General features: G+C 37.3%; 1 protein-coding gene and 1 pseudogene across 1 annotated transcript; both read left to right on the plus strand.

Annotated features, from left to right (window-relative positions):
* The first annotated feature begins 39,291 nt into the window (after window positions 1-39,291).
* Window positions 39,292-40,253, plus strand: LOC121983040 (SKP1-like protein 1). The gene is made up of 2 exons (XM_042536029.1): window positions 39,292-39,582; window positions 40,042-40,253. Exons 1-2 carry the CDS (start codon window positions 39,292-39,294, stop codon window positions 40,213-40,215), a joined length of 465 nt encoding a protein of 154 aa, XP_042391963.1. The 3' UTR covers window positions 40,216-40,253.
* A 10,134-nt stretch (window positions 40,254-50,387) lies between these two features.
* Window positions 50,388-59,285, plus strand: LOC121983041 (annotated as a pseudogene).
* Window positions 59,286-62,263: the final 2,978 nt, after the last annotated feature.

The following is a 62,263-nucleotide window of genomic DNA, read 5'->3' on the forward strand; positions in this document are numbered from 1 at the left end:
CAGGTAAGGTCCTACATAGCGAGGACTTAATTTGCCCTTCTTGCCAAATCTCATCACTCCCTTCATAGGAGCGACTTTGAGGAAAACTGAATCTCCTACTTGGAATTCCAATGGCCTACGGCGTGTGTCAGCATAGCTCTTCTGTCTGCTCTGGGCAGTCTCAATTCTCTGTCTGATTTTCTGGATCGCCCGAGTAGTCTCATATATCAGTTCTGTCTGAATGCCCAGCTCTACTTCCATTTCTTTTCTCTCTCCTGCTTCTTGCTAGCATATGGGTGATCTGCATTTCCTTCCATATAGTGCTTCATAAGGTGTCATCTTTATGGTGGCCTGATAGCTATTGTTGTAGATGAATTCAGCTAAGCACAAATACTTGCACCAACTTCCTTTGAAATCTAGCGCACAAGCTCTGAGCATATCTTCTAAAATCTGATTCACTCGCTCTATCTGTCCATCAGTTTGTGGATGGAAAGCTGTGCTGAACTTAAGTTTGGTGCCTAGTGCATTCTGAACGCACTCCCAAAAGTGTGAAGTGAAGCGCCCATCTCTATCAGAAATGATAGATTTAGGAACTCCATGAAGTCTGACTACCTCTTTAACATATAGTTGTGCCAACTGCTCTATGGAGTGGGACACCTTGATGGCTAGGAATTGGGCAGACTTAGTCAATCTGTCCACTACTACCCATATTTCGTCATATCCATTTGTAGTTCTTGGAAGACCTGTTATGAAGTCCATGGATATATCTTCCCATTTCCATTCTGGTATTGGAAGAGGCTGAAGAACTCCTCCTGGTCTCTGGTGTTCTGCTTTGACCCTCTGGCATGTCAAGCAGGTACTGACATATTTAGCAACGTCTCTTTTGAGTCCTGACCACCAGAACCTCTGTTTCACATCTTGGTACATCTTGGAAGAACCAGGATGCATGGAGTATGGTGTGCTGTGAGCTTCTTCTAAGATCTTCTTTAGAAATTATGTGACCTAAAAATGCCACCTGATTTAACCAGAACTCACACTTGGAGAATTTAGCATAAAGCTGCTTTTGCTGCAGAGTCTGCAGTACCATCCTCAAGTGCGTGTCATGCTCCTCTGGGGTCCTTGAATAGACCAGAATGTCGTCGATGAATACGATGACGAATTTGTCAAGATATTCTCTGAACACTCTGTTCATTAAGTCCATGAAGATCGCAGGTGCATTAGTCACTCCAAAAGGCATGACCACAAACTCGTAGTGTCCATATCTGGTCCTGAAGGCCGTTCTGGGTATATCTCCTTCTTTCACCTTCAGCTGATGGTACCCAGAGCGCAGGTCTATCTTTGAGAACACTGTTGCTCCTCTTAACTGATCAAATAAGTCATCGATCCTGGGAAGGGGGTACTTGTTCTTGATTGTCACTTGATTCAAAGCTCTGTAGTCTATGCACCTCCGCATTGATCCATCTTTCTTCTTGACAAACAACACAGGAGCTGCCCAAGGTGAGTGACTGGGGCGAATGAAGCCTTTGTCAAGTAACTCCTGTAGTTGTTCTTGTAACTCCTTCAGCTCTGCTGGAGACATGCGATACGGAGCTTTTGAAATTGGACCGGTTCCAGGAACCAATTCAATCTCAAATCCACTCATTTATTGGGAGGTAGTCCAGGTAGAACTGCTGGGAATACTTCGGGATATTCACAGACCACCTGAACCCCCTCTTTCTTACCTTCTTTCTGTTCTTCTGCACTTACTTGACTGGGGCTCCGGGCTCCCTACTGTCTTGTCTTCTATCTTGGCTGGCTTGAACTCTATAAACTCCTCATAGTGCTTGTTGGTGATCTGCAGGTGGAAGAACCCTTCATAAAACTCTGACTGAAAATCAGCCCAGCTCATCTGATCAGCCGCTCTCTTGGTCTTTATCCTCTCCCACCACATACGAGCATCTCCAGACAGGCAGAAAAAGGCGCACTTGACCTTCTCGACTTCTGGCCAGTCAAGAAGCTCCATAGTGCTCTCCAGTGTTTTAAACCAAGCCTGGGCATCCCAGGGCTCAGTCGTGCCGGAGAAGCTCTCTGGTTTCAGCTTTAGCCACTGTATAAGGTAAGCTTCTGGTCTCTGAGGTGCTGTGACGGCTCCCTGGGGTAGCTGGTGGAGTCTCAATTACCACTGGAGCCTCTGCAGTGATAGCTGGAGGAGGGGGAGGAACTGCTGACTGGTTCGCCATCAGATTGGCAATCACTTGCTGCTGTTATGCTACTTGTCTCTGGAGTTAGACAACAACTTCAGAGAGATTGGGCTCAGTTGATCTAAGCTCTTCGTTCTCCTGATCTTGGTTCTTAATACGAACGGTACGGGGACATCCTTTTTCTTAACATCTAATTATGCAAAGAAAAGATTTGGTATCCTCTCTCTAACCCTTCTAATCATACATAAATATGAATAAAGAAAAGGGAAACTAAATCTTTTATCTTACTTTAGTACTAAAAAAAACAAGTACTCTATACTGCAGTTAATAATAAGGAAAGCAGAATAAAGAAAGGATTTAAATACTTTCTTACTTGGAGACGGCGAGGATGATGCTGATGTGTGTATGATGCTGGAGAATGGAACACTGCTCTGATACCAATTGTAACAACCCACCCTTCTTGCTACTACTACTCTCTAAGGATGACCGTTACTTAACTACTACTCTACTTACTAGTGTCACTTATGCTACTATTAGCGACACTTAGATTTATCACGGTTCAAAGGAACTTCTACCGAAAAATTTCGGCAGAGTCTCCCCTGTACCGGTGACCAAATCCATAGTACATAAGATATATACGCAGCCACAGGCGGCTGGAACACATTTTATTCACAACCACGCAGTAATAAATCAACAGTAAAAGAAAGAAACTACTCTAGCAAAGCAACCAACTACATCACTCCACCAATAATACAAGTGAACTACCTACAAATGCGGAATAAACTTAAATACAGTCTCAATCTCAAAATAACACTTAAGGAAATCTAAAAGAATTAAACAAAAAGCCTTAACAGTTTTGTCAGCTAATTCTGGATCTCTCCATAGTCCAAACATCACACACCTTCATCACCACCACTATCCTGTCGCCTCCCTTTCATATCTTAGCTTTTCCTTTATCTGCAGTAGGAGGAAAGAAAACAAAACTATAAGCGAAAACGCTTAGTAAGTACTAATCTATCTCACAAAAACTCGAAGTGCATAAAAGAAATGCAATAATACTGAAACTGAAATGCTAAAGCAAAGCTGCATGTACTCATGGTATACAGAAATAAAACTGAATACTAAACATGCTCACTAACTGACAGGAAAGTAATGAAATAACTACTGTAAGCTTAGAATTAAAGAACTAAACTTTTATTGATTCTAAGCATAAACTTGTTTCATTTTCTTATATCCTTATACTAGAAATTAATCTTTTAATTTCTCTTTCACTATCTTCTTCTTGTTCTTCTTACTTTTCTTATACTAGAAATTAATCTTTTAATTTCTCTTTCACTTTCTTCTTCTTGTTCTTCTTACTTTTCTTATACTAGAAATTAATCTTTTAATTTCTCTTTCACTTTCTTCTTCTTGTTCTTCTTTTCTTTTCTTTTCTTCTTTGGGACCAGGCTTAGTACCATCTTTGTTTTGCGCGCTCTCTAATAGTGACTGAGGTAGCGAGCCTCTAGTCCTATGAGGTAAATACCTTGGTCTTACCAGGGCCAAGACCTTGGAATTGGTCACCTGGATTTATTTAACGACAACCTTGGAAGTCGGGTACTAGCCTCTTACTTTAATTTACTAGTTATCTCTTTTTAACTAGTCTCTAGTCTTTTCTTTACTCTTTTATTTTCCTCATAATCTTTTACTAGAGTTTGTTGGAATCCTTTAGATATACCTAACAAGTATAGGATTACAATTAACTAAACATGCTATATAAAACAACACAAGGGAACCCAATCTAAACTCTCTCTAAGCATGTTATCAAACAAGGCAAAAGAAAAGCAAAATCTGAACTTCTAACATGCTGTAAATAAAGGAAAAGAAAGCACATCTGAACTTACTAATCACGCTATAGAATAGGGCAAAAGAAAGTAACTTTGGGCCTTCTAAAACATGTTGTGATAAGAGCAAAGAAAGCTAATCTAATCTTACTAATCATGCTACAAAACAAAGCAAAAGAGAGCAACTTTGAGCTTACTGATCATGCTATAAAATAAAGTAAAAGGAAGCTAATTTTGGACTTTCTAAACATGCTGTAAATAGAGCAAAAGAGTACAACTTTAAGCTTCCTAAACATGCTGTAAAATAGAGAAAAGTCAATCACTAAAATGCTGGATAGGGTAGTAAAGTAAGCTAACTCTGAATTGTTATAACGAGGTTGTTCTTGCCTTTCAAACAGTAATAAACAATCTATCCCAACATACTAGTATACTAAGTGGTGCATGCTTGTTAAGTAGTAGGGAAAAACTAAACCGTGCATGCTCTAGTTAATGGATGTTCATGTCCATGGAGGTAGCAAACAAAACCCAGAACTACCTACTATTAACTAAGGGTTGTTTATGCCCATTTGCTCGGCCAAAACAAAAAAATGAACTTGCTGGAATTTATGGCAGCAGGTGTACATACACGGATACTACAACTAAGAGCTAAACTTCTTCTATACAATTAAACTCAAACAATAAATAGCATGCTCAATAGGTAGGCTACAGAAGGTAAGGAATAAAAGGGAAAAAACCCTAACTCATAGTCCTGTTCAATAGCAAACTCAAGCAAGAACTCACGACACAACACTTTGCATGGTAAAATTTGGCACAACAGCTTCTACAAAGAACTCACATAAAATTCTCCACAACATGCTTCGAATTCACAATGAACAAGAGCACAATTTCTCAATCCTAACATGCTGTGCTCGTATAAAGGAAAGATCAAACTTGTTGTGCATGCAAATACTAAGATTCTAGGGTTCCTGCTAGGCCTCAGAAGCAAAGGAAGAATCAAAAAGGAGAATAATTGCACTTATATAAGCTTGCTATGATGTACAACTATTTGTGCCAAATTGAATCATAGTCAATTGCAGGAAAACTTAACTGTAACTGAAAAAGCTAAGCACCCTAAGTACTCAATGCAACCTAGGGTTCATGTAAATCTCACAAAAATCTTCAAATTACAGCCGACGGTAAAGGATGAGCAAACCGATTCTAGGGTTCGTGCAAAGCTTCAGAAACTAGACAGGGATCAAGAACAACTTCGGAGCTATCCTACTACAGGTGAGTAGTACTTACCGAGGGTTCTTGGACTTACAACCGAAGGAGAGGAAGGTCTAGGGTTCCGGGTGGAGCTTGAAACTTTTGACTTCTTCTTGTGCCCGCGCGCTCTCCTTGCCGAGAGAAGTTCGGCTTCGTGAAGAATCCGTGGAGGAGAGAGCTCGCCGGCCGCCGGAATCTCCTAGGTTTGAGCTGCGGTCTTCGCCCGAGGAGAGGAGACGCCGTCGCGAGGGAGGAGGAGAGAAAATGTTTAGGTTTTATTTTTCCAGAAAAATGAAAACCTAACTTTGTTTCTTATATCCGGGTTTTGATCAAAACCATGCTATAAATCTATTTTCCTTCATATAAGGTTTTCAAAATCTTGTAGCTCAGCTGGTTGGGCCGGTTTTGCTTGGGTCAGTCCGATCCAAGGTCGTGGGTTCGAACCTCGCCTTCCACAGTTTTTGTCAAACTTTCTTTCTTTTTGTAAACATACTAAATGACCTCTAAAAATTGCGTAAAAATACTCTAAAATTTTCTAAAAATCTCTAGAATATTTTAAAAACATTTCCAAATATTTTTATGGACATTTGGAACTCGAAATAGGGAAAATCGGGTCGTTACACTTAGAATGGGTGAGATGCTTAGGACCTAGCCTAAGATTTCAGATGTTTATGTCAGCGCATCGCTATAAATCTGAGCTTTAAACAACATACATGGATTAACTTGAGCTAACTAGCTAGTAACAACCTAGTTAGTCCTAAATACTCAAATTGACCAACCTGAGTCAATAGTTACTATCTGTGGTAGTTAGCCTTGAACAAAGGTTAGATATTTCATCATAAGGACATTTTCCCTTAGTTTTTCTAACCATGTTTGGACTTTTAGGTTGTTGTCAATTTTAGGGGGTGCTTTCATTATATTTTTAAAAGTCTTTCTTACAAATTTTTAAAATTTTTCCTTTTTATTTTTAAAATATTTTTTAAAATACTTCTATCAGTTTCAACTTAGTGGCAATTTTCACAAATTCTACACTTCTCAAATTTTTCAAAATTACTTTTCCTTTCTTAAAACCAAAAAAATAATAAAAAAATTAATAAATAGAAAATATACAAATATTACTATTTTTTTTAACTTGGTGAAATTTTTCAAATTTTTCTATCATTTTAACTTCCTTAAATTTTCAAAGATTCTTCATGTTTTCATAATTTCATTTTGCCCTTATTTCAAAAATAATAAATAAAATTCTTTTCAAAGTTGTTAATATTAATTTTACATATTTAAAAAAAATACTTTACTTATTTATGCTTGATTTTTATTTTTCTACAATCTTACACTTTTCCACTAATTTTCAACTTTCAAAAGATCTATCTAATATTGTTACAATTTTCATAAATTACACTTTTAACCTTGTGATTTTTTTTTCAAAATTAAACTAAGTTATTAACTTTAACTTTTTTGCATTCAAAGCTTTTCTGTGACCTTTATTAGTTTTCCTTGGTTTTAAGGTCTTCCTCTTTTTTTGATGTGTGTCAAAGGGGGAGAGATAGTGAATTCATGGGGAGTTAGTTAACTCAGGGGAGAGTTAAAAGTTAAATTACTTGTTTATTTAATTTTTGCATATTTTAACTTAACTTTGAACCTTGATTGCCAAACATCAAAAAGGGGGGATTGTTGGTGCAAGCAGCATCAGAATCAAACCTAAGTTTTGATGTTGTCAAAGGTTCAAGTTAAGTTTTGTTGTGATCTAACAAGTTGACTGAGTGTGCTGGCTGTTTACTCAACAGGGAAAGACCTAGTTGGAGGCTAAGCAGGAGAAATCTTAGCAGATCGTGGAACCCAGATGAAAGTCCAAGTGGGTCGAGGGAACCCAATGCTTAGCGGTGTGATCGAGAGGTCTGGAAGACCGAAGATCAAGAGAAAAGTCTTGGCGAGCCGATTAAAGCTAAATGAAAAGTCCAAACTAGATTTGGAGGATCTAAGTTTGGCAGGTAAGTTGAGGTAAACAACTGGAGGAGCGACAGTGAGGTCGGGTTCCCGAAGGGAATAACCTTAGGTCGTTGATCCAACTGAAGAAACAGGGAGAAGGTTTCCAAGTTGAGATCAAGACAGTTCTATTGTCTTTTATATATTACTCATGCATTATAATTGTGCTAACATCTATTTTGCAGGATTACTGTCTAACATTGTTTTACAGGTTTGGCCGGATCGGTCAATCGAACCGGAGGATTGATCGACCGAACCATGATGACTCAGCACAGACCAGTTCATCATCATCGATCAGAAGCAAAAGGAAAAAAGAACTGGTCGGTCGATCGAACCAAAGGATCGGTCGACCGAACAAATCAACATTAAAGCACCATTAAATGAGGATCTTGGCTAATCTCGACGAACAGGGAAGGAGCCTGTTTGGTCGACCGAAAGTAGGGATCAGTCTACCGAACCCTTAATGAGCAGTTAATGCAAAAGATCGAGCCAGCATCAGACTCCAGCCAAGAAGGAAGGGAGCTGATTTGGTCGATCGAACAGAGGGATCGGTCGATCGAACCTCAAAGGCACTTATAAAAAGGGGCTTGAGGTTTGAGGCAAAAACAACTTTCTGATTACAAAAAGGCTCACCTCTGCGCAAGCTGTTCGTACTGCAAGCTCACTGCAACTCTTCAAACTACTTCATCCGGAAGTACCGACCGAGCTTCAAATTCTACATTTAGTCGGTATATTAATTTTTAGCTTGCATTGTATTATTTCATTAGTAAGATAGTAGGATTGTTACTATCTTGCTCATTTGTATGATCTGCTTCTTTCCGAGGATTTCAGAAAGAATGGTTATAGTGGATTGCCCATTGGTGCGGTCAAGGACCGCGGGCCTTCGATTAGGAGTCGACCTAGACTCCGAACGAAGTAAACGAACTTGTCTTTTATTTTAATTTCCGTTGCACGATTCTGATTTCCAAAGAAAAAGAAAAGTTTTAAAAGAGTGAGATATTCACCCCCCTCTATCGCACTTATCCGATCCAATACTTTACAACTTGCTTTAGGGCTCTATTTATAACTCACTGGTCAAAAGTGATTGTTGCTAACATGGCACTTTAGAGGCACCTTCAACAGGATAAATTTTATCCTTGTCACTACCAATGTTCAACTGTTATGGCATGCTAGAGACACCTTTGTTTCAATCAGAAGCGTCTCGATTAGGCTAACCTAGACTCCATGGTTTATCTCTTCGGTAATGACTCCTGCTCTTTAGAGGAACTTCGGTGCATCGAAGGTATCTATGTTCCGCACATGGCAATAACTTCTCTACATTCGAGGCACCTCAAGCTATTTGAGGCACCTCGAGTCTTCAGATCATCAGGGTGCCTCCGTTCATTTGGAGGTGCCTTGAATGGTCAAACTTTTAAGTTGACCATTTTCTAACACTGCTCGCTTTGGTGATAATTCGATTGTCTAGGGTTAAACTCACTTGAACCCAATTCTGACCTTTTCCTCAAGCATACTTCCTCTTGGCTTGTCGTCCCTCAGATGCACCACTCACTTGGGTGATTGTACTGCAATGTATATTATCACTTTTTAATGATTAATACCGAGATTACACGTGTATCTACTTAGTTTACTTATTTTAAAATAAAATTTTAAGTTAAAAACAAGTTTAATTTTAAAATAAATTTTTAAGTAAAAAAAAGTTTAATTTTAAAATAAATTTTTTAAGTTAAAAAATTAAGTTTAATTTAAAATAAGTTTTTAAGTTAAGAAAAATTAATTTTAAAATAAATTTTTAAGTTAAAAAAATTTAATTTTGAAATAAATTTTTAAGTTAAAAAATTTAGTTTAATTTTTAAAATAAAATTTTAAGTTAAAAATTTAAGTTTTTAAAATAAGTTTTTAAGTTAAGAAGATTTAATTTTAAAATAAGTTTTTCAGTTAAAAAAAAGTTTAATTTTAAAATAAATTTTTAAGTTAAAAAAAGTTTAATTTTAAAATAAATTTTTAAGTTAAAAAATTAAGTTTAAATTAAAATAAGTTTTTAAGTTAAGAAAATTTAATTTTAAAATAAAATTTTAAGTTAAAAAAATATAATTTTAAAATAAATTTTTAAGTTAAAGTTAAGTTTAATTTTTAAAATAAGTTTTTAACTTAAGAAGATTTTATTTTAAAATAAATTTTTAAGTTAAAAAAAGTTTAATTTTAAAATAAATTTTTAGGTTAAAAAAAGTTTAATTTTAAAATAAATTTTTAAGTTAAAAAATTAAGTTTAATTTAAAATAAGTTTTTAAGTTAAGAAGATTTAATTTTAAAGTAAATTTTTAAGTTAAAAAATTAAGTTTAATTTAAAATAAATTTTTAAGTTAAGAAGATTTAATTTTAAAATAAATTTTTAAGTTAAAAAAAAGTTAAATTTTAAAATAAATTTTTAAGTTAAAAAAAAGTTAAATTTTAAAATAAATTTTTAGGTTAAAAAAGTTTAATTTTAAAATAATTTTTTAAGTTTAATTTAAAATAAGTTTTTAAGTTGAAAAGATTGAATTTTAAAATAAATTTTTAAGTTAAAAAAATGTTTAATTTTAAAATAAATTTTTAAGTTAAAAAAAGTTTAATTTTAAAATAAATTTTTAAGTTAAAAAAAGTTTAATTTTAAAATAATTTTTTTGTTAAAAAAATTAAGTTAAATTTTAATTTTAATTTTACTTTTAATTTTAATTTTAATTTAATTTTAATTTTAATTTTAATTTAATTTAAGTCCTTAGTCATCTCACCCGATCTATGTTTTCAATCAGGGAATCCTATAATTTTAAGTTCTTAAAATATTTTTTTTTAAAAAAATTAAGTTAAATTTTAATTTTAATTTAATTTAATTTAATTTAAGTCCTTAGTCATCTCACCCGATCTATGTTTTCAATCAAGGAATTCTATAATTTTGTGAGATGAATTAAGTTCAATTTTAGGGGTTGTTTTTAACTTTTGTTAGATTCAGGTTTAGCTTTGGGTTTAACAGATAGACATTCTCTGGATAAACTTCTGGGTTATAGTGAGTCACTTGGACATCATTAGAGTAACCATGCCTTCGAGGTTTTCCAAATAGTCCTATCCACTGGACTTAGTACAAAACCTTAGTCTAACTGGTTAGGATCCGTAGAGGGTAGCTTCGGGCAGTTCCACTTAGCCAAATGCACCAGGTCGAAGCCATATCTTCCTAGACATGCATAGACTAAGCTTCACCAGTACCATTTTTCAAGTTAAACTTGAACCCTTTTTAACTAGTCCTAATTACCCTGTCGGGTAGGTTGGTTAGGGTTACCCTGTCGAGTAGGTCAGTTTTGGAGGTGCCAGCTATTCTGGAGCCTCCCCCTAAATTATTGGCCGTTAATTTAATTTTTAGTTCTAGGTTTATGTCTATTTCTTTTATAGTTAAAATTTACTTGGTGATAGTCTAAGTTTTGGTGAGTTTTAATATCTTTAGATTTTAAATTTTTTTGTTTAGGTTTGTATTGATTTGGTTTATTCGATTTTATATAATATATTTTTTCTTTAGGTATGTAGTATTGGTTAAGTCCTACTTGCGTGGTCAAACATGCTTTCGGAACCCAGGCTTTACTCGTTGGTTTGTGTTGGGTTATTAATGATTTAAAAGTTTTATTTGAGTTTGACTTATATCCGAGTCCGGTTTTATTATAACATGCTTTTTGATTATTTAAAATTAGATCTAAGTTTTTAGATCTTGTTGTAAATTTTTATAAAATTTCTTTTAAGTTATTAGTTTCTGATTTTAGTGATAAATTTTCCTCCTCAAGTGTTAGATCTTGAGTTGGATTATTATTTACAATTTGTTCCTTGAGGATTTGATTTTCCTCAAGGAGTACTTTGTTTTCACTTTCTAATTTGACTAATTTATTATTTAAGTAAGAAATAATTTTAAAAAACTTTTGATTTAAAGTTAGGAATACCTCTTTGGAACCTTCGGAAACGAGTACGGACTCGTGGCTCAATTCGGGTTCGGACCCATCTTCCAATTCGTCTTCCGACTCTGCTTCGCGAGCCATCAGTGCGAGGTGCCTTTGGTGCTTCTGATCTTCGTCCTCTGATTCATCCAAGGAGGAGTCGTCCCACGTCGCTTTGAGGGCTTTCTTTTTGGTCGGCTTCATTTTGTCGATCTTCAGTCTTGGACACTCATTCTTGTAGTGCCCCTTTTTGTTGCATCCGAAGCATTTTACGTTCCTTGAATCGGCTGGAGAACTGATCTTTTGTAGATCCTTCTTGTTGAAGCTTCTCTTCCTCCTGGTGAACATCTTCCTTACCAGGTTCACCAGGTGCTCTTCATCTTCAGTGTTCTGGTCAGAGTCTTCTTCAAGTTCAAGCTTGTTCTTCTTTTCTTTGGAGGAAACTGAAAATAAAGCAACACCTTTCTCGGCTCCAGCGTTAGTCTGCTCATGTAACTCCAATTCACAAAACAATTCATCTAATTTAAGTTTAAATAAATTCTTAAAAATTTTGTAGGCATCCACGATGGATGCTCACAAACTATTGCATGGGAATGCGTTTAACGCGTACCTGATTAGGTCTTTGTTGTCCATCTGGTGGCCTATCGCATGGAGCCCATTGAGGATGTCTTTGATCCTCACGTGCAGCTAACTCGCCATTTCTCCTTCCTGCATTTTTATATTAAAGATTTTATTTAACAACAAATCCCTTTTTGTTACCTTAGCGTCGCTAGTTCCTTCGTGCAGCTCGATCAATTTATCCCATAGCTCTTTAGCGTTCTGATGCGGTCCTACCCGGTTCAGCTCTTCCCTTGTTAGTCCATATTGCAATGTGTTGATCGCCTTGTTCTCCATTGATGCCGTCTTCTTTATGTCTGCCGTCCATTGTTCTGGATCAAGCAGATTTCCGGAGTTGTCAACTGGCGGTTTGTAGGCTTTTGTGACGCTGAGCCACTGGTCGAAATCCATCTTGAGATACACCTCTATCTGCTTCTTCCAGTATAGGAAATCATCCCCGTTAAATAGGGGAGGTGGCATTGTGCTAAAGCCCTCAAGCTGCGACATTTTAATCTGTACACAGGAGAACAAACAAGAGTGGTTCCAAGATTTGGTCTTGGATTAGTAGTGCGGGAAAAAATAAAAAATAACTAAATTGGTGTTGCACCAATTTAGATTTAATTACAATGGAAAGAAATTTCCAAAAAGATAATAGGAAGCATGAGGGCTTTAAGGAAAATGTGATTTACCATAAGAATATGATTACTTAGGTTAAATTTACCCCGACTCAATCTTTTAAATTTATCAAGTCTCTGTCCAAAGAATTAGATCAATTAGAAAAAGAAAATGTTGAATTAAATAATATCTTAGATAAATTTAAATTAGAAAATGAAAGTTTAAAATTAGAAATTGAGAAATTGAAATATCATGATGCATGCTTAAATAAATTTCCTAAATCAAAATTAAGAATTTATGGAAAATTAAATTGGTACATTAGAAAACACCAGGGTCAACTTAGAAAAGTACCCAAAAAACATGTACCCCCTAAGTTTTTGATCAACCCTGTAGGAAGGAACCTTTATTGGGTTCCAAAATCTTTGCTAGTTTAAATTTCTCTTTTAGTTAAAAGCTTACAGTGAAAAAATTAAACATTGAAATTCTTTATGAAAGCTTTGTCTAAGGAAGTGGTTGTTGCTCCAATAACCAAGAAGGCCTAGTGCCTCGCCACGACCTAGAAGCTAAAATATTGAAAGAAAATGTTTAATTAACTTTCTGAAAAAGCATTAAACAAGAATTAAATAATCCTTTGAAAGTTTATCAAACATTTTTTTAAAATAAAAAAAAAATTCTTTTACTTAGAAATTTTTCTTGAAAATTCTAACTTAAATTTTTTTCCCATTTTAGTTAGAAATTTTTTCCTAGAGAAATTCTAAAAAACTTCATTTGACTTAGAAATTTTTTTGGGAACATTCAAAAATTTAGTTTACTTAGATTTTTTTTAATTAATTGACTTAGAAATTTTTTTTGGAAAATTCAGTTTAAATTAGAAATTTTTTTGTAAAATTCTAAAAATTCATTTTTGCTTAGAAAATTTTTCTGAAAATTCAATTTAACTTAGAAATTTTTTCTAAAAATTTATTTTTGCTCAGAATTTTTTCTACCTTAATAATTTGTATAATATTCTCTTATTGGTACCCCATTTTTGCTGTGATCAAAGGGGGGGGGGGGAGAAAGGTACAAGTTTAGGGGGAGTTAGGAAAATTAAAAATTAAAAATTTTAATATTTTTTTCTAAACTGTGTTGCAATTTTATTCATTGCAAATTTATGCTTAAATATGTTAGTTTAGTAATTTCCTTTAAAATTACTATTTATGTCTATTTTAACCCTAACTTGAACTTGGGTTGATGCACATCAAAAAGGGAGAGATTGTTAGACCCCGTGGTAGTTTTGATGTGATCAACCAAGTTGGTTAGGTCTTGCTTTGTGTTTGATCCCTGTGTCTGAGTGTACAGGAGCTTAGGAGCGTAGGAAGTCGAGAGGAAGACGCAGCTAGCGAGAAGGACGGCACGGGAAGGGAACCGACGGGCTCGGTGCGTCCGAAAGACGAGAGAGTTGTGGAAGAGTACTCCGGTGGAGCGAGAAGAACGTGTGCAGCGTTCAAGGGACGAGAAGCCGAACGGAAGCCTGCTCGAGGAGAAGGCCGAGAATTGGGTTCGGGTGAGCCCTATTCCGGTTGGCCACAATCACCCAAAAGAACGGAGCTTCGGAAGTCAAAGCGAAGGAAAAAAGAGAAGCTGGAAGCTATTTATACTATGCAGAAATTGGGCTATGCAGAAATTGGGCAATGTAGAAATTGGGCTATGCAGAAATTGGGCCATGCAGGAACCTTGAAGACGCCTTGAACATGCATTGAAGGCGCCTTCATTGCTTGTTGAAGGCGCCTTGAGCCAGGTCAGAATGATCGTTCGAGCACCGGATAGAATTCTATCCACTCACCGAGCTGGAGGCGCCTTGGACCTTGTTGGAGGCGCCTTGGACCCTCGGGATAGAATTTCCCGAGGCTATTTAAAGGCCCCTGGAGCTAGGAATTAAATATTACTTCTACATTCAACTCTATAAGCAATTCCTAGCAATAGTTCTGAGACATTAGAGTGTAAAAAGCTTCTCCGCCTTCAGCAAAAGAGATTCTTTTTAGTGCGCTTCTCATTGTCCTGAATTAACAACCTCCTTGGTTGTAACCAGGTTAAATTTCTGTCTTTCTTTTTCTGCCTTTTAATTGTTATTGTTTACTATTACAATTTTGAGTTGAAAGATCTGAGGAGGGTATAATTTTATTTTTCAGGAGCAATTCACCTCCCTCTTGCCGGCCTCCGCTGCACCTACAAAAACTTTATCCCCCTTCCAGGCGCCTGGAACCCTCCAAGCGCCTCGACCAAGGCTATAAATACAGGCTTGGTCCAGAAGCTTTTCAATTGAACAAGCAATTGTAACAACACTTGTGCGCTTTCCTGTTTTGTTTAGCTTCCTTCTTTCTGTGCTTACACTGCTGTAAAAGAGGCTTCTTCGCTTAAAGGAGAATTTAGTGCGATCATCTTCCTTAGATTAACAACCTCCCTGGTTGTAACCAAGTAAACTTCGATGTCTCTTTTCGTTTAGTTCAGTCTTTAATTATTTATGCAAGTGTTATTTTAAAAGTCCGAGAAGGGTATCTCTTTTATATTTGTGTAGGGCTATTCAACCCCTCTGACAACCGGCCACCAACGGTCCCCAACAAGTGGTATCAGAGCCAGGACGCTTCAGGAGGACTAACTGCCAATCGAAGCGAAGACGATGGCTGAACCAAGAATATATCCGCCAAAGTTGGGGGGGGGGGGGGTTCGCTAGCTGGAAAAAGCGAATGCAGGTATTTTTTAAATTTGATTTCGATTTACTTCTAATAATGCAATTCAGTTTTATAGCATCGAAAGGTAAGAAAAAATACCAGTGGACAAAAAAGGAGCAGGCCGACTACGTGGCAAACAACAAAGCAAAGTTCCATCTGCTGAGCGTCCTTCTGCCACAAGAAGTCAAATGGATCGGCAACTACTATTTAGCAAAGGAGCTTTGGGAGAAGTTCCTTTAGCTACACGAAGGGACGCCCTAAGCCAAGCTTGCGAGACGGGACTTACTTCACAACCAGCTGACCAACCTACGACTTGAAGAAGACGAGACAATCACGCATCTTCACTCAAGAATTAAGGAGTTCATCACCAGACTATCGAATCTTGGAGAAAAGGTGAGTAACCGAGATTCGCTAAGGTACACGTTAAATGCATTCTCTAGGAATACGAAATGGGCTTCACTAGTAAAGCATCTCTAAGGACTTAGAAATTATTACATTAGAAGAATTATTTTCTATGTTTGAAGTGCATGAATCGAGATGTGCAGGTACAAAGGAGCCGAAACACAACATCACCCTCAAGGCAACATGAGACAAAAATGAGTTAGAATATTCTCTCGACGACGAGGAAATGGTAATGATGATAAGACGCTTTAAAAAGTTGTTTAATTCAAGTAAAACTAACCATCCGTAGGATAGAAAGAAAAGGACGATCAAATGCTACCACTACAATGAAGAAGGGCACGCCAAAGACAACTGCCCCAAGCTAAGGAACAAGGAAAAGGACAAAGGAAAGAAGCCTGCCCAAACAAACAAGTTCAAGACACTATAAGCGACGTGGGATGATACGTCGTCCGAATCAGAAGTCGAGACCTTCTCCGGACTTGCATTAATGGCAAGTTATCAAGACGAGGACTACGATTCAAGCTCGTCTAAAATGAGCATCGACAGTATCGACAAAGGGGGAGCTACGTCGGAAGAAAGCAGCAGTTCAGGGGGAGCCATGGATAACGAGATCGATAAGGTAAGTTAGGTACGATCTCTTCCTCCCGATAAATTATTTAAATTTGTTAAACTATTAACTAAATATTGTTGCAAATTGGAAAAAGAAATTAGAAATTTGAAAATAATTCTATCAAAATCTTGCCCATTAGAAGAATTTGACAAAATAAAAGTAGAAATGAGATTTTACAAAAAGAAATAAATAATCTAAAAAATCATGCATGCTTATCTAATACAAGGATAGAAAATTTAGCAGTCTAAATTGGTACTTTAAATATCACAAGAGATCAATTAGAAATATTTTAAAGAAATATGTCCCTAAGAAATACCTAATTAATCCAGTTAGTTGGAACCTATATTGGGTTTCGAAGTCTTGTTTAACTTGAACCTTAATTTAGATTTAGCGCTTTCAGCGAGAAAATTAAACGTTTAATTTCTATACGAGGCTTTGTCTAGAAGTAGTTGATGATCTATTAACCAAGAAGGCCTAGTGCCTCGCTACAGCCTGGAAGTCAAAATATTGAAATAAAATGTTTAATTGACTAACTGATAAAACATTAAATTGAGACTAGTTAATGCTTTAATTTTTTGTAAATGTCTCAAAAATATGTTGCAAAAATGTCTAACTTAGAATTTTTTTCTTAGAATATTCTTATAAATATTTTTTGCTTGCAAAAACTTAGCAAAATTTCTCAAATTTCTTTTAATAGTTAGTCAAAAATATTTTTCTGTTTAATTTTTTTTTTACTTATAAATTTTTACAAATTTTTCAGTATTATCAAAAAATTTCAAAGTTTTCAAAATTTGATAAAGTTATTTCAAAAATTTTTCTACCCTTAGACTTTTTTTGGTACCCCATTTTTATGTGATCCAAGGGGGAGAAGGAAAAGATTAAGTCTAGGGGGAGTAGATTCAAATTTTTTATTTTTGCACTTCATTGCAGAATTTATTATTTAACTTTATGTCTCTTTATCCTAATTTAACTTGGGTTTCTCATATCAAAAAGGGGGAGATTGTTGAAACTCCAAAGTTGTTTTGATGTGATCAACCAAGTTAGGTTAGGTCCTGTGGTATTTTAACTTTGTGTCTAAGTGTGCAGGAGCTTAGGAACACAAGAAGTCGAGCAAAAGACGCAGCTAGAGAGAAGGACGACACGGGAGAGAGCCGACGGACTCAGTGCGTCCGAGGGACAAGGTGCTGCAGAAGAGTACGCGGGCGGACGAGAAGGAAGTGCACGACGTTTCTGAGGGACAAGAAGCCGGAGTGGAAGGTTGCTCGAGAAGGCCAAAATTGGGTTCGGGTGAGCCTTATTTCGATTGGTCGAAATCACTCAAGTGAGCAGAGCCGGAGCGGAAAACCCGGACTGAGGTGAGCAGCACCGGAGCAGAGGACCCGGACTGAAAGTCAACTATGTTGACTTTAGTGGTCCGGGTGCCCGGACCCAATCTAGGCACCCCGACCAGTTTGGGTGCCTGGAGCGATTCCGAGCGCCCGAAACCAGATTTTGACTGGATCACGTTTGACCATGATCTATTATAAAGGGGATAAAACTTTATCCCCCTTCCAGGCGCTTGGAATCCTCCAGGTGTTCCGACCAAGGCTATAAATACATCCTTAGTCCAGAAGCTTTTCAATTTAACAAGCAATTGTAACAACACTTGTGCGCTTTCCTTTTTTTGTTTAGCTTCCTTCTTTCTGTGCTTACACTGTTGTAAAAGAGGCTTCTCCGCCTGAAGGAGAATTTAGTACGACCTTCCTTGGATTAACAACCTCCCCGGTTGTAACCAAGTAAACTCTGGTGTCTCTTTTCTTTTAAGTTCAGTCTTTAATTATTTATGCAAGTGTTATTTTAAAAGTCCGAGAAGGGTATCTCTTTTATATTTGTGTAGGGCTATTCAACCCCTCCAACAACCGGCCACCAACGGTCTGTTGGTGCAGCGGAGACCGGCAAGAGGGGGGTGAATTGCCTACAATAAAAACTAAACCCTCCTCAAGGCTTTCAACTTAAATAAAGCAGCAGTTATGAAATTCAACAGAACTAAAATAAACAGAAATATAAGACTCAGCTATTTACTTGGTTACAACCAAGAAGGTTGTTAATCCAAGACAGTAAGAGAGTGCACTAAAAGAAGTCTCCTTTTCTGAAGGCGGAGTAGCCTTTTACACTTGAAGAGCACAGAACTATTGCTTAGGAAATGAGAGTACAGGAGTTGTATTTCGAAATCGTTCGTATTCGTTCACTATTTTCGATATTCTAAGAGCTACCCGAGACCCTCTTTATATAGGGGTTCTCGAGCTTATCAGTTCACCTGATCCTTCGGGATCAAGTCTGACTCGAGAGGGATCGGTCGACCGATCCCCAGGTTCGGTCGACCGAACCTGCTGTACCTGCCCAGCTTCGCGTCCAGGTGCAGTCTCTGTGGATCGAGCTTGGGTTCGGTCGACCGATCCTTTTGTTCGGTCGACTGATCTGCCAACGGTCTTCTGCTGAGTTGGCCGCCCGATCAGATTGCTCGACTTGGTCTCTGGATAGACTTTGGTTCGATAGACCGATCAGAAGGTTCGGTCGACCGATCAGCTCCCCAACGGTTGGCTGCTTGACGTGGCTTCTAACATGTCACTAACAGCGGGCTTGGGATACAGAAGGGTTCGGTCGACCGATCAAGGGGTTCGGTCGACCGAACCATTGACAAGTCAACTTCCAGTTGACTTGTTCCGGTTCGGCTCCTTGGGTGATTGCGGCCTATCGGAATAGGGCTCACCCGAACCCAATTCCCGGCCTTCTCCTCGAGCAGGCTTCCTCCCCTGCTTTATGTCCCTCGAACGCCGTGCACGTTCTTCTCTCCCACCGGGTGTACTCTTCCGCAGCTCTCCCGTCCTTCGGACGCACCGAGTCCGTCGGCTCCCTTCCCGTGCCGTCCTTCTCGCCAGCTGCATCTTCCGCTCGACTTCCTGTGCTCCTAAGTTCCTGCACACTCAGACACAGGGATCAGACAAAACGCAGGACCTAACTAACTTGGTTGATCACATCAAAACTACCACGGGGTTCAACAATCTCCCCCTTTTTGATGTGCATCAACTAAGTTCAAGTTAGGGGTAAACCAAACAAATAGTAATTTGAAGAAAATTACTAAACTAACAATTCAGGCATAAATTTGTAATTTTGAACAAAATTGCAACATTAAAATATATACAAAAAAAAATTTAAATTCCCCCCAACTGAACTTATCTTTTATTCCCCCCCCCCCTTTGATCACAACAAAAACGGGGACAAAAAGATTTTCAATGAAATTTTCTAAGTTTTCAACATCCAAAAAAAAAATTTCAACGTTAAACATTTTCTAAGTGTCAAAATGTTTTTCAAAATGCAACTAAAAATTTTCTAATTTTTTTAAAAAAATCTAAATAAATTTCTAAGTAAATGAAAAAAAACTGGGTTATGTTAAAAGAAATTTCTAAGTTCCAAACATTTTTTCTAAGCACTATTCAATTTTATTTTCAATGCTTTTATCAAAACGTTAATTAAACAGTTCATTTCTAAATTTGGCTTCCAGGTAGTGGCGAGGCACTAGGCCTTCTTGGTTATTGGAGCAACAACCACTTTCTAGTCAAAGCCGCATTAGGAAAATCAATGTTTAATTTTCTCTTTTGAAGCCTTTAATTTTAAAGGATTAATTAAGTACGGATTTTGGAACTCAATAGAGGTTCCTTTCTACTGGGTTAGTCAGATACTTAGGGGGTATATAGTTTCTTGGTACTTTTCTAAGTTGACCCTGATGGTTTCTAATGTACCAATTTAATTTTCCATAAATTCTAATTTTTGAATTTGAAAATTTCTTTAAGCATGCATCACTTTTCAAATTTTCAATTTCATTTTTTAATTTTGTATTTTCTAATTGCAAAATCTCATTTTCCAAATTTAAAATTTCCAAACTTTTTTTAAATTGGCAATTTCTTTTTCTGATTTGAATAGATCTTTAGACAAAACTTTAATAAACTCAAAAGACTGTTTAGGGTTTAGGGCACGTACCTTACTTACCTGTTTGTCGGTAGCTCCCCCTTCATCGCAGCTTTCCTCTTCTGTCTCTCCCCCTTGATCAATGCTCATCTCTGAGTCTGAGTTATCTTCAAAGAGGTGGTTGGCCACCAATGCTAGTCCCGAGAATTCTTCGACTTTTGACTCGGAGGATGAAGAGTCGTCCCATGTCGCCTTCAAATTTTTGTGCTTGGAGGAATTTGGTTTCTTGTAATTGGTCTTTGTCTTCTCCTTTTGTTTGCACTTCAATTTTGGGCAGTCCTCCTTGATATGCCCTTCTTCGTTGCAATTGTAGCAACGGACTGTCCTTCTCTTTTGACGATGTTTACTTGACTGCGATCTAAATTGGTTAGATTTAAAAAACTTGTTAAATCATTTTACCATTAACGCAGCTTCGTTTTCGTCAATCGTCACTTCGAAGTCGGGATCGTCCTTTTCAGCTCGTAGGGCAATGTTGAGGTTCGACTTTTCTACTTGATTTTCTGTAATTCGAGATTCGTGAAGTTCGAAAGTTGAAAACAAATTTTCTAAACTACTTACCTCAAGATCCTTAGAGATGTAGTACACATCTACTAAGGATGCCCATTCTGGAGTCCTCGGGAAGGCGTTGAGCGCGTATTGGATGGAATCCCGGTTCGTTACTTCTTCTCCAAGGTTGGTTAGTTGCGTGATCAGTTCTTTGATCCTTGCTTGGAGCTGCACTACCTTCTTGCCTTGGTTCATCCGGAGGTTCGTCAACTGGTTCCGGAGGATGTCGCGCCTAGCTAGCTTCGCTTCGGATGTACCCTTGTGAAGCTCCAGGAATTTCTCCCAGAGATCTTTCGCGGAGTCGTAACTTCCGATCCGGCTTACCTCCTGAGGTGGCAGAACACTGAGGAGGTGGAATTCCGCTTTTCCGTTGGCAACGAAGTCGGCTTGCTCCTTCTTGCTCCACGTGTTTTCTTCTTTGTCTTTAGGAGCTGCAAAACCATATTTCATAGTAATTAAAATATCAAACTCTATTTTAAAGAATACCTCCATTTTTCGCTTCCATGTAGCGAAATCTCCGTCAAACTTCAAGGGATGGATGTTTGCGCCGGCCATTGTTCTGCTCTTTGTGCTTCAGATGACGGTTAGTCCCTCTGAGGCTGTTGGGCTCTGATACCACTTGTTGGTGCAGCGGAGACCGGCAAGAGGGGGGTGAATTGCCTGCAATAAAAACTAAACCCTCCTCAAGGCTTTCAACTTAAATAAAGCAACAGTTATGAAATTCAACAGAACTAAAATAAACAGAAATATAAGACTCAACTATTTACTTGGTTACAACCAAGAAGGTTGTTAATCCAAGACAGTAAGAGAGTGCACTAAAAGAAGTCTCCTTCTCTGAAGGCGGAGTAGCCTTTTACACTTGAAGAGCACAGAACTGTTGCTTAGGAAATGAGAGTACAGGAGTTGTATTTCGAAATCGTTCGTATTCGTTCACTGTTTTCGATATTCTAAGAGCTACCCGAGACCCTCTTTATATAGGGGTTCTTGAGCTTATCAGTTCACCTGATCCTTCGGCATCAAGTTTGACTCGAGAGGGATCGGTCGACCGATCCCCAGGTTCGGCCGACCGAACCTGCTGTACCTGCCCAGCTTCGCGTCCAGGTGCAGTCTCTGTGGATCGAGCTTGGGTTCGGTCGACCGATCTGCCAATGGTCTTCTGCTGAGTTGGCTGCCCGATCAGATTGCTCGACTTGGTCTCTGGATAGACTTCGGTTCGGTCGACCGATCAGAAGGTTCGGTCGACCGATCAGCTCCCCAACGGTTGGCTGCTTGACGTGGCTTCTGACGTGTCACCAACAGCTGGCTTCGGATACAGAAGGGTTCGGTCGACCGATCAAGGGGTTCGGTCGACCGAACCATTGACAAGTCAACTTCCAGTTGACTTGTTCCGGTTTGGCTCCTTGGGTGATTGCGGCCTACCGGAATAGGGCTCACCCGAACCCAATTCCCGGCCTTCTCCTCGAGCAGACTTCCTCCCCGGCTTTACGTCCCTGTAACGACCCGGCCCTCTTGGCCCATTTGGCGACCTCTCATGTCGTCGATCGTCGGCCCTTATGTCGTCGGCCCATTTGGCGACCTCTAATGTCGTCGACCGACGACCCTTGGCCGTGCCGTTACTCACTAGGACTTTCCACCCCTGGTCAGTGGATTTTTGCCTCCCCCAGGATTCGAACTCTAAACCTCCAGGCTTAAGTATTAGAGTTTATGAATCCTGGTAACCAAGTGAGATGAATCTCACTTGGTTACCAGGATTCATAAACTCTAATACTGGGGAAGGTAAAAATCCACTGACCAGGGGTGGAAAGTCCTAGTGAGTAACGGCACGGCCAAGGGTCGTCGGTCGACGACATTAGAGGTCGCCAAATGGGCCGACGACATAAGGGCCGACGGTCGACGACATGAGAGGTCGCCAAATGGACCGCCAAATGGGCCAAGAGGGCCGGGTCGTTACAATAAAAAGGTAACGACCCGCCTTCTACTACTAGGCTATAAGGCCGATCGCTACAGTTATACTGTGCTAAACTATTCCCTGACCATCACTAGAACTAGATGCGGAAGCTGTGCTAATTAAAATTTTACTAAAACACTGACATTTCTTGGTTCTATACATGCTAAGGAAGGTAACTAACTACTCATAACATGTCTTACCTTCCCCATGGCCAAGGAACTGGACTTAGACACTTCCCTGCTGATACCAGACCTCCCAATCGATCCACGGATCGATTGGAATAGTCGGATCGATCCAGTGATCGATCCAGCCGGTTACTATGTGCGGGACATAAGTTGGATCGATCCAGTGATCGATCCAGCATGCTACTGTGGCCGGGACGATAATTTGGATCGATCGGCTGATCGATCCAGGCTGGTCAATCGATCCAGTGATCGATCCCAGGGCTCTCTGTTCGCGACTGAAATGGCTGGATCGATCGGCTGATCGATCCAGAGGCCTACTGTTCGCGGAGCAGATTGCCCAATCGATCAGCTGATCGATTGGAAACCCTCGAATCGATCAGCTGATCGATTCGAGTTACTGATTTCGTGCCAAATGTCTGATTTCAGCACTGTTTCGTGCCTCAACCACATTACAAGTACTAAAATGACTAAGAAACACTCTAATGACAACAACTAACATTCTAACAACATAAAAGAGGTGTTCTAAGCATAATAAAGTGCATGGTTAACTAATTCGTAACGAATAACATACTAAAGTGCAAGATGATAAAAAGAAACACTGAAAATTCTAATGTTTGAAATAAAGCTTGCTAAGGTTCCCTAAGATCTTCTTCCAGGTTCCATCCACACACATCCTCATCAGTGCATTGACCTCCAGCCTCCGCTAGTCCATCTTTCCTTTACCTTTATCTGCAGTATAAGGAAAAATAGAATCTGTAAGCTTAAAGCTTAGTAAGAAACCATCTACCTCACGAAAACATGTAACGATGCAAATATGATTTTAAATCATGCTGTTTAAAACATATGCTGGATATACTGAATAAACTAAGCATGTCATGGCATATAAGCATACAATCATGACATATCTACAGCTAAACATAAAGTCATCATGCATATTCACAAGGAAAAAGTAAGCTGATACTAAGAACTGAGCTACGCTAATACTGATCTTCTGCTAGAACTGTACTGAATTCACGAACTAATTTCTGAAAGGTTGAAAACCATATACATATAGTAAGTGAAAATACTAAACATGCTGCTGAGGGGCCCGACAACTGTACGTGCTATGCGCGCATCTCTAACTAGACCCGGGGTTGCAAATCCCGAATTTAGTAGAGCTACTAGGTTATCTAAACCTAGGGACCGACTATGGGAGCCCAGCCCGATGGATATCTAATCCAGTACAGTGCCAACTGAAAAGTAAAATACTGAGTATAGCTAAACTGTTCTAAATTGCTGTTTCTAGGTTATCTGAACCTAGAGCTAGGTTGTCTGAACCTAGAGGCGACTGTGGGAGCCCACCCATTGGACCGTAGTCCCATGTAAGCTAGAATAAAACTAATTTGCTGTTTTAAATGCTTCTAGTGCATTTAATAAATTAATTAAGCTGTCTGTTACTGAGTTAGACCTTTAATCAAGCACCTAGGATGCCCTAACTCTTCTCCCTATTAGGGAGGCCACCTCTAGGCACCCGACAACGTCTAACCTCCTATCTGAAGAGGGAAAACGTGTCCGGCCCATCTAGAGGTGTTCAACTAAACCCCTAATCTGCGAAGAGAGTTAAATATACCCTAGATATCGATAAAAATCTGCATACACCCTAACTAAAACATAAAAACTCAAACGGAAGCTATTATACTGCAGGTGAGGGGTTTCTTACCTCCTATTCATAATTTCTTATGATTCTATTCGCTAGAATTTCGGTGGAGACGACTCTTTCGACAATCTTCTCGCGTCCACGCGTTCCCCTCGCGAAGGAGAGCGTCCTCGTGCCGGAGTTCTCGCCAGAAGATGTCCTCGGAGCCCTAGGGAGAGAACCCTAGGTCTTCCTTGTGGTTGGCGCCGAGAGAAGGAGAGGAAAAGAGAAGGGGCGGCGTGAGGCTAGGGTGAGGAGAAATCACGGTGGAAACCAAAATAACTCTTCACCTAATTAATTTTCCTATTTATATTAAAGAATTAATTCGCCCAACTCCAATATAAATTTTATTGGTTCCCTTTCCTTTCAGCACGGCCCTGCTGGGTTCAACTGGTTACTAACATTATCCTTAGACCATAGGTCTCTGGTTCAATTCCCGCTAATGCCGTTTTCGTTTCCTAATTATTTTTTCCGTTTCCGCTACTCGGAAAATTCCGGAAAAATATCTAAAAATTCCAGAAAAATCGTAGAATATTTATAATGCAGTTTCGAGAATTTTCGGGCGTTACAGTCCCTCGAACGCCGCGCATGTTCTTCTCGCCCACCGGGTGTACTCTTCCGCAGCTCTCCCGTCCTTCGGACGCACCGAGCCTGTCGGTTCCCTTCCCGTGTCGTCTTTCTCGCAAACTGCGTCTTCCGCTCGACTTCCTGTACTCCTAAGTTCCTGCACACTCAGACACAGGGATCAGACAAAACGCAGGACCTAACCAACTTGGTTGATCACATCAAAACTATCACGGGGTTCAACACGGTCCCCAATAGTGCCGATTAATTTGGAGTTTCCCCCTGAATTAGTGGATTTGGTTTGGTTCTACTTGCTTGGTTAGACAAGCTTTAGGGACCCTTTCTTTAATTTGTTAAGTTGAATTAAGTTTTAGTTACGGTTTAATTAATTGTAGTTTAGGTTGGATTTATGTTTTTAATTTTGAATTAATTGAATTAGTTAAATTATCCTTATTTAAAGGAGTATATTTAATATTTAAATTTTCTTTCAATTTTAATTTTATTAAGACAATTGAATTATCTCTCTTTAAGAGATTATTTTTAATACTTAAGTTTTTATTAGTTTTTAATTTCGAATTGGTTAAATTGTTTGAATTATATTTCTTTAAAGGTTTTATTTTTAGTGTTTAACTTTTTATTAATTATTAATTTTGAATTTGATAGATTATCTTTGTTTAAGATGTTATCTTTAAGATTTAATTTCGAATTTGTTAAATTTAGTTTTGATTTTATCAAAGTGTTTGATTTTATCCTTATATTTTCTGTCTTTTAATGTTATATTATTAGTTAAATTTATTAGATTAGTTTTATCTATATTCTTATCTTTAAGATTTAGTTTTTTGTTAATTAAATTATCTTGATTTTGGATAAAATTTTCTAAATTAATATTATCTAGATTATTAAATAATTTATTAAGATATTTATTGATTTTATCTAAATCTATTTTCTTATTTTTAAGTTTTAAATTTGAATTTATCTTAATGTTTGAATTAATTATTTCTAAATTTTTATTTAATTTTATATTTTTTGAATTAATTAATTTATTTAAATTGATTTGGTCAATGTTCTGTTTGACCAAGTCAAGGTTAATGTCGAAGTCTTGATTGATCAAAATCTAGATTATTTTATAGTTCTGAATTTGAATCATATAAATCTAGATTATCATGAACCATATTTGAGATAATTTCATATTTATCTAACTTATCATGCATATTATTTAAACTACTACTGATAAATTATACTAGCCTTAAGCGCATTCCCTAATTCAGCAGGCTTCTCTATTGGATTATACTAACCTCCGGGCTCTTGGACCATGTGGCTTGGTCAATTGACACGCTCCACGTCAGCTTGTGGATGATTTTTCGGGTCCGGGTGCCTGGACCGAGTCCGGGCACTCGGATCACCTGGGCGCTTGTGGCTTGCCTGGGCCAGCCTGCTCTGGGCACCCAGACCAGCTCCGAGCACCGAGAGTAACTTTCTTCAGTAGCCTTCTCCCTGCAAGAAAAGGTTAGTCTGGGCAATCAAAGGTTATATCTACCCTGCAAAATAGAGTTAACATAACATAGCAGATAGGGTAGTAATTAGATCCTGTCTACTCGAGACTAGGATCTAGTCAAGATCTCAACTTAGGCTTCCCAAATGGACCTAAGTTGGATCGATGCCTACAGTTCCCTCAACGGAGAACGTGTCCTCACTGATCTATCCTCTAGTTGCTTACCTTCACTTACCAACTGCAGTCACTTGACTTGCCTCTGACCCACCAGGTTTTTCTGCCAATTGTCAGGTCCGCTGACCCAACTGGACTTCGGTCAATTGTCAGGTCCCATGGGCCCAACTAGACTTCTCACCAGATATCAGTCCCCACGGACCTATCTGGACTTCCCACCAGCTATCAGGCCCGTAGACCTAGCTGGATTTCAGCTTGGTATCAGATCCCTCATACCAGTCAACTCTTGCACACTTGGTAGAAAGGGTTAGACAAATATCACATCTAATTTTAACCTATCTGTCATACATCAAAACCAGATTATTAGTGCAACCTGCACCAACAAACCTTAGGTTCCCCCTTTACTTAAGCTCCCCCTTGAGGTAGGATTTCTTTCAAAGTTAAACTTCTCCTCCTTTACCAATAAGTGAGCAATTGCTCCCCCTTCACCTAAGCTCCCTCTTGAGCTAGATTTTCTTGCAAGGGTGTGTAAGTTTCCCATTTTAATCCAACATTTCTCCCCGTTTGCCATACATCAAAAAGAGCTCCAACAATATCCAAATTATTAGAGTCTTTAACCTTTAAGGACCATAAACATCATGTATTAATCCTCATAAGATTACATACATGTTCACAATCTTTTTGGTCATTTTCTAGTGCTAAAACACATTTTTAGACTGTATCAGTCGACTGCCATTAACCCCAATCGACTACCCTCTTCAAAACAATCTTACACAGACATTCTGTGCTCATGAATAGTGTTACCAGTCGACTGATAACTGCATCAGTTGACTATTATATTATTTCAGCTAAAAATAACACTTTTAACCTAACTTCAGAAATGTACTAGAAATTTCATAGACCTCTAAAACTTTTTAAATTTTATGGAGAGATTTGTTTTACTAATGTCTACATGGAAAAAATATATAAAAATATATTTATGACATATCCCAAAATTAATACAAAATCTAAAACTAACTAACTGTTTAATTGAACCTTAACTTAAAGTCCTAGTTTTGACTTTCTCTTGATGTATCTACCCACACTAAACCATAATGCATCCCTATCATTAGTTTATATGTCATATATACTTCAAAAACTAATTTCTATATAATATGACCCCAATGCCATATTTTCATGCAAGATACCATCCCAATTGTGTCAACCCACTAGGTTAGAGACTTAATTCGATTTCCTAACCATTTTACACATTTGATGACCCATTTACCATGGGTATCAGAGGCTCTTCCTAACTTTAGGAATCTTAAGCTTAATCACCTCCCTATGTGACTCATCTACCATGGCTACGCTCACATGGTGTACCTTAGTAGACTTTTTCTTAACCTTGGACACCTCATCCTTTCCATAATCATATGCGACCCTTGCATATTTCTTATCATGGCCCTTCGATGATTCTCCCTTGCCCTTGGTCACTCCTCCCTTGTCATTATCATGTATCACCCTAGCACTTGACCTCCTCTTGGCCTTGGAGGGACTTAATTTGATATTTGTGAGTCTTTAACCACCCAAACATATGTCAAGTCCTTTAGGTCCAATAATGAACTTATCTAGGACTTTCTCTATTTCCTCAAACCTTGACTTTAAGGCTTGATTTTCCAACTCAAGGGTTATAACCCTAGAGTCAACTTGTCCATCTTGGGCATTCCTAAACCTACCCACCTTCCGAGGCATATGTATCCCCTTCTTGGAATTAATGCCCAGGTTTTCAACCACCTTCCTCTCCTTAGGCAAGGTAGGTTGTTTCTTGTTAGGTCTAGCCTTACATGATTTTATAGAGTTATCTACCATGTTAACCCTATTCCTAATTATGCATGGTACATAATTTTCAATATTCCTAACAAGCATGACGGAATTTAAACTTGGATTAAAATTTAAAATAGGGATTACCTTCCCTTTTACCCTTGAAGCTCCTACTTGACTTGAGCTCCTCTTCTTTTTCCATTTCTTCAAGTGCACCAATTTCTTGAGATCTCCTCTCCTTGGGAACTATTGGTACAGTTAGCACTAACGGTCTAACTCAAGTTTTGATGAATGACAAAGTAGGTTAAGTTAGTTTCATATTGATCTAATACTTCTACGAAGTGTACAGGAGAAACCTAGACGGGGCGACGGGTTGACCTGACGTCTGGCACGAAGTCCAGCTAGGTCGATGGGCTAACATGATAGTTGGCACGAAGCCCAGACAGGTCGACGGGCTCACCTGACGTCTGGCACAAAGTCCAGCTAGGTCGATGGGCTGACCTGATAGCTGGCACGAAGTCCAAACGGGTCGAAGGGTTGACCGGACGTATGATAGGTAAGTTGAGGTAAGTCACTAGAGGGGAGTGACTGTGAGGACGTGTTTCCGGGAAGGAAACATTAGGTGTCGATCCAACTTAGATCCATTTCGGAAATCTAAGTTGAGATCATGACTAGATTCCAGACTCGAGGAAACAGAATCTAATTAATACTCTGCTTGTTATTTATAACTATGCTAACACTTTATTTTACAAGGTAATATAAATTGCACTTTGTCTTGGACTAACTATTTCTGCAGGAGAAGGACTTCCTAGAGAAAAAATGATCTGGGCGCCCGGAGTGCAAAAATTATCCCCAAGTGACGTCGCAACGTGGAGCACTCTGGTTGGATGGGCTACGCCACACTCCAGGCGTCTGGAAGGGATCCGGGCACTTTGAGCCTCCTATATAAGGAGGATGAATCCTGGAGCAAGACAACACATGACTACGCCTTCTGACGCTTGCGATCCTACGCTGTGCTCCTACGACGAAGCTTCTTCGACAAACGCGCTGATTTCTTTTTCTTTATTAGTTGTCGATACTTATTTCATTTTAGCATCTCTGTACTTCAAATTCTGTAATCATCTTTTCGGATTGCTAGTGGATTGTCCAACGAAAGCACTCGACGAGTGCATGCCTTGGAGTAGGAGTCGACCTAGGCTCCGAACCAAGTAAAAAGGTTCATGTTAGCATTGTACTTTTTTGTTCTCGATTTTTCCGCTGCTTACTCTACGATAATTCCTTCCGATCGATATTCACCCCCCTCTATCGATTTTCACGATCCAACAAGTGGTATACCACTCTGAATTTGTGCAACCACCAATCAAGCAAGGGGGGGGGGTCCTTTTCAAAAAGTAAAATAGATATCGTTTGGGTTTAAAAATCGTTTTTAAAAAACTTCATTTTGAAAACTTCAAGAAGGATGGAGCATCTTTTCACCATTTTTTCCCTCCAAAAACCGTTTGAGGGAAAAACCGTTTTTTCCCTTGCTTGATTGGTATCAGAGCAGGTACTTATTTTTTTTTCTTTATTAGTTGCCTTTCGTTTTTTCCCTCCAAAATCATTTTTTTGAAAACTTCATTTTCATCTTTTCACCATTAGTCGATATTAGCGAAATATCACATTTTCAAAAATTTGTAATAATATTTTTTAAAAATTTTTAAATATTTTATTATTAAAAAATCTATTATTTTCTTTCATGCTTATTTCTTTATCTCCTACACTACTTTCCCCAAGACAAAGTCTTGGAAATTATTTCTTGTTTATTTTTTGCATATACTAATGTCTATTCAAGAAGGATGGAGCATCCACGAACCACCACTATACGTTCAAGAAGATTTTAACTATTAGAGGCGAAGAATGGAATGTTTCTTAGGAAGTCTAGATTTTGATTACTGGTTGATATTGAGAAAACCTTCTCAGGACTCGGAACTAAACAAAATGGTAAGTAAAATTATTTGTAATAGTTTACTTAACAATGTTTTATGCAGACTAGAAAAGTACAAGAATACACATGAGCTTTGGACCTAGTTGATCAAGCTTCACGAGGAGCCGATGGAACTAGAAGATCAAATCAAAATCAAATCTGGACTCGAGTCAAATCCAATCGAAAAGCCTACTGAATTAGGGGTTGTGCTCAAGGTTAGTGATATTTACCAAAATACCCATGCTAGTAGTAGTTTAAAGGATATGTATGTTAATATTTCTGAAAATATACGTGAAAATAGTGTATTTGATAATACATGCAAAAATACCCCTAGGATATTATCTGATAAAACAAATCTAATTAATTTAGAAAATTTAGAAAATCTAAAAATAAGTAATAACCCTAAAAATTCAAATGATAACCAAATCAATTTGAATGACTCTACCCCCTAAGAAAAATTCAACTAATAATATTAAAAATATTATTGTACACAAAAATTTAAATAAATTAACAAATTCGAAAAAGTTAAATATTAAAAATTTAAATTTAAACTTAAATAAATTTGAAAAATTCAAATGTTAATGATGACAAGGTCATTATTGACCTAGATAAAATTAATAAATTTTTAATAATCTAGATAATATCAATCCAGAAAATCCTATCCAAACTCAAGATAATTTAATTAATAAAAAAAATTTAATTTTAAAGACAAAACTAATCATATCAACTTAAAAGGAAAAGAAAATATAAGGATAAAATCAAACACTTTGATAAAATCAAAACTAAATTTAACAAATTTAAAATTAAATGTTAGAAATAACATGTTAAACAAAGATAATCTAGAAATTTTAAATAAAAGGTTAAAAGATAAACCTTTAAGGAGATATAATTCAAACAATTTAATTAATTTAAAATTAAAAATTAATAAAAACTTAAACATTAAATACACTCTTTTAAAGAAGGATAATTTGACCAATTTAATTAATTCAAAATTAAAAACTTAAATTTAAAGCTACAAATTAAACATTAAATCTTAACCAAAACTAAAACCTAAATTAGATTAATAATTCAGGGGAGGCTCCAGAATAGCTGGCACCTCCAAAACTAACTTACCCGGCAGGGTAACAAAAAACTAACCTACCTGGCAGGGTAATTATGACTAGTTTAAAGGACAAGAGTTTAACTTGACCTACGGTACTAGTGAAGTTTTGGATGATAGTACGTTAGGGAAACTATGTCTATGCATGTCTACGAAGATATGACTTGGACCTGGTACATTTAGCTTAGTGGAACTAACCGAAGCTATCCTTTACAGATCCTAACCAGTTAGACCAAGGTTTTGTATTAAGTTCAGTGGATATGACTATTTGAAAAACCTCGAAGGCATGGTTACTCTAATGATGTCCAAGTGACTCACTATAACCCAGAAGTTTATCCAAAAAATGTTTATTTGTTGAGCCCAAAGCTAAACCTGAATCTAACACAAAGTTAAACCAAATCCTAAAACTAAACTTAATTCATCTCAAAAAATTATAGGATTCCCCGATTGAAAATTTAGATCTGGTGAGATGACTAAGGACTTAAATTAAATTAAATTAAAATTAAATTAAATTAAAAGTAAAATTAAAATTAAATTAAAAGTAAAATTTAAATTAAATTAATTCTTAACTTAAAATTTATTTTATTTTTTTAACTTAAAATTTATTTTAAAACTCATTTTAACTTAAAATTTATTTTAAAAATCATTTTAACTTAAAATTTATTTTAAAAATTCAAAAAACTTAAAAAATTATTTGAAAAAAATTCTTTTAAAAACTTTCAAAAAATATTTAAAAATTCTTTTAAAAACTTTAAAATTTTATTTATAAAAATTTTTAAAAATTATTAAAAAAAAATCTTTTAAATATTATTTTAAAATTTTTAAAAAAATATTTTAAAATTCCTTTAAAATCATTCTAAAAAAACTTTAAAAAAAATATTTTAAAAAATTGTCTTTAAAATTATTTTAAAATTTTAAAAAAAAAGTCTTTTAAAAATTATTTTAAAAACTTTAAATTTTTTTTTTAAATTCTTTTAAAAATTTTAAAAATTTATTTTAAAAATTCCTTTAAAATTATTTTAAAAACCTTAAAAAATTCTATTAAAAATTATTTTAAAAAACTTTTAAAAAATATTTAAAAAAATTCTTTTAAAAAACTTTAAAAATTATTTTAAAAAAACTTTAAAAAATTATTTTAAAAAAAACTCTCATGAAAACTATGTTAAAAACTTTAAAAATCAATTTAAGAATTAACTAACTTAAAACTTAAATTAACTTAAAAGTGAAACTGTAACGCCCCGTCCCGGGCGGGCCCCACCCGGACCGAACCGGGAACGCCACCAGAATTGTCCATCTGGTTGACTATTAGTTCCACAGATCACTGGATGTACTTTCAGCGTACTTTGTCCTCACTCGTACACATCCTGGAAAATTTCCCAGGAGGTCACCCATCCTCAGATTTCTCCAAGTCAAGTACGTTTAACTTTAGAGTTCTTAAGTTTGGGCTTCCGAAAAGGAAGGTGCACCTTGGTGATATGGATAGTACCGTCTAACCTTTGAAGTCATACTTAACCAGAATCTCAGAACCGGGGTATTACAGTCACTCTCACTTAAAGACACAACATCTTCGTTGTGTAACCACGAATCACACCGCAGACAAATCCCAGAATCTCCCTCGCTAGGTGGTGCCCTGGGTACTCTTGCCACAAACACACTCATGATCGCAAGGTTGCTCTGATACCATCTGTAACAGCCCGACCCGGGCGGGCCCCACCCGGAATGCCACCAGAATTATCCATCGGGTTGACGACTAGCTCCACAGACCACCGGAGGTTCATTTAGCGTGCTTTGTCCTCACTCGCACGCACCCTGGAAAACTTCTCAGGAGGTCACCCATCCTCAGATTTCTCCAAGCCAAGCACGCTTAACTTTAGAGTACTTAAGTTTGGGCTTCCGAAAAGGAAGGTGCACCTTGGTGATATGGATAGTATCATCTAACCTTTTAAGCCATACTTAACCAGAATCTCAGAACCGGAGTATTTCAATCACCCTCACTTAAAGACACAATGCCCTTGTTGTGTAACCACGAATCACACCACAGACAAATCCCAGAATCTCCCTCACTAGGTGGTGCCCTGGGTGCTCCTACCACATGCGCACTCATGGTCGCAAGGTCGCTCTGATACCATCTGTAACGACCCAGCCCGGGCGGACCCCACCCAGACCAAACCGGGAACGTCACCAAAATTACACATCGGGTTGACGACTAGCTCCGCATACCACCGAAGGTCCTTTCAGCGTGCTTTGTCCTCACTCGCGCGCACCTTGAAAAACTTCTCAGGAGGTCACTCATCCTCAGATTTCTCCAAGCCAAGCATGCTTAACTTTGGAGTTCTTAAGTTTGGGCTTCCGAAAAGGAAAGTACACCTTGGTGATATGGATAGTACCATCTAACCTTTTTAAACCATACTTAACCAGAATCTCAGAACCGGGGTATTACAAAAACTTAAAATTTAAATTTGAATTAAAGCTTAATTTATAACTTGAAATTGAACTTTACCCGAACCGAACTTCGACGTTCTCGAGCAGCCTTACATTAAAAGGCTAATTAAAACTTAATTTAACTAAATCAATCTTAATTTCAATATTAATCAAAATCTTAATTAACTTTACTGGAATTAAATAATAATTTATCATAATTAAGGATTGACTAAAATTGAACCTTAACATTATTTAACTTTGTTTAATAATTTTAATAAATTAATATTAATTCTAAACTTAGTTAATCCTAATTCAACATAACTTAAGTAAATAAAAAAATAATAAATAAATTGTAACTAATACTTTCAATCAATTAATATAAAATAAATTAATACTAAGTTTAATCAAATAAGTCAAGTAATCAATAAATCATTGAAAAAGATTAACTATTATTGAGTTAGTAACAAATTACTTACTTAGAATAATTAATTATTGATTAATTTCAATAATCTTTCCTATTCACTGATTAAAAAAAATAACTATTTAGAACGAGTTAATCCTTTATTTATTTTTTCAAAGTACCCGCCTGATAGAAGAATAGGAATAAAAGAAATGAAATATAATATTCGAATGAATAAAAAAGATATTTATTTTTTCTTTTTGCTATGTATATACATCCAAATAGATGAAATTTTTATCATTATTTAATTTATGAAAAAATCCTCTAATTATTTTATTAATTTTTTTAATTCTATTCATATAACGAATATTTGATTAAATAGCAAAATCCTCCTCTTAAAAGTCCACAAAAACATGCTCCTGCTTTTCTTCCGTATCCTATTTCAAGCACTCTTAGATATTGCTTTAACTATCTTCTACTTTTCTCACACCTATTTGTCTCCAATATACCAAACAACTAAAATATTTTGTTCTTATTTGCTACTTCTAGCAAAGAGTTAATTTGTACCATCCATCTCCAGTGAAGATCTAAATAGACAAAAAGGTATCCCCAGGGCGTAGCACAGATGGGGAGTACATGGTTTTGTGACCGAAAGGTCCAGGGATCGATCCTCGAGGTGTCACTGTCTAGGGTTAACGTCTTCACCATGCACTTTCCACCTATGTATCTGTATTTATCTCCCTCCATATCCGTAGGACCGGCTCTAGGAGGCCGCTGATGTGACGGTTTCACATTTCTAAATAGACAAAAAGGTATTGTTTTCAATTTATAATTCTAGTAGAGTTATGCTGTTTTATCCTTCTTCGGTTCATGATCTTTAACTAACTTCCTTTAAGGAAAATGATACTTGAGAGATTTGTTCCTCAAGTATCTCTTCATCAAAAATTCATTTCATTTATCCTATGTATGTGAATTTGATTGTATGATGATCTAGGCCACAGGGATTTTTGGCTATGATAATTATGTTTTGCTTCATAAAGACTCGTGATGTAGTCTACATTTTCTAATTCTAGTCCATGAAACAAATTGGCATGTAGATAATATTTATACTTTTAACTCAACCATGAGGATTAAGAGTATTAGAGTTAATATAGGTTATTAGGAACAATGTTTGGTACCATATTAGTAGTTTTAGAGTTAGGATTAATGATTATTTCATAATACAATATTTCTTTTCCCAAACTTAGCAGTTCAACTAATTCACTGATGCAACAAAATTTAATTCTTAGTGGTTGTATAAGATTCACTCATCTTTGTAGCCGTATCTTAAAAGTTGACAATTCACAAAGAAATTTATTTTAATGCTAATAAATGTAGCTGAACTATGAATTATTTTCTCAGAAATGCATGATATTGAATCAAGATGATTGGCATTTGCAGGAACTTAAAGAGGTACTAAATTCGGATGCTTTAAAGCTACTTGTGTTGAGAAAGGGACCGAGATACACTCTTTGTTGAACTAAAGAAACTACAATGTGCTCTTGCTTTACATATTGAGAGGCCCATTAGAAATAAAAAAATTTTGAGGAAAAGACAAGCCAGCCGAATTATTAGGGGACTTGGGTCTCTTTCTTGAACAGGGTTTCAGTCATTTACTTAAGGATATCTAAGTTTCCTCACATAGGCCAAGGATTCTATATTGTAGAAGAACATCCCAAAAACTCCTCTCCCTTCTGTTCGAGGCTTCACTTTGGTTTGATCACGAATTCTTTAGGTGTAACTTGTGTGTGGAAGATCTATAAATAGGGAAATTTTGCTTCCATAATATAATGTAATAATTTTGTATTCTAACTTCCGCAGACTGTTGAGAACGAGAGCTTTGATGTAACAGTACAATTGTTATCACGTGATTTTGTGATCACAGGTTTGAGTTGTGAAAACAATTTCTTGTTAAGGCAATGTAGTTCAATCTGGCATCGAAATTCCACATTGACCGAAGTTTTGTGTATCTGACTTCACTTTTGACTTCAGCAAATTGTTGAATGCTCTATATGGAATGTTAATTGGGGCAATTTAATTTGTTTTGAGTTTTTTTTATTTAACTAGAGGTATACAAATTAAAGTTGACATTAAGGAATAAGGATAAAGATATAATACTAATGTGTATCAAATCAGAAAGAGAAAGATACATAGAATTTCAAGGAAAAAGATTTTTTAAATCAATAATTAATTAATTGTCATATTTCTTAATTATAATTGAGGTCTTTCGTTTTTTGCGATCCCATTAATTAGAGATGATCAATTAGATCCTATAAAAAAAATTTATCGGACATTAGTATAAATTAGAAAGCAAAATGGGAACTTATGATGTACTTATGGATTTACTATGATTGATGAGAAGTTTTCATAAAACTAGATGCGTGATTTTCAAAATTAATTGATTAGAAAAACTAGATAATTAGATTACCAAATAATAAAAAATTATCAACAACGATGGTAATTATTAGGTCATTGTTTTTTTATATAGTTGGCACTAGGTGTCTAACTTAAGTTGACTAATTTTAGATTGATCAGAAATTTTTTACCGGCTATCAAGGTAAATCGAAAAACATAGACAGTTCAAAAATATAGCTTTCTTAGGTCAACCGTTCATTAAGGAAAATTCATTTGTTGATTCATCGAAATTGGGATTTGATCTATAGATGCTTGAAAAATTAAAAAGTCGTCCTACTACTACACTATCGCCTAGGGGTGATAAGGTCATTGTTTATTTTTTAAGGTATCTAGCTCTTTGAATTAACTAATTCTGAAGATGATCAGTCGACCCTACGAAAATTTCCCACAGACTATTAAAGTAAATCAGGAGGTGCTCATAGAGCCTCATTCAAATGGTCAGCATTCTTAGACCCGCTTTTAATTTAAAGAGAAAATCTATTACAGTGCGTCGTAGCTGAGTCTTAAACTTTCGATGTAATGATCTATTAAAAGGTCTAACTATTGCACTATTATCCTGGAGAGACTAAAAGGTAATTGTTCCATGCATGTTGACAAAATTTAGATTAAATTGAAATAATCAATTGAATTAAATTAATTTGGAAATTTAGTTTGATTTATGCTAAAGTTTGATTTTTGTTTAGACCATCGACAAAAACACTAAATATTTCTCTCAAATATTTATAGTCTCCACATCATCAATCAAATATCTCACTCCTCAAAATCCCAAATCTCACAATCAAATATCCCCTCAATCAAATATTTATGGATCCTGTCTACCAAATATTTTACTCTCAAATATCTCAAATTATATAATAAAATATCTTAATAAAGTAATCATTATCTCTTATGGGGCTCACTTGCATAACACATGTTATGCCCAGTGATTTCTATTCACCTCTCAAAATCCCCCACAATGGGGGATATTTGAGAGGGGGGATATTTGGAGAAATATCTCCTTTAAATATCCTCGAGATGCCCTTAAACATAGGTTATTAAATTAATTTAATTTTAAAGTTTTAAAAATCAATTAAGTTAAATAGATTAAAATTTTTTAAAATAATAATAAAACTAAATTTTTTATATTAGACCAAATAATTTTTTATTAAACTTTTTAAATATTTTAAAATTTGATTAATTCAATTTTCAATATAATTTGATTTGTTTAATTTTAATAACAAAATTTGATTAGTTCAATTGGTTTAAAAATAATTTAATTTATTTGATTTCGAATTATTTGATTCACTTAGATTCTAATTGAATGCTTAACCTATACACATGAAGTGTTGTAGCTCTCCTGACAACTTCTCCTTAGTCCTTCCTATTTTTGTATATGCAAGTAGAAAAGAGAAAAAAAAAAAAAGAAAAAAGAAAAAAATTATGATAAATCAAGATTTTTTTATTACTTTAATCCTATGTCAATTAAAAAAAGTTAAAAATACTAGAGTATCAATCTACTTGTCTCTTTGTAATTGAATCTCCTGTTTTTTTTTTAATACTCTAAATTTCACGTGAGATTCCAGCTAAAACATCTTGAACAAGAGCCCATTAACAAATGTAACATGACTAAAAGTATATAGACACCAACATTATTCAATGGGGTTAGTGGGATTCATCCGGGAGTCAATTGAGTCATCCAACTCGGAAGTCCTCTTTTGAGATCGATCGTATTACTTACGCATGAAGAAAAAATGTCAGATCTCACGATTGAAGGCAGCCTCCATAATTTTTTTTGAAGTATGCTTAAGGTCCTTGTTAATAAACTAAATCTCTTTTTCATATACAAAGTGAATCTTTTCATTCTCTCAATAAGTATTTCTTAGCGATGTTCTTGCTAATAGTGTCAATTTTGATCATAATCGTTTACGTTGTAATAATTTTGATATTACGATAATATTAGGGCAATGTCAACATGTGTTAGAATAATTTTGATTAACATCTGAGTTATTTTTGAGATGAAAAATTAGGATGAGACGTTATTTTAATATTTTTTTAATATAAAGATATTAAAATTAAATTAAAAGATGTTTTTTTTGTCTAAAATTTATTATTGATTTATTAGATTGATTACAATTGATTGTTCTTTAATTACAAGATTTTAATAAATTACGAATTTAGGTAAAAAATTTTAAATGATTTGTTAGGAAAATTTGTATGATTAAAGTAAATTTTAAGTTTATATGGTATTTATATCATCATCCGTATTTAACAAAATATTTTTTCTTCTTCTAAATTTATGAATTATAATGATAAAGTTTTATTATTTCAAAATACTAATTCAATTGCCAGAGACTTTTTCACGGCAATAACTGCCCCCCTCGATCATTATATAAAGCTACGCCCCGCCTGCCATTGTGGCTCAATCGACTCTTTAATCTCCTTCGTCGGTTGGTTCGAATCCTCTCTCTCTCGTTTCCTCCGTTCGCCGATTGCCATGGACAAGAAGAAGATCACCCTGTTGAGCTCCGACGGCGAGGCGTTTGAGTTGGACGCAGCGGTGGCCATGGTGTCCAAGACCATCGAGCACATGGTCGAGTTCGACTGTGCAGAGGACTCGATCCCCCTCCCCAACGTCACCTCCAGGATCCTTGTCAAGGTCATTGAGTACTGCCAGAAGCACGTTCTCGATGATCCTGCCAAGTCTTCCGACGACAAGGCAGAACTCAAGTCTTGGGATGACAATTTCGTTAAAGTCGACCAAGCCACCCTATTCGAACTTATGTTGGTGAGATTCGATATTTTTCGTATCCTTTTGCCCCTTCGAATTTATTCATTCCCTAATTATCTTCTTATTCGGTTAAGAATTTGTTGTTGGCTAACTTTTTTTCTCATTGTTTTTGTTTGATAATTCTGGAAAACAATTTAACTCTTTGGAGTTGGTTTACTGTCGTCAAAAGTTAAGGTTGTTCAATTTAGTGTTGGAAGTAGTGGAATTTTTGGATTATTGTGAAATTATATATGACGGATTTGAGAAAGGGGGAGACAGAGGAGAAGGGGCTATTGAAGGCTCATTAATTTAAAAAATAATTATTGGTGTTGTTTTACGAGCGTGAATTAAAGTTGTTATCAACAGATGCATGAAATTATTTTTATTATTAGTTCATCCAACGCTCTTATTGTAATTTTGTTTCTTATGATTTCTAAAGATTTATTTTGTATTGATAGCATATTCTGGTGTATTCAGGCTGCAAATTACATGGACATTAAGGGGCTGCTGGATTTGTTATGCCAAAGTGTAGCTGATATGATTACGGGAAAGACTCCTAAAGAGATTCGTAAGACGTTCAGCATCAAAAACGACTTCACCCCTGAAGAAGAGGAAAAAGTTCGTAGGGAAAGTCAATGGGCGTTCGAATAACTCTTGGGCGCCGACACATCTGCTCTATCTTTTAAACTCTTTAATGATTGCATTAATTGATAAAAAAAACTTCGTATTCAATTTGACGAAACTTATTTATATTCATCTAATAGTAAAATATATTATTGGGAGTTTATATTTCATGGTGGTTTTCATTTTTCAAGTACCAATGTAAGATATGAATTTTATTTTTTTGTTTGTAATGCTTACTTATCAAATATAAACTCATTAACATTAATCATTCTTAATTTAATTTACTTCTATTTTCCTATATATATATATATATATATATATATATATGGGTGTCTGGAATTGATTCAGATGTTTGTTGGTGACATGGTCCAGACATCTAAAATGAATCAAAGCGTCTGGATATATATATTTTGGACGGCTAGCGTGGACGACGCTTAGAGTGTCGTCCATGAAGATTTTTATTTATTTATTTATTTATTTTAAGTGCTCATTAAATATATGCAATAAGGTATGTAGGATAACATATTTTTTATATATATAATTGACATCAGATGTTGCACTCACAGTAGATGACCTACCAGCCGTGTGTTATTAGATTAACACCTTATTAATGGAAATATATCTTTTAATCTTAAATGAATTAATTTGATCCCATAAAAGTTGAATGGATTAGTAAATTAAAAGGTATGGAAAATAAGAAATTGTCTATCTCCTTGGTAAAAAAAATATTAGAGGGTAATTTATATTCAAATTAAATTAAGCATATAATCATTTTAACATCAACTTTTTATTTACTCTAATGATGAAAAGTCTGCCCTTTAACTTTTGCCTAAACTTATTGAAAATAATACAACTTTAGTGAAATTTATTGTTTAAAGATGGAACAAAAAAATATGTATTAAATTTGGAGTATTATTTTGATATTTTTTGGATGACGGGGCATTTTTTGATAATTTTTTCATTAATTAAAAATTTTAAAAATAGTATTTACCATGTTTCTGATTTTTTATTTATTTATTTTAAGTTCCCGCCAGTAAGATTATATATATCAGGTGTCCAACTTATTTTAATTACTGTTAATGGGAAGTGCTTAATAGTGGATGATCTCCCAGCTCAGATCAATAACTTATTAATAAATATTTATCCATTAATTCTTAAATGGATTAATTTGATCCCATAAAAATTGCATTGATAATTAGTGAATTAAAAGATAGGGCAACTAAGAAATTGTCTTCGTCCTTCTTAGCGAAAAAAAGATATATATATCAGAGGGTAATTTATATTTAAATTAAATTAAGCATATAATCATTTTAAAATCAACTTTTTATTTACTCTAATGATGAAAATAAAAGCTTTGATAATGTGCATTATTTAATTTGTTATATATAATTAAAATATGTATATAAATTTGTTAGATTTAACGTTCATATATAATACTATTAAAACATCAACTATTTTTATCCAAAAATCTTCTATATATAAAGTTAAAAAAAAAATAGTCATAGGAAAGATTCATTGCAGTCTTATCTTACTTTTTACAAGAGATTATTTCTAGGATTTAAATCCATAAATTTTTTATTACATGATAATAATTTTATCATTCCGTCAAAACTCATCTTTATATATATATATATGATCCTGTCCGAACCAGAAGTCAACAGACGCTGGGCACGTGGCGCTCCAAGGCTCGCTGATGTAGATCTCCAACTAGTGTCGAGATGCTCCGGCTATCCTGCACAGAAGTCGAGCCGGGAAGGGGATTCCCAGCGACGACCCTCCGACGCTCAAGTCAGGTAAATCACGATGAACAAGGTGGCTCCAGAAGTCTCAGAGTACGTACCCGAATCCCTCTGCCGGTGAAACCTGAGGTTCTTTATATAGAGCGGTGTCAAGTTTGGGCACGCGTACCGAAGTGCATAAGTGTCTTCTGTCCTTTCCTAGGTATGCGGCTGTCAGAAAGCTTACCTGACCCCTACCGCTACAGTCAGAGCATGCCCTCGATGGGACAACGGAATCCCGAAGTGCATAAGTATCCTCTGTCCTTTCCTAGGTATCAGAAAGTTTACCTGACCCATATCGCTACAGTCAAAGCATGCCCTCGATGGGACAGCAGAATCCCCTGTCACAAGATTCGGAGCATGGCACACACGTGAAACCTACAGGTTGTCAAAGAAAGAAATCCTCTGGCCTTTTCCTTCGCTCCAAACTTGTAGTCCGAGCGGACGGATACCTAAACATCCGACCGGACATCCGCAACGGTTTACTTGTGCTTTGTGGAGACTAACAAACAGGTGTGCTTTATGACTGCGGTCGGTCAAAAGGTCAGCTCGGTCCATGACCTTTTTAACTGAGCGTCGGAACCCCGATTTGACAGGGTACCTCCCAACTATAAGTGCGAGCCGGACGGACCCCTCCAGGTACTCGATTCCATCGACCGGCCGACAGTCCAATCGGACCGACCGTCTACGGCCGTCCGTCCGGTCGGACCACACTCTCCTCTGGGTGGGCGGCTGTTCCGGTGACTTCCCCTTGGCGTTGACTTTGCAAGAAAAAAGGGAGGGGAGGCCCATTCTTACTACCGGATCAATATATATATAAATAAAAGTTAACATTATATAAAAAATATAATCAATCATTCTTTAGTCTAAAAGGTAATTGATTTATTAATTAAATTTTATTTATATGGTTCAATGATTATTTTAGAGCAAGTAGTCAATCTTTCTTAGACAATCTTCCAAATAATTATGTTAAATTAATATTAGAGTTGAATCAACTAATCCTATAGTTGATTATAACTCAAATAAAAATTTTTGTGGGTGAAAAATAACTTTTAGTTTACCGTCAATAATTTTAATGCCAATCAAGCGTAGTGTAGCTGTGTACACGTATTAACGCTTATCTTTTAATAACGACGGCTATTAGCATAATGATATAAGAATGTCGCTCAGAAATTTTTGAAGCTATAAATTAAATCGATCGGTAATCATCTAAACCAGCGCTGCACTGATCCGGAGAGGATAGCGAGGAAGATCCGACACTTCACTCTATTGGTGTACTGGTGGGGCATGACAGCTTTATCAAACTTGGCCAGGTGGTTGTCCGGATCGGTCGTTCCATTGTACTCCTCGATCGGTAGTGGGGTATAGTGTCTTGGCAGAGGGTCGCCCAAAATCTCCCGAGAGAACTGTTGGTTGATCCGATCGGGCAAATCATCATTCCTTGGTGCCTTCCCTTTCCACGCGTCTTGAGCGAGCACATCGTCCGAGGAGGATCTTCGTTCCTTGTCTGCTCGACACTGTTCTTCTGATGGAGTTTGGAACAATGCGCGATGAAAGGGGATCGACGCATTGGGTGCCTCCCCGTATGTGCAGTCGGCTTCATGTTCTGTGCACGAACGGATATGTGATCCACTCGGTCTCCGCATTAGCCCGATGACCCGCTGCTGAGGTTGCGGGTTCTTGTGCCTAGCGGTCGGCCAATCCTTGTTGCTGTTGTTGCTTAACAATTTTTGCTGCTCGGACTTGTATTAGCATATCTAGCTCTTCCTTTGTTAAAGTCGGCGTGGTGAGTCATTCAACATCCTTCATCTTCACGTCTCGGATACAAGTTATATTCCCACAGACGGTGTCAATATGATCCTGTCTGAAAATCATGGAGACGGCTAGCTAGGGATGAGGCCTTTGTGTTGACTGAATGTAGACTCTGCTCCGCTATGCAACATAAGAAACGTCAGTGCTGAGTTAGGGAAGGGATCTCCGATGTTGGTTCTCTGACGCTCAAGTCAGTCACCGGAAAGTTGGAAAGAAACGGAGCAACAACAAACACATGAGTGAATAGTGAATAATGCATACCTCCGTCAGTGTTTGGATCCCCCGTTATATAGCCCCGTGGTGGGCAACGTGCATGCTTCCCAAGACATGGGCACGCTTTCCCAATCATCCTATGAAAGGACATGTCATAAAAGTATCTCTGACATTATACCTTAATAAGACATGCAAATATCTGATGAGATAGTGGAACCTTCCGCCGTATGATCCGCTTGTTGACCATGCTTTATGTCGATGATACTATCTCCCAAAAGGATCTTTGAGGGATACACTGATGATCCCGCTGCTTAGCCGAGCAGGATAGCCGCTCGGCTGGGGACTCCTCCGCTCGATCGGCCTCGGTTGCTCTTCCTTGCGGTAATTGGGTACAATGACTTGTTTCCTCCTGACCGGACAAGCGAGCTGGTATGCTTAACATTTCGTCGATCCGCACTGAGCGCTTGATGATCTTGCTATAGTGCTCCCACCAACCAAGCGTTCTACTCGGACAAGTCATTTGTCGGGCGATTGCGTCACGCTCGATCGGTCGATTGCGTCTCGGTGATTTCAATTCACCTCTCAAAATCTCCCACAATGGGGATATTTGGAGAAATATCTCCTCCAAATATCCACATTGGAGATGCCCTTAAACATAGGTTATTAAATTAATTTAATTTTAAAGTTTTAAAAATCAACTAAGTTAAATAGATTAATTTTTTTAAAAATAATAATAAAATAAAATTTTTTATATTAGACCAAATAATTTTTTATTAAACTTTTTAAATATTTTAAAATTTGATTAATTCAATTTTCAATATAATTTGATTTGTTTAATTTTGATAACAAAATTTGATTAGTTCAATTGATTTAAAAATAATTTAATTTATTTGATTCACTTAGATTCTAATTGAATGCTTAACCTATACACATGAAGTGTTGTAGCTCTCCTGACAGCTTCTCCTTAGTCCTTCCTATTTTTATATATGCAAGTAGAAAAGAGAAAAGGAAAAAAAAATGATAAATCAAGATTTTTTAATTACTTTAATCCTATGTCAATTAAAAAAAATTAAAAAAATATCAGAGTATCAAACTACTTGTCTCTTTGTAATTGAATCTCCTTTTTTTTTTTAATACTCTAAATTTCACGTGAGATTCCAACTAAAACATCTTGAACAAGAGCCCATTAGCAAATTTAGCATGACCAAAAGTAAATAGACACCAATATTATTCAAGAGGGTTGGTTAGTGGGACCCATCCGTCAATGGAGTCATCCAACTTGAAAGTCCTCTTTTGAGGTCACATTACCTACGCATGAAGAAATAATGTCAGATCTCACGGTTGAAGGCAGCCTCGATAATTTTTTTTTTAAGTATGCTTTAGGTTCTTGTTAATAAATTAAATTTTTTTTCATACACAAAGTGAATCTTTTCATTCTCTCAATAAATATTTCTTAGCGATGATTTAATTCATATAGATCAATTCTCTTGGGGCAATGTCAACAAGTTCTAGAATAATTTTGATTAACATCTGAGTAATTTTAACTAATGTCATATTTGTTGGAGTGTATATTGAAAGCCTAAACTTTGTAAACATTCATTATGAATAAAAAATCACATTTGGTCAAATTTTCTATATTTAGTTGTAGTTGTTCAATTAATTTATACTGTAAATAACATAGTATGTGGTGCCACATGCAGAAGATGATGTTATCAGTACCTTATAAATTATAAACAGTAACTCACGACCAAAATGAAAAGGAACAAATCATTAGAAGGTCGTAGTGTAATTAGGTAACAGTTTATCTTGACTGTATAATTATACTAGTACACTTAGAGTGTAATGAGTAGGACCATTTGAGGTCGTTTCTTTTATATTGACTTTATAAAGAAACAAAGACCTCGGTTATTATGGAAGTGTATGCTCTTAATCCTAATATAATAACAAACACATATATTTGATATTTATTTCTTTAATTTATCAATGGGTGAGATTTAGTTCGATGAATCAATAAGCTCGATAAGTTGGGAAATGATATCACTTATAGTGTGTGTTGTTGATTATAGAAGGAAACTGTGTCCTAGAGATACTAGGTTGATAATGTCCTCAAGAGGAGCTCATAAGGATTGTCATGTTAAACCCTGCAAGTGGACTTAGTCCGACATGATGATAAGGTTGAGTGGTACTACTCTTGGACTAAGATATTAATTAAATGAGTTGTCAGTAACTCACTTAATTAGTGGACATTCGATATTTTAAACACAGGGAGACTAACACACTCATAATAAGTAGGAGCCCAAAAATGTAATTTGGGCTTGGTGCGGTAGTTCAATAATAGTTCTCTAGTGGAATGAATTATTATTGATAAAATTAAGTTGTGTGTTCGGGGCGAACATGGGATGCTTAATTTTATCGGGAGACCAAAACCAATTCCTCCTCTCGGTCCCTATCATAGCCTCTTATTTATAGAGTACTATACCCACCTATACCCACTTTCTATACCCACCTAATAGGGGCCGGCCAAGCTAGGTTGGGAACCAAGCTAGGGCCGGCCTAAGCATAAATTGGTGTGGCCGGCCCTAGCTTGAACCCAAGCTAGAGGGGCCGGCCATATTAAATTAAAAAGGATTTTAATTTTAATTTTTATTATGTGGAAGATATAATTTATTAAAGAGAATTAAAATTAAAATATCTCTCTTGTAAAAGATCTACAAAAGATTAAAGAAATATATTAGATCTCTTTCCTTATTTGTAGATTGGTGAGATATTTTATTTTCTCTTTAAAAATTATTCACATGTTGTTAAATTAAAATTATAGAAATTTATTTTTATCAACCATGAAGAGATTTTTGAAGAGAAATTTTATTTTTAAAATTTCCGAAAACAAATTAGGAAGTTTTAATTTTTTGATTGAAACTTGTCTAAATTGTCTCTCTTGATGTGGCCGACCATTATGTTTTTAATTGGGAAATTTTATTTTATTTTTCTCAATTAAATCATGTCAAGGAAATTAAGGAAATTTTATTGTAATTAAATTTCCTAATTTGCCAAGGCCAAGGAATATAAAAGAAGGGATGGGGGGTGCCTTCATGGGTGACAACCTCTATTATTTCTTTCCCTCTTTTGTTCCTTGGTGTGGCCGGTCATCATCATCTCTCCCTCTCTTCCTCTTGTGGTGGCCGAACCTCTCTCTCCCCTTGGAGCTCTTGTGGTGACCGGATACTACTTGGAGAAGAAGAAGAAGAAGGAGAGAAAGCTAGCATCTCTTGGAGCTTGGTTGATGTTTTGATCTTCTTCCTTGGTGAAGCTTCCTTTTTGTGGCCGAACCTAGCTAGGAGGAGAAGAAGGTGGTTGGTGGTTTCTCATCTCGGAAGATCGTTGCCCACACAACGTCCGAGGTTAGAAGAGGAATACGGTAGAAGATCAAGAGGTCTTTCTAGAAGGTATAACTAGTAATTTTTCCTTTCCGCATCATACTAGTTATTTATGGAAATAATACCAAATACAAGAGGCATACGATTCTAGTATTTCGAATATGTTTTTCGATGTTGTGTTCTTTTGTTTTATTTTTCCTTGTGATTTGATTGTTCTTTTCAGTTAACCTAAAGTTATTTTAGGAAATTAAATATTAGCTTTCCATAAAAGGTTTTGTCTAGTCGGTGGTGGTTGCTCCCATATCCAAGAAGGTCATGTGTCTTGCCACGTCAGTACTGGGAACCAATTATGGAAATTAATATTTAATGGAATTAATAACTTAAGGTGATTTGGGTCGAACGTGTTAAGTTCCGCAGGAGACCCAAGTCAAAACCTAAAAGAACGAATAGATTAAGTTTTGGATCAAACGTGTTAAGTTCCGCAGGCGATCCAAAATTTAATTTAAAAGAACACATGGTAGCTAGGAAAAGGTTCAGACCTTTGTACAAAATTTTTGTACAGTGGAACCTCTAGGTTTTCCGAGTAGCAACCAACAATACTAATTTTATTTATTAGAGCAATTTTGACTATGATAATATATTATTGATCCTATCCGAGTACTGAGTCGACGGACACTGGGGACGTGACACTCTCCGCTGTCTTCGACTGGTGATATGGATCTCCGGCGAACCTGCAAAAAAGCCGAGCTGGGAGGGGTTTCCCGGCGATGACCCTCCAACGCTCAAGTCAGGCAGTGAGGAAGGAGAGGGTAAAATCAGTTCGAAATCAGAGGGGATGTCAAAGGCATTTATCAGGCTCTCGGCGTCCCGCTGATCGAACCGCGACTCCATGGTAGTATACCATGGGCCGAGAGCGAGGTCCGTGGGCTGGGAAGAGCTGGCCATCGCCGGAACAGTGGAGGAGGCAGGGATCGGAAGAAAACGCAAAGGCTCAGGGAAGACGAACGGAACAGTAACTGGAAGGCAAGAACGCGGCAAGGAACGCAAAGAAAACACGAGAACCGAAGAGAGAAAGGCAGAGAACCTTACAGAGAAGATGAGGATCGAAAGAAGTGGACAAGAGGTCGCCGGAGTGCCGAAGAACGAGGTCACCGGAGCAAGGGGCGCAGGAGAGGGCTTCTAAGCATGCGACGGCGAAAATGCGGCGGTAGAAGGCGATGAGAGCTTTATAGGGATGGGCTCGAGCCACCCGAGCCGTCGGATGCAGGTCACATAACCCAAGGCTCGCATCCAACCGTCCATTTCAAACCGGTGAACGTCGCATCGGCCGTAAGGCGGCGGTCGTGCGATGACGTCAACAGCGCCACGTGGCACTCGGTCAGAGGAGGACATTTAATGAGCCCCATCAAGAGGCAGAACCCGCGTGCTCAACCATAATGGCGGAGATTTGCACGCATTTTGAGAAGATCCCGCGGACATCATCACAGGCCACCGACAGGCCAGTCAGGCAGCCCTCGGCAATTAGCGACCGGCGCTATTCGACCCCATAGTGGTCGAGCGGAGTTACACTTTCGGGAGTGGCAGGATGGCTGCCGCTTGGCCAAACTCATAGTTCAGTCAGTCGGACTTGGCGCCTCCTTCGACTAGACTTGGGGGGGGAGGCATGTGATCCGGTGGTAAGGACGGGGGACCATCGTTGGCAGGAGGTCAACAACACTTGGAGGTCAATGGTCAAGAAGGTCAACCCCAAGGTCGTGCTGAGCGGAGTACCGGACCGACCGAACATCCGGACGCCCGGACATCCGGCCAGGGGTCTCCCGGACCAGATGAAAGACAACCCGACCAGGGGTCGAGTTTCCGATGCTCAAGGTAAAAGGGTCTATGGGCCGGGTGGACAGGCCGCTCGGCCGAGCCGCAGGACAATAAGGCGCAATTCCATCCGAGCACATAAGCAGGGCTTCCCCGCCCGGGCCGAGGTATGCGCATTCCCGGAGGCCATGAGCGCCGAGCGGCCGGTCCGCTCGGATCGGAAATAGGTAAGAGCGTTAGGAGACAAAAAGGACAACTGGTAACTTCATCCTCGAGACACCTGCCGCCGACAAATAGCATGGTCGGCGGCCGGAGCGGACAGAGTATCGTACGGTGGAAGTTTCCACCGTCACATCCGGGATATGCTCGGACGATTGCGGAATGACGTCAGACATGCTTTTCTGACACACCCCTACTGAGGTAAGTTTGGGGAAGCGTGCACGCATCGAGAAGCATGCCTGCGCCTCCCCGGGGTCCTATATAAGGACCCTCAGACTTCGACGGAGGTATGCGATTCTCATCACTGTAGCCACAGTAGCGCTACTTTGCTCCTCCTCTTCTTCACTGCCTGACTTGAGCGTCGGAGGGTCGTCGCCGGGAAACCCCTCTCGGCTCGGCTTCTTTGCAAGTTCGCCGGAGATCCATATCACCAGTCGGAGACAGCGGAGAGTGCCATGCCCCTAGTGTCCGTCGACTCAGCGCTCGGACAGGAACAATTATAATACAATGAAAAATATTTTTGAGATAAAAAATTAAGATGAGACGTATTTTAATATTTTTTTAATACAAAGATATTAAAATTAAAAGATTTTTTTTTCTAAAAATTATTATTGATTTATTAGATTGATTACAATGGATTGTTCTTTAATTACAAGATTTTAATAAATTACGAATTTAGGTAAAAAATTTTAAATGATTTGTTAAGAAAATTTGTATGATTAAAGTAAATTTTAAGTTTATATGGTATTTATATCATCATCCGTATTTAACAAAATATTTTTCTTCTTCTTTTAAATTTATGAATTGTAATGATAAAGTTTTATTATTTCAAAATACTAATTCAATTGCCAGAGACTTTTTCACGACAATAACTGCCCCCCTCGATCATTATATAAAGCTACGCCCCGCCTGCCATTGTGGTTCAATCGACTCTTTAATCTTCTTCGTCGGTTGGTTCGAATCCTCTCTCTCTCGTTTCCTCCGTTCGCCGATTGCCATGGACAAGAAGAAGATCACCCTGTTGAGCTCCGACGGCGAGGCATTTGAGGTGGACGCCGGTGGCCATGGTGTCCAAGACCATCGAGCACATGGTCGAGTTCGACTGTGCAGAGGACACGATCCCCCTCCCCAACGTCACTTTGGAAAAAAAAAATTGTTGGAGAAGAAATAAAAGGATTATAGAAAGAAAAATATGGAAGAGGTGAAGAATCTCTACGTGGAGAGGAGGAGAATAAAATAAAACACACAACTTGCTTCATTCATTGAAAAGAGGTACATATTTATAAGCTTATTGGATAAGCACTAATAATCAAGATTTTTTTTTTTTAAATTCTATCTCTACGAAACTCTTATCCTATTTTGACAACTCAACAATCCTATCACAAAGTTTGGTCAAACTTGCCACCTCATCCTTCTATCTTCACAAATTTTATCAATATTAAAATAAAGTTTAATTAATCTCCAACACCCCCTCTTAAACTTTATTTTGTGACTCCAAGTAGATTCCGCATCTTGATGAAATCTTCAAATTTGAGTGGCTTTGTAAAGATGTCAGCAACTTGATCTTTGGTCTTTACATAGACTAGCTCAACATCTTTGTTTTTCACATGTTCCCGAATAGAATGAAAGCGTATATCAATATGTTTACTTCTTTGATGATATACTGGATTCTTCCCCAATGCAATTGTCGATTTGTTGTCAATGCAAATTTGAGTTGCTACACTTTATTCAAATTTTATCTCCTTTAGCAAACTTCTTAGCCATATAGCATGACTAACACATGAGGATGCAGCAATGTACTCTGCTTCACAAGTAGAAAGAGTAACAATAGGTTGTTTCTTTGACATCCAAGAAAATGTCGTATCTCCAACGAAAAATGCAAAGCCGGAAGTGCTTCTCCGGTCATCACAGTCTCCACCCCAATCACTATCTGAATATCCAACAAGCTGAGAATTATTAGAGTGAGAATAAAATAGTCCATGATTCATAGTACCTCGGACATAACGAAGGATTCGCTTGGCTGCCTTCCAATGAGTCTCTTTAGGCTCTTCCATGAACCTGCTCACAAGACCGACTCCATATAATATATTCGGTCGAGTGCAAGTTAGGTACCGCAAGCTTCCCACCAAACTTTTGAAACGTGTGGGATCAATCGTCTTTCCTTCGTCATTCTTGGATAGCTTTGTTCCGCAGTCCACCGGTGTGTTAACTGGATTGCAATCATCCATTCTAAATCTCTTGAGGACATCCTTTGCATATTGTTCTTGAGACATAAATATGCCATCAACTCCTTGTTTCACCTCCAAGCCGAGAAAGTAGGACATAAGCTCCATATCGGTCATATCGAATGCTTTTGCCATAGATTCCTTAAAAGATTTTATCATTTGAGACGAACTTCCTATCACGATTAGATCATCTACATATAATGATACCAATAAGATGTTATCATTGTCTGCTCTTACATAAAGAGCATGCTCATATGGGCATTGCATAAAGCCATTTTCTTTGAAGTATGCATCAATTCTTGAATTCCATGCTCTCGGTGTTTGCTTTAAGCCATAGAGAGCTTTCTTCAATTTCAACACCTTTCTTTCTTGCCCCCTCTTGATGTAGCCAGTCAGTTGTTCAATATAGACTTCTTCTTCTAAGTAGCCATTAAGAAATGCCGATTTAACATCAAGCTGAAATATTTGCCATTTTAGTTGAGCGGCTAAAGAGATTATCAACCTTATAGTCTCCATTCGGGCAACGGGAGCAAACACTTCTTCGTAGTCAATGCCGACCTTTTGTTTGTAACCTTTTGCCACAAGTCGCGCTTTGTACTTTTCTATTTCTCCTTGAGCATTTTTCTTCACTTTATAAACCCACTTCACACTAATGGGTTTATGGCTGTAAAATACCGAAAATAGGCGAATATTAATAAAAGAATTTTCTGGAATTTTTGGAAATTTTCCGGGAATTTTTCGGAACTCGTATGGACGAGTTAACGGGGATAAAAATAGGGCCCGGGAAAAGCCTGTTTGGATTACCCATTTAAGCGAGGAAAAGTTGGATTTATTTTTCTTTTTCTATTTCTTTTTCCTTTTCTTCATTTCTCGACGTTTTCCTCCTCTCCGCCACGCGCCTTCTCATCTCCTCCGCCGAAAATCACCCCGTGCCCTAACCTCCTAGCGCCGGCGGTTCCTTCTCCTTCGAGTACAAGCTGTGGCAAGGGGAAATCTCCCCTTTTCTCACCGATTCTGCCCTAGATGCCGGTACTGAGCCGATCCTCTTCCCCCATTTCTACTTCTTCCTCGTCTCCACAGTCGCTTCTTAGCCGTGCCCTAGAACGAGCGCCGACCACTGTGCGGTGGATCTGAGCCACACCGCCGACGCCTCTTCCTTTGCAGAGTGTCATCGTTGCACTGGACAGAGCCGGCGCCACTGCCGATCACCCCGTGCCGACGCCACCTTCTTCTTCCCTTGCCCTCTCTGCCTTCGTGTCGGCTGCCGTCTTCTTGTTGTGCCCTGGCGCCGCTGTCGACGCCAACAGACACCACCGGACCCTGCTAGTTCTTCACTGCCGGCTGAGGGTTGTTGCTCTTCTCGGTGACGACCACTGGACTTGAAGAGCATTCCGGCCACTGTTGCTTGCTTCCATCGCCGGAGAAGGTCAGGTAATGGTCTTGTTAATTACAACCGAGATGTAGCTTTTGGTATGCTATTGTAAGGATTTCAATTGTGAGTTTTGGGAATTTGTTGTTCAATTGGCAGTGAACAGCAACATGAAGTAGTTCGTGTTGGACTTATGACCATGAAGAGCATTGCTGATTGGAACATGAAGCCAACACAAGAAACTGATGCAACATTGATGATCATGTTGTTGACCAAGCATCAACATGTTGGAGAACAATTGTTGGTCCTCCAAGTTGAACGTTATTGATTTGGGTGGTTCTTCTAAGCAACCAAGTTGTGGTTCTGTGTTGATCAAGAGAGGGATGTGCTGCTCGTACTTCTTCGACTGTGTATCACAGTAGTGGTTTGGTGAAAAGAAAGTAAGTGATTGATTCTTATGAGGTAATGAATAGGGTTTTGATTTTAGTTATAGATCATGATGTAATCTAGATTATATGATTACGTTGTTGTGAGGGATTATAATTGTTGCAAGTTCTAATTTGTATGAATTAGTTATGAAATGATTGAGGAGTTGATGATCCCATTTAAGGTTTAAAATTGGATTTGGATTTAGGTTAGCTTCTCGGGAATTTGATTTATCTAATTAAGAAATATGTAATTAGCTAAATCTGTATATCGTGTTGTTACAGGACTGTGATTCGAGACGGGCGTCTCGACATCGGATTGGTTCGATTCGATCTATATCGGAGGCGGGTACCTCTTGACTTATCTTTATGATATTGTCTATTGGATATGCATAGTATTTTATAGCTGCAAGCAATGATCATGTTTGCTTTGGTATGTCACGGTTTGATACCCATAGCATGATCTGTTGGCCGTTTGTTATGTATCCATGTTTACGTTTCAGGATTATTGCCATGAGTACCTTGGTTCCTAGAGTAAGTGGCATACCATACCTACTGAGGTTCGGACTAGGTTCTGGATTTTATTTTTCTGGCATGTGTATCTAGATTATCTGATACCTAGGTTTTTATACCATACCTGACTTGTGTACCTCTATTTGTATATCATATCTGATTTGTGTACCTAGACCCTTTTTCTTTGATCTGTGCATGTTGTTGGTACATATGCTATGGAAGGGGGATATGTTTAGGATCTAGGTTGTTATATCATAGAGGACCTGTATACCCTAGATCTGTGGATTTGACCTACTGATACTGTGGTACCCATATTATATATATATGGATATGGATATGTTGATCAGTTTTGCTATGCTTAGTGTCATGCATCATGATTGCATGCTGTGCGACTGTCGGCTCCACTATGGTTGAGCCCATCGCCAGTTACATGTACTGCACACACCCCCACTCATGGTTTAGTGGTATATCAGGCAGGTGTGTGGCGGTTCTGCTGTTTGGCTCCGTTGGTCATGCGACTCAGCGTGGTAGCCGGCAGACAGTTCCGCTCTGTTTGGCTCCGCTGGCATTTAGTGTAGCAGCGTAGTAGCCGGCAGACGGTGGACTCTGTTTGACTCCGTTGGTCAGGTGACTCAGCGTGGTAGCCGGCAGAGATACCTCCCCGTCATCGTGTACCGGGAGATGAGAGCATTGAGCTCCCCCATTTATGATTTGGGGTCACAGGACAGGAGTACTCCGACAGCATCCCGTCCACTCGGTCACTCATCAGGAGTAGTGACGACAGAGTGCACGGTTGTCACAGCCCTACCCACTCGGTCTCACCATTTGTGTGTGAGATGACTGACTGGCGTCAGGGGTGACCAGGACGCATCATTAGCATCATATGCATTGATGCATTTATATTTTTTATGATTGTGTTTGCTGCATTTGGTTGCTGCATTTTGGTTGGATACATACTTTTGACCTGCATACAGGATTATTGACACTTTCGGTTTGACGACCCTTTTGTCTGGATAGGAGTTCCTGGTGAGTACAGCTTCCTCAGTTACCTTTCAGTTTTGCGTATTCCCTATATATGATTAGGAAGCTGTATTCCATGTTTGTTGCTGTTAGATATATCTTACTACTCATGTCCATTGGTATTCGCTGAGTTGTTGAACTCACCCCCGTTGATACTATCTTTTTCAGGTACCAGGTTGGTTTTGGTGTCGCTTGGAATATCCTGTCTGCTGGTCCCCACATCACATCAGAAGACTTATCGGTTTCACTTATCTTTTGTTGTTTATGTATCAGTTTGTTTATCTCTGTACTCCGGTTTTATTTTTGGAGTGTTGATGTTGTTATGTAATATTTTGTATTGGTTGTTGGTTGTGTAAGTCTAGCCGGCTAGCAGTTTTGTGTTTGGTTTGTATATGGTTTCTGTCGTTTTTCGTTGTGTTTTGATTTTGGTACAGCCGAGTGTGCTGCTTTACTTATAACTGCATGGTTGTTTTTTTTTTTATTGTATCAGCCGAGTAGGCTGTATCATATAACTGCGTGGTTGTGTGTATATTCCAGCCGCCTGTGGCTGATGTATATTGTGTATGTAGAAAGTTTCAGATTGTCCGCCGTACAGGGGAGGTGCTGCCGAAATTTCTTCGGACAGGGACTCCTCCGGGGCGTGACAATGGCCATCGGGCAAAGTAGTAAGATGCCAAGTTTCATTCTTCTCAATTGCTTTCATCTCTTCATCCATGGCTTTCTTCCATTTGCTATCTTTAATAGCTTCTTCAAAAGATACAATTTCTTCATCAGCATAAAGACAAATGAGATTAAGTGGAGTTGTCACCTCATATATTTCTTGAAGACTTCTTGTCTTTTGTGGTGGAGGATCTTCTTCATCCAAGGGTGATGAAGAAGTAGGCGATGGTGGTGGAGTTGGTTCTTTCTCCTTCACTTGTTCTTCTTCTTGAATCATCACCATATTAGTGTTCCAATTCCAAGCACCATCTTCTTGAAATTCAACATCTCTACTTATGATAATCATTTTGTTCACTGGATTATAGAGTCTGTAAGCCTTCGATCTTGCATCGTTGCCAATGAAAATGCAAGGTAAGCTTTTGTCATCAAGCTTCGTTCTTCTTTGATCTGGAATGTGTGCATAGGCAATACACCCGAAAATCTTCAAATGAGATACAAATGGCTTGTATCCGGTCCATGCTTCTTGAGGTGTAATTCCTTCTAAATTTCTTGTAGGAGATCTATTTAGCAAATACACCGCACAGTTTACAGCTTCGGCCCAAAATTCTTTGGGTACTTCTTTCGTTTTGAGCATACTTCGAACCATGTCGAGAATAGTTCGGTTCTTCCTTTCAGCAACTCCATTTTGTTGAGGGGAGTAAGGTGCTGTCAAAGGCCTCCAGATGCCATGATTTTTGCAGAATTTTTTAAATTCTTTTGAGTTGAATTCACCACCACGATCTGACCGCATTGCCTTGATAGTATAGCCAGATTGATTTTCTACCAATCCTTTGAATTCCTTGAACTTCTCAAAAGCATCGTCTTTATTCATCAAAATATAGACCCAAGTTTTCCTGCTAAAATCATCAATAAAGGTTAGAAAATATCGACGACCTCCAAAGGAGGTCGGAGTGATTGGCCCACATATGTCCGTATGAATGAGTTCAAGAGGCTTCTTAGCTCGATTGTGCGATTCATTCGGAAAACTTGCTCTAGGATGTTTTCCAAGAATACACCCTTCACAGATATCATCTTGAGCATTAATATAAGGAAGACCATTCACCATTCCTTTGCTTGAGAGAAGCTTTAGAGCTCTGAAGTTTACATGCCCGTACCTCATATGACATAGCCATGTAATATCCTTTATGCATGCACTTAAGCATTTTGCAGTAACATGCTTAATATCAAGAGAAAACATCCTATTTTTAGACATAGGAATATGAGCAATAAGTTTGCTTTGCTTTTTTTAGACAAAGACTACCATCTTTTAGTTGCATATTAAAACCTTTCTCAAGCAATTGTCCAAGACTAATAATATTTGTTTTCATGTCGGGCACATAATAAACATCAGTGATGTATGTGTGAGCTCCGTCTTTAAGTTTGATAAGAATCTTACCAACGCCTCTTACTTGGATTTTGGATGCGTCTCCAAATGAAACTTGTCCATTCACCGTTTCATCCAACTCGACAAACATATCTTTACGCCCGCACATATGATTGCTTGCCTCAGAGTCTAAATACCACAAATTCTTGTTTGTGGAATCTCCATCCTTTCTTGCTAGCAAAACTACATCATTGTCATTGTCTTCTTTTGATGCGTAATTAGCATTCCCTTGCACATTGTTAGAGCGGCATTCCGTTGCATAATGACCAAATTTGTTGCAAGTATAACATCTTACATTTCTTTTGTCATACCTTTGGTCTCTACCTTGATTGTTGTCTTTACTTCTTCCTCGGCCTCGAGCAAAGCCCCTGCCACGGCCTCTACCTCGGCCACGTCCACGGAAGTTACCACGACCACCGCCATTTTCTTGCGAACCTTCGGTCTTTGACTCTTCTTTTTGGTCAATAATGGTGAGCTTGGTTTGTAGAGCCTGCTCCATAGGCTCTCTCCTTCTTCTTTGCATTCTTGCTTCATGAGCTTGTAGAGAGCTTAATAATTCTTGCACCTTCATTTCTTTCACATCTTTAGATTCTTCTATGGCCGCAACTACATAGTCGTACCTTGGTTCCAACGAGCGTAGAATTTTTTCTACGACACGACTATCTTCAATGTTATCGTCATTTCTTCTCAATTGGTTGACAATAACCAATACCATTGTAAAGTAGTCTGATATATTTTCGGACTCTTTCATCTTCAACGATTCAAATTCCCCTCTCAGGATTTGAAGGTGAATACTTTTTGCTCTTTCATCACCTTTGTATGCTACTTGTAGGATCTCCCATGCTTTTTTGGAAGTTGTAGCTTCGGCTACTTTCTCAAAAGTAGCTTCATCAAGAGCTTTATAAATAAAGAAAAGAGCTTTTTTATCTTTTCTCTTTTGTTCCGCCATTGTCATCTTTTCTGCCTCCGTTTGGTCGACTCCTTCTTGAGGCGCTTTATAGCCTCTTTCAACAATATCCCACAAGCCTTCGCTCTCCAGTAAGACACTCATTTGGATACTCCAATTGCCATACTTCAAATCAACAAGACGAGGGATAGGAAGCATCGACATGGCTCTGATACCACTTTGTTGAAAAAAAAGAAATTGTTGGAGAAGAAATAAAAGGATTATAGAAAGAAAAATATGGAAGAGGTGAAGAATCTCTACGTGGAGAGGAGGAGAATAAAACAAAACACACAACTTGTTTCATTCATTGAAAAAAGGTACATATTTATAGGCTTATTAGATAAACACTAATAATCAAGATTTTTTTTTTAAATTCTATCTCTACGAAACTCTTATCCTATCTTGACAACTCAACAATCCTATCACAAAGTTTGATCAAACTTGCCACCTCATCCTTCTATCTTCACAAATTTTATCAATATTAAAATAAAGTTTAATTAATCTCCAACAACCTCCAGAATCCTTGTCAAGGTCATTGAGTACTGCCAGAAGCACGTTCTCGATGATCCTGCCAAGCCTTCCGACGACAAGGCAGAACTCAAGTCTTGGGATGACAATTTCGTTAAAGTCGACCAAGCCACCCTATTCGAACTTATGTTGGTGAGATTCGATATTTTTCGTATCCTTTTCCCCCTTCGAATTTATTCATTCCCTAATTATCTTCTTATTCGGTTAAGAATTTGTTGTTGGCTAACTTTTTTTCTCATTGTTTTTGTTTGATAATTCTGGAAAACAATTTAACTCGTTGGAGTTGGTTTACTGTCGTCAAAAGTTAAGGTTGTTCAATTTAGTGTTGGAAGTAGTGGAATTTTTGAATTATTGTGAAAGTATATACGACGGATTTGAGAAAGTAGGAGACAGAGGAGAAGGGGCTATTGAAGGCTCATTAATTTAAAAAATAATTATCGGTGTTGTTTTACGAGCGTGAATTAAAGTTGTTATCAACAGATGCATGAAATTATTTTTATTATTAGTTCATCCAACGCTCTTATTGTAATTTTGTTTCTTATGATTTCTAAAGATTTATTTTGTATTGATAGCATATTCTGGTGTATTCAGGCTGCAAATTACATGGACATTAAGGGGCTGCTGGATTTGTTATGCCAAAGTGTAGCTGATATGATTATAGGAAAGACTCCTGAAGAGATTCGTAAGATGTTCAACATCAAGAATGACTTCACCCCTGAAGAAGAGGAAAAAATTCGTAGGGAGAGTCAATGGGCCTTCGAATAACTCTTGGGCTTCGACACGTCTGCTCTATCTTTTAAACTCTCTAATTAATGATTGCATTAGTTGGTAAAAAAAAAACTTCGTCTAAGTTTGATGAAACTTATTTATATTCATCTAATAGTAAAATATATTATTGGGAGTTCATATTTCATGGTGGTTTTCATTTTTCAAGTACCCATGTAAGATATGAATTTTATTTTTTTGTGTGTAATGCTTACTTATCAAATATAAACTCATTAAAATTAATCATTCTTAATTTAATTTACTTCTATTTTCCTTTTATATATATATATATATATATATATGGGTGTCTGGAATTGATTCAGTTGGTGACATGGTTCAGTTTAGGTATCTGAAATGAATCAAAGTGCCTGAATATATAGGTATATGCATCAAAGTGCCTGAATATATAGGTATATGCAATAAGGTATGCAGGATATCATTTTTTTTATATATATAATTGACATAAGATGTTGCACTCAGTAGATGACCTACCCGTGTGCTATTAGATTAACGCCTTATTAATGGAAATATATCTTTAATCTTAAATGAATTTATTTGATCCCATAAAAGTTGTATTGATTAGTAAATTAAAAAATACTGCTTCTAAAAAAAATATTAGAGGGTAATTTATATTCAAATTAAATTAAGAATATAATCATTTTAACATCAACTTTTTATTTACTCTAATGATGAAAAGTCTGCCCTTTAACTTTTGCCTAAACTTATTGAAGATAATACAACTTTAGTGAAAGTTATTGTTTTAAGATGGAACAAAAAAATATGTATTAAATTTGGAGTATTATTTTGATATTTTTTGGATGACGGGGCATTTTTTGATAATTTTTTTCATTAATTAAAAATTTTAAAAATAGTATTCACGATGTTTTTCTGATTTTTATTTATTTATTTTAAGTTTCCGCCAATAAGAATATATATATCAGGTGTCCAACTTATTTTAATTACTGTTAATGGGAAGTGCTTAATAGTGGATGATCTCCCAGCTCAGATCAATAACTTATTAATAAATATTTATCCATTAATTCTTAAATGGATTAATTTGATCCCATAAAAATTGCATTGATAATTAGTGAATTAAAAGATACGGCAACTAAGAAATTGTCTTCGTCCTTCTTAGCGAAAAAAAGATATATATATCAGAGGGTAATTTATATTTAAATTAAATTAAGCATATAATCATTTTAAAATCAACTTTTCATTTACTCTAATGATGAAAATAAAAGTTTTGATAATGTGTATTATTTAATTTGTTATATATAATTAAAATATGTATATAAATTTGTTAAATTTAATGTTCATATATAATACTATTAAAACATCAACTGTTTTTACCCAAGGATCTTCTATATATAAAGTTAAAAAAAAACATAGTCCAGGAAAGATTCTTAATTATCATATTTTTTACAATAGATTATTTCTAAAATTTAAACCCGTAATTTTTATTATATGATAATAATTTTATCGTTCCGTTATATATATATATATATATATATAAAGTTAACATTATATAAAATATATAATCAATCATTCTTTAGTCTAAAACGTAACTGATTTATTAATTAATTTTTATTTATATGGTTCAATGATTTATGTTTTAGAGCAAGTAGTCAATCTTTCTTAGACAATCTTCCAAATAATTATTTAAATTAATATTAGAGTTGAATCAACTAATCCTATAGTCGATTATAACTCAAATAAAAATTTGTGTAGGTGAAAAATAACTTTTAGTTTATTGTTAATAATTTTAATGTCAATCAGGCGTATTGTAGCTGTGTACACGTATTAACGTTTATCTTTTAATAACGACAGCTATTAGCATAATGGTATAAGAATGTCGCTCAGAAATTTTTGAAGTTATAAATTAAGTCGATCGGTAATCATCTAAATCAGCGCTGCATTGATCCGGAGAGGGTAGCGAGGAAGACCCGACACTTCACTCTATCGGTGTACTGGTGGAGCATGACAACTTTATCAAACTTGGTCAGGTGGTTGTCCGGATCGGTCGTTCCATTGTACTCTCCGATCGCTAGTGGGGTATAGTGTCTTGGCAGAGGGTCGCCCAAGATCTCCCGAGAGAACGATTGGTTGATCCGCTCGGGCAAATTATCATTCCTTGGTGCCTTCCCTTTCCACGCGTCCTGAGCAAGCACATCGTCTGAGGAGGATCCTCGTTCCTTGTCTGCTTTGTTGGTTCAGCGGGGACCGGAAAGAGGGGGGTGAATTACCTGCAAATAAAAATTATACCCTCCTCAACCAATTTAAACTCAAATAAATGCAATAGTTATAAATTTAAGCAAAACTAAACTATGAACAGAAAAAGGAAGACTCAGCTATTTACTTAGTTACAACCAAGAAAGTTGTTAATCCAAGGCAGTAATAAAGCGCTATAAACAATCTCCTTCTCTGAAGGCGGAGAAGCATTTTACACACTTGGAAGCACAAAACTATTGCTAGAATGTAAGTACAGGAATTGTAGTTCGATTTCGTTGTTTCATTATCTCTAAAGCTGCCCGAAACCCTCCTTTATATATGGGTTCTAAAGCTTATCGGATGACCTGATCTTCGGGATCAGGCTTTGACTCGAGAGGGATCGGTCGACCGATCCCCAGGTTCGGTCGACCGAACCTGCTGTACCTGCCCATTCTTCCGTCCAGGTGCAGTGTATGTGGATCGAGCTTGGATTCGGTCGACCGATCCTTATGTTCTGTCGACCGATCGGCTAACGGTCTCAGCAGAGTTGGCCCGATCAAATTGCTCGACTGAGTCTCCGGATAAACTTCAGTTCGGTCAACCAATCAGGAGGTTCGGTCAACCGATCAGGAGGTTCGGTTGACCGATCAGCTTGTCTGACTTGGCCCGATGATCTCGCTCGACTTGGCGTCAGGTTAGCTTGGGTTCGGTCGACCGATCATGAGATTCGGTCGACCGATCACTTCACAGCTGGCTGATGTGATGCTGACGTGTCACCAACGGCTGTG

The sequence above is a fragment of the Zingiber officinale genome, chromosome 5A (genome assembly GCF_018446385.1).
Source record: "Zingiber officinale cultivar Zhangliang chromosome 5A, Zo_v1.1, whole genome shotgun sequence".
In the NCBI taxonomy this organism is placed as follows: Eukaryota; Viridiplantae; Streptophyta; class Magnoliopsida; order Zingiberales; family Zingiberaceae; genus Zingiber; species Zingiber officinale.

Excerpts from the sequence above, each read along its gene's own strand:
- LOC121983040 (XM_042536029.1), top strand. The coding sequence starts at position 39,292 with ATGGACAAGAAGAAGATCACCCTGTTGAGCTCCGACGGCGAGGCGTTT. Across the intron at positions 39,583-40,041 it reads CCCTATTCGAACTTATGTTG|GCTGCAAATTACATGGACAT; the intron begins GTGAGATTCGAT and ends TGGTGTATTCAG.